The sequence below is a fragment of the Callorhinchus milii genome, unplaced genomic scaffold (genome assembly GCF_018977255.1).
Source record: "Callorhinchus milii isolate IMCB2004 unplaced genomic scaffold, IMCB_Cmil_1.0 Scaffold41, whole genome shotgun sequence".
NCBI lineage: Eukaryota > Metazoa > Chordata > Chondrichthyes > Chimaeriformes > Callorhinchidae > Callorhinchus > Callorhinchus milii.
Genome location: NW_024704782.1, coordinates 609,221 through 679,298, shown reverse-complemented (window position 1 = coordinate 679,298; position 70,078 = coordinate 609,221). Strand labels below are relative to the sequence as shown.

The window sequence follows — 70,078 nt, the reverse complement described above, 5'->3', positions numbered from 1 at the left end:
CATCCTGGTTTTACTCCTCCCTACCTCTGTGATCCAGTAACACCAAACAGTCCTGTCCGCACCCTCTGCTCAGTAGGCTCCGGCCTGCTCTACATCACCAGTTCTGCCCATCCCATCTTCTTTCTGTCTGCACCCTTTGCGACTCAATCTCACAGTTGCTTATCCTCAACCCCTCCCTTGTCTCCTTCAAGGGTTATCTCATGACCCTCCTCTTTGACTGCTCCTTCACCCTCCTACCTCAACAACCATGCCCTCCACTCCTCCTGATCCGAACCTCAGCTCGGGTCCAAATCGTTGACTGTCCAGCGCAATCGGAAGTCGTCCCGACATGAAAGACGCTATACAAAAGTAATCTGTTGTTGTAATTCACTCACTGAGCTTCTGACTGATTATAAAACATTCATATTAGACCGGCACACAGAAAAACAAGAGGAACTTTTACTTAGATCTGTAGTCTACCCTAGTCCAGGATCACTGCTGGTCTAACTGATTACCTGTCAAAAATCAAGTCCTGGGTAAGCTCTAACTTTCTCCAGTTGATAGTCGACAATGCAGAGGCTCTCCTGCTTGGCTCCCAATCAACACCTTCTCACCCCACACACAGACATCATCAGTATTTATTGATGCATAATCCACCTCATGGAGGCAATGTGGAACCTCTGTGACTTGTTTGCCGGCCAACTGTCCTTAAACGCCACCTATGTTTTGACCTGTTCATTCCTCCCCTCTGTTACATTGTCTACTTCTGCTACTTCCTCTCCCCTCAGACCGCGAATACCCTTATCAGTGCTTTTACCACATACAGGTTTGATTACACCCACACTCTGCTCGCTGGACTTCCCAACTCTTCCCTCCACAAGCGACAGCCTGTTCAGAACTCTGCAGGCCATGTCCTCTCCCAGACCAAACCATGCCTCGCCTGACTCCACCGGCTCTCCATCGCCCGGCAGGCGAGTTCTCACCTTTAAAGCCCTCCACAATCTTGTCCCACCATTTCTCTGTGACCTCTATCTGTCAAACCCTACCAACCCGTCTGCTCCCACCGCTTGACGGGCACTGTCCTGTTCGCCACACTTCGGCAGTTGGGCCTTCAGCCTTTCTGCCCCCAACTTCTAGAATTCCATCCCAGAGTCACGTCACCTCGCCTCCTCCTTTGCCTCCTTGAAAGCACTCCTCTTTTACTGTGTCTTCTGTTATTTTCCCACCCGCATCCCTTGGCCTCCACTCTTCCCAAATCCAACCACCACCTCAGGTGCAAACCCTTGGCTGTCCAATTCTTTGGCACATACATGAAAACATGTAAAACCGCAACAGAAATGGAATTTGTGACATTAAATGGTTCAAATTTAGGAAAAAATGGCCTCTGACTGTTTGTACTCAATGTTTCATAAAAGATATTGTCAGGAAATTATAGAGGTAAAATGTATAAAATGCAGATGATTGCACACAGTTACAGTTCACGTAAATATCTTTCATTCTTAGGGAAGAAATACGATCCTTCTGGATACCTCCCTGAAGGTAATGCTCAAAAGTCAAACTGTTTCCTTTGCTTCAACTAATTAAAGACAAAATATTGTTGTCGACAGGCTGTCTAGTCAATGTTGCGCAACAATAATCATCAACATTAAATTATAGAATAAAAAGTGTTGTTTAGCCCATTGTGTCTGTGCTGGAGGGATTTGGGTGTCCTTGTACACCCGTCTCAAAAAGTTAGTTTGCAGGTGCAGCAGCAACTAAGAAGGCGAACGGCAGTTAGCGTTCATTGCAAAAGGTTTAGAGTACAAGAGTAGGGAAGTCTTACTGCAACTGTATAGGGCCCCGGTGAGACCGTACCGAGAGTATTGTGTGCAGTTGTGATCCTTATTTAAAAAAGGACATACTTGCCCTCGAGGGGGTGCAGCGTAGATTCACTCGGTTAGTTCCTGGGATGAGGGGACTGACCTATGAGGATAGGCTGAATAAACGAGGACTGTATTCTCCAGAGTACAGAAGAATTAGGGAAGATCTTATTGAGACATATAAGATTCTTAAAGGACTGATAAAGTAGTCACTGTGGTTCTGTTTCCCCCGGTCGGAGAATCTATAACCGGGGTCACAGCCTGAAAATTGAGGGTTAGCCTTTGAGAACAGAGTTGAGGAGACATTTCTTCACTCAGAGGGTAGTGAATTTATGGAAGTCACTCACCCAGAAGGCTGTAGATGCTCAGTCCTTGAACGTGGAGTCCTGTAGCTCAGTGGTTAGAGCACTCGCTTTGCAAGTCAGAGACCTGAGTTCAATCCCAGGCAGAGGACGAAACCTTGGGCAAGTTTCCTTACTCCACACAGAGCCTAATAATAATCCCTCCAAAACTCAAAACAATGATAAATTGGTCATTTTCAATCTACGACTGTTTGTGGGACATTGCTGTGCGCAATTGGCTGCCGCGTTCGCCCACAAATATACAGTCAATTCACTTTACAGTGTGTTGTGTGAAGCGCTTTGGGACGTCCTCCCAACGTGAAAAGCGCTCTATCAAATGCTAGGATTATTATTATTATTATTATTATTATCTTCAAGGCTGAGACTGATAGATTTTTTTAAAAATAGAGGGATTAGGGGATATGAGGATAGGGCAGGTAATTCAAGTTCGGTCAGAAGATCAGCCATGATCTTATCGAATGGCGGGGCAGCTCGAGGGGCCGAATGGCCGACTCCTGCTCCTAATTCTTATGTATGTTCTACTTTCAATCTCTGTCTTCTGGTTACTGCAAACAATTCCTCCCTATCTACTGCTCTCAACCTTTTCTGCTCCAAAGAGAATCCTCAGAACGATTTAGATCATGTCCTCTCCCGCATCAATTTCTGTGAACCTATAGTCTCACTCTCGCCCGGCTCCACTAGCTCCTCACCCCCTAGAGGAATGAGTTGAAAATATTCATCCTTGCCTTCAAACTCTTCCATGGCCTTGCTCCCCCCTACCTCTGTGATCCAATAACTTCAACGGACTTGTCCGCGCCCTCTGCTCTGTGCGCTCCGGCCTGCTCTATGTCCCCCAGTTCTGCCCATCCCATCATCGGCAGTCAGGCCTTCAGCCGTTCTGTCACACCCTTTGGAACTCAATCCCACAGTTGCTTTGCCTCAACCCCTGCCTTACCTCCTTCAAGCGTTGTCTCATGACCCTTCTCTTTGACCGCTCCTTCACCCTCCAACCTCTACAACCCTGTCCTCCGCTCCTGATCCCAACCCCAGCTCGGATCGAAAGCGTTGACTGTCCAGCGCCTGTTGGGGCGTTCTACCGACGTGAAAGACGCTGTCCAAATGTAATTTGTTGTAATTCACCCACTGAGCTCCTGACTCATGATAAAACATTCTTATTAGATCGGCACTCAGAAAAACAAGAGGAACTTTTACTTAGATCTGTAGTCTACCCTAATCCAGGATCACTGCTGGTCTAACTGATTACCTGACAAAAATCAAGTTCTGGGTAAGCTCTAACTTTCTCCAGTTGATAGTCGACAATGCAGAGGCTCTCCTGCTTGGCTCCCAATCAATACCTTCTCACCCCACGCACAAATATTATCAGTATTTGTTGATGCACAATCCACCTCATGATGTCAATGGGGAACCTCTGACTTATTTGACTGCCAACTGTATATTCTGTGGAGTGCTTTGACATGTCTAGAAGACATGAAAAGCTCTATAACAAATGCAAGGTGTGTTATTACATTCACTGTCCTTAAATGGCATCTATTTTTGACCTGTTCATTTTTCCCCTCTGTTCAATTGCTCACCTCTGCTACCTCTTTTCCCCTCAGATCGCCGATAGCCTAAACAGTTCTTTTACCACATACGGGCTTGATTACACCAACACTCTGCTCCCTGGACTTCCCAACACTTCCCTACACAAGCTACAGCCCCTTCAGAACTCTGCAGCTCATGTCCTCTGCCTGACCAGACCCATCCTCCGCTGGCTCCACCGGCTCCCCATCCCGAGGTGGATCGATTTCTCACTTTCAAAGCCTTCCACGATAATGGTCCACCATACTTCTGTGACCTCTATCTCTGAAACACTACCAACCCGCCTGCTCCCTCCACTTAGCGGGCACTGTCCATCGGAGGTCGGGCATACAGCCTTTCTGCCCCCAACATCTAGAACTCTATCCCAGAGTCCCTTTACCGCCCCCCTGCCTTGCCTCCTTCGAGGCATTCCTCCTTTACTGTGCCTTCGCTTATCTTCCCATCCACATCCCTTGGTCTCCACTCCTCCCAAATCCAACCCCCAGTTCAGGTGCAAACCTTTGACTGTCCAACGCCTTGGGACATACGTTGAAAACATGCAAAAACTCTACGTAAATGGAATTTGTTGTTGTTGAACAGTGACACGAAATTCCTCAATTAGGTAGAAATGGCTTGTGGCTATTTGTACTCAAATGTTTCATAAAAGATACTGTCGGGAAAGGGCAGAGGTAAAATGTTTCTGATTCCATACAGTTACAGTTAACGTAAATATCTTTCATTCTTAGGGAAGAAATACGATTATTCCGGATACCTCCCTTATGGTAATGCTCAAAAGTCAAACTGCTTTCTTCGCTTCAACTAATTCAAAAAAAAGTATTGTCATCGACAGGCTGTCTAGTCAATGTTGCACAGCAATAATCATCAACATTAAATTATAGAATAAAAAGTGATGTTTAGCCCATTGTGTCTGTGAGAGCGTTCACTCCCCCATTGGAGTTTGCTATTACTAAATCTCCTTTGCTCTTTCCCATTGTGTTTGCACTGCTGCTTCCTCACCAGTAGAGCTCTGTGCTCAACAACATGTTGCATTTGTGTTGTGTGAGGAATAGCACGAGGAGGAAATAAGGAGGGGAAGCTGAGTGACCAGGAGAAGGGTGGGGATTGGGCGAAGGGAAGGAGGACCCTGGGGTTGCCCTTGGTCTCCATAATGATCCTGGAGTAGCAGAACAATTTGGCTGAGGTTAGGCTGAGCGATAGGGTTTAGTAGTAAGGCCTGTTACCATGAGGCCAGATTTAAGCCACATGCATTTGGAGGCATGGGCCTGGGATGTGATGGAGCTGAGGTGGCTGTGGTACCAGGAGGATTGAGGGGGAGCAGACTGTGTGGGGTGTGATGGTGAGAGGGTGTTCAGAATGGTGGTGAGGGAGCTGTGCATGCGATGGAAAGTTATGACTATTGATGTCAGCAGTGTTAATGTTGTAAGCAGTGATGTTGATTTAGTCAATCTTTATAATCTTTATAATCTCTTCTCTTGACAGTTCCTGACCATGGTAAGAAACAGAATTGGCAATATATTTTGCTTTAAATATTTTGCTACTTTTAAAGTGTATGTAAATATCTAAATTGATAATATTTATATTGAATTCAGAATTTAAAGCTGATTGTTTAATTGGAAAAGGAGACCGTGTGTTTACTGATGGATTTCCATTCTCACGTTGTGGAATTGTCCAGATTCAGTACACAAAGAATCATAGAATCTTAAGGCACAGGAGGCCATTCTGCTCATCGTGCCTGTGCCGGCTGTTTGAAAGGGCTACCAATTAATCCCACTCCCCCGCCCTTAGCCCTACCAATATTACCTTTTAAAGTACCTATCTAATTCCCTGTTGAAAGCTATTTTCGAATCTGCTTCCACCACCGCTTCAGGCACTGCATTCCAGACTGTAAGAACTCGCTGGGTAAAAAAAAATTCTCCTAGTCTTCTCTCTAATTCTATTGCTAATTATTTTCAATTATTAAATTATGTTAAATATGTATCTTCTGGTTACTGTGGAGGCCTGTAGCTCAGTGGTTCGAGCACTCGCTTTGCAAGTGAGACACCTGGGTTCAATTCCAGGCAGAGGGCGAAAGCTTGGGCAAATTTCCTTACTCCTCACAGAGCCTAATAATAATCCTTCCAAAAAACAAAACAATAATAAATTTGTCATTTTCAATCCATGACTGTTTGTGGGACATTGCTGAGCGCAATTGGCTGCTGCGTTCGCCCACAAATATACAGTCAATTCACTTTACAGTATATTCTGTGAAGCGCTTTGGGACGCTTGAAAGCCGTGAAAAGCGCTATATCAAATGCAAGGATTATTATTATTATTACTGCCAGAGGAAGCAGTTCCTCCCTGTCCAACCTGAAACAGTGCCAATCCTTCTACTCCCTTATTAAATGATATTTTCAGGAAAGGACAGAGGTAAAATGTGTCTGATTCTACACAGTTACAGTAAACATAAATATCTTTCAATCTTAGGGAAGAAATACGATTATTCCGAATACTTCCCTACAGGTAATGCTCAAAAGTCAAACTGTTTCCTTTGCTTCAACTAATTAAAGTCAAAATGTTGTCATTGACAGGCTGTCGAGTTAATGTTGCACAGCAATAATCATCAACATTAAATTATAGAATAAAAAGTGTTGTTTAGCCCATTAGTGTCTGTGCTGGAGGGATTTGGGTGTCCTTGTACACCAGTCCCAAAAAGTTAGTTTGCAGGTGCAGCAGCAACTAAGAAGGCGAACGGCAGTTAGCGTTCATTGCAAAAGGTTTAGAGTACAAGAGTAGAGAAGTCTTACTGCAACTGTATAGGGCCCCGGTGAGACCGTACCGAGAGTATTGTGTGCAGTTGTGGTCCTTATTTAAAAAAGGACATACTTGCCCTCGAGGGGGTGCAGCGTAGATTCACTCGGTTAGTTCCTGGGATGAGGGGACTGACCTATGAGGATAGGCTGAATAAACGAGGACTGTATTCTCCAGAGTACAGAAGAATTAGGGAAGATCTTATTGAGACATATAAGATCCTTAAAGGGCTGATAAAGTAGTCACTGTGGTTCTGTTTCCCCCGGTCGGAGAATCCATAACCGGGGTCACAGCCTGAAAATTGAGGGTTAGCCTTTGAGAACAGAGTTGAGGAGACATTTCTTCACTCAGAGGGTAGTGAATTTATGGAAGTCACTCACCCAGAAGGCTGTAGATGCTCAGTCCTTGAACGTGGAGTCCTGTAGCTCAGTGGTTAGAGCACTCGCTTTGCAAGTCAGAGACCTGAGTTCAATCCCAGGCAGAGGGCGAAACCTTGGGCAAGTTTCCTTACTCCACACAGAGCCTAATAATAATCCCTCCAAAACCAAAACAATAATAAATTGGTCATTTTCAATCTACGACTGTTTGTGGGACATTGCTGTGCGCAATTGGCTGCCGCGTTCGCCCACAAATATACAGTCAATTCACTTTACAGTGTGTTGTGTGAAGCGCTTTGGGACGTCCTCCCAACGTGAAAAGCGCTCTATCAAATGCAAGGATTATTATTATTATTATTATTATCTTCAAGGCTGAGACTGATAGATTTTTTAAAAAATAGAGGGATTAGGGGATATGGGGATAGGGCAGGTAATTCGAGTTAGGTCAGAAGATCAGCCATGATCTTATCGAATGGTGGGGCAGCTCGAGGGGCCGAATGGCCGACTCCTGCTCCTAATTCTTATGTATGTTCTACTTTCAATCTCTGTCTTCTGGTTACTGCAAACAATTCCTCCCTATCTACTGCTCTCAACCTTTTCTGCTCCAAAGTGAATCCTCAGAACGATTTAGATCATGTCCTCTCCCGCATCAATTTCTGTGAACCTATAGTCTCACTCTCGCCCAGCTCCACTAGCTCCTCACCCCCTAGAGGAATGAGTTGAAAATATTCATCCTTGCCTTCAAACTCTTCCATGGCCTTGCTCCCCCCTACCTCTGTGATCCAATAACTCCAACGGACTTGTCCACGCCCTCTGCTCTGTGCGCTCCGGCCTGCTCTATGTTCCCCAGTTCTGCCCATCCCATCATCGGCAGTCAGGCCTTCAGCCGTTCTGTCACACCCTTTGGAACTCAATCCCACAGTTGCTTTGCCTCAACCCCTGCCTTACCTCCTTCAAGCGTTGTCTCATGACCCTTCTCTTTGACCGCTCCTTCACCCTCCGACCTCTACAACCCTGTCCTCCGCTCCTGATCCCAACCCCAGCTCGGATCGAAAGCGTTGACTGTCCAGCGCCTGTCGGGGCGTTCTTCCGACGTGAAAGACGCTGTACAAATGTAATTTGTTGTAATTCACCCACTGAGCTCCTGACTCATGATAAAACATTCTTATTAGATCGGCACTCAGAAAAACAAGAGGAACTTTTACTTAGATCTGTAGTCTACCCTAATCCAGGATCACTGCTGGTCTAACTGATTACCTGACAAAAATCAAGTTCTGGGTAAGCTCTAACTTTCTCCAGTTGATAGTCGACAATGCAGAGGCTCTCCTGCTTGGCTCCCAATCAATACCTTCTCACCCCACGCACAAACATTATCAGTATTTGTTGATGCACAATCCACCTCATGATGTCAATGGGGAACCTCTGACTTATTTGACTGCCAACTGTATATTCTGTGGAGTGCTTTGACATGTCTAGAAGACATGAAAAGCTCTATAACAAATGCAAGGTGTGTTATTACATTCACTGTCCTTAAATGGCATCTATTTTTGACCTGTTCATTTTTCCCCTCTGTTCAATTGCTCACCTCTGCTACCTCTTTTCCCCTCAGATCGCCGATAGCCTAAACAGTTCTTTTACCACATACGGGCTTGATTACACCAACACTCTGCTCCCTGGACTTCCCAACACTTCCCTACACAAGCTACAGCCCCTTCAGAACTCTGCAGCTCATGTCCTCTGCCTGACCAGACCCATCCTCCGCTGGCTCCACCGGCTCCCCATCCCGAGGTGGATCGATTTCTCACTTTCAAAGCCTTCCACGATAATGGTCCACCATACTTCTGTGACCTCTATCTCTGAAACACTACCAACCCGCCTGCTCCCTCCACTTAGCGGGCACTGTCCATCGGAGGTCGGGCCTACAGCCTTTCTGCCCCCAACTTCTAGAAATCTATCCCAGAATCCCTTTACCGCGCCCCCTGCCTTGCCTCCTTCGAGGCATTCCTCCTTTACTGTGCCTTCGCTTATCTTCCCATCCACATCCCTTGGTCTCCACTCCTCCCAAATCCAACCCCCAGTTCAGGTGCAAACCTTTGACTGTCCAACGCCTTGGGACATACGTTGAAAACATGCAAAAACTCTACGTAAATGGAATTTGTTGTTGTTGAACAGTGACACGAAATTCCTCAATTAGGTAGAAATGGCTTGTGGCTATTTGTACTCAAATGTTTCATAAAAGATACTGTCGGGAAAGGGCAGAGGTAAAATGTTTCTGATTCCATACAGTTACAGTTAACGTAAATATCTTTCATTCTTAGGGAAGAAATACGATTATTCCGGATACCTCCCTGATGGTAATGCTCAAAAGTCAAACTGTTTCCTTCGCCTCAACTAATTAAAGACGAAATATTGTCATCGACAGGCTGTCTAGTCAATGTTGCACAGCAATAATTATCAACATTAAATTATAGAATAAAAAGTGTTGTTTACCCCATTGTGTCTGTGAGAGCGTTCACTCCCCCATTGGAGTTTGCTGTTAATAAACCTCCTTTGCTCTTTCCCATTGCGTCTGCACTGCTGCTTCCTCACCAGTAGAGCTCTGTGCTCAACAACATGTTGCATTTGTGTTGTGTGAGGAATAGCACGAGGAGGAAATAAGGAGGGGAAGCTGAGTGACCAGGAGAAGGGTGGGGATTGGGCGAAGGGAAGGAGGACCCTGGGGTTGCCCTTGGTCTCCATAATGATCCTGGAGTAGCAAAACAATTTGGCTGAGGTTAGGCTGAGCGATAGGGTTTAGTATAATCCAGCCATGTTACCATCAGCCTGTTACCATGAGGCCAGATTTAAGCCACATGCATTTGGAGGCATGGGCCTGGGATGTGATGGAGCTGAGGTGGCTGTGGTACCAGGAGGATTGCAGGGGGAGCAGACTGTGTGGGGTGTGATGGTGAGAGGGTGTTCAGAATGGTGGTGAGGGAGCTGTGTATGCGATGCAAAGTTATTACTATTGATGTGAAATAAGCAGTGATGTAGATTTAGTCAATCTTTATAATCTTTATAATCTCTTCTCTTGACAGTTCCTGACCATGGTAAGAAACAGAATTGGCAATATTTGTTTCTTTAAATGTGTGTTTTTATTCTTAATCGAGTCAATTGCACCTCTATGACAGGATCTTAAGGAATATTAATTTACAATATTGAAGAAAAGTTATCAAGGCGGTGGTTATGTCTGTTTCTGTTATTCCTTGCCAAAAGCACCAAAACAGAATTGTCAGTAAACCTTTCCATGTTATGCTATTTTTATAATTGATTTAGTTGCTACTTTTAAAGTGTATGTAAATATCTAAATTGATAATATTTATATTGAATTCAAAATTTAAAGCTTATTGTTCAATTGGAAAAGGAGACAGTGTGTTTCCTGATGGATTTCCATTCTTACGTTGTGGAATTGTCCAGATTCGCAGAGAATCATAGAATCTGACGGTATATTTTGTGGGCGAAACACACTAGCCAATTGGGCACATCAGTATCCCACAAACAGTCGAGTGAGCAGCCTGGGATTCAATGAACCCTGCACCCGAGCAGAATGCTCATGCTCAGACTTTTCTGACGCAAATTGTATGGAAAAATATGAAGTTTAAACATATTCAGTTTTTTAATATTTATACTATTGTGATTCAGACGACTGCTGGTCTTAAATCTCGTTTTCATTTTAATTTTCCAATTATGTTGACCACTCCATGCTCCTCCATCACTTCTCGTCTTACCTCAACCTTCGTGGTTCTGCCCTTGAATGGTTCAGATCCTACCTCTCACACCGTCTCCATTTTGTCTTCGCTAACGGCTTCTCCACCAGCCCACACATCGTCTTCTGCGGAATTTCTCAGGGCTCTGTCCTTGGTCCTCTCCTCTTCAACATACACATGCTCTTTCTTGGTGGTATCATCCGCAGTCATGGGGTCAACTTCCACACATATGCGGATGACACCCAACTCTATCTCTCTCCACCCTCGACTCCATGACCACTGCTGTCATGACAGAATGTCTGTCAGATATCAAGTCCTGAATAGGAGCTAGCTTTCTGCAGCTGAACGTCAACAAGACCGAGACTCTTCTGATTGGCTCTCGTCAGCACCTCTACACCTCAGGCACTGACAGCATCACTGACCATGGATGCACAGCCTCACTGAGCGGGTCCAGAACCTAGGCTTCTTGGTTAACCCTCAGGAACAGGACAGTTCCTGTCTACCCGAAATCCATGCCATGATTCGCTGGGTCTCCCCCACCTCCACAACAACGGCAGGCTCCACCACTCCACCACTCCTCAGGCCGCTAAAACCCTCATTCATGCGTTCCATCACACCTAAGCTTAACTACACCAAGTCCCTGCTTGTCGGCCTTCCTAACTCTTCCATTCACAAGCTGAAGATCAGCCAGAACTCTGCGATTCGTGTCAACTCCTGCACCAGGCTCCGTATCCCCATCAACACCACCCTCGCCCAGCTCCGCTGGCTTCCCAACCCTCAGTGGATTAGTTCAAAATTCTTGTCCTGACCTTCATGGTCTTGCTCCTCCCAACCTCTGTGACCTGTTAACCCTATATCAACCTGTCAGCTGCCAGATTTCCATCCAGCAGCCGGGGATTGAATGAATCCTGGAGCTGAGTAGAATGCTCATACTAAGAACTTTTTAACGCCAATTGTTACTGTGGTTCTGAAATATGGAGTTGAAATATATTCAATTTTGTTAATATTTATACTATTGTGTTCCTGTCACAGGTAATGACAATGGAGTAGGTAAATTTCAAACTGCCTGCCTTAAATCTGATTTTCGTTTTCCAAACACATTATGGCTCTTGGATAGAAAGAAATCTCAAATTCACTCACTCAGCTTCTGACTGATCACAATCTGTCAAACATTCAGATTAGATCGGCACACAGGAAAAACAAGAACTTGCACATAGGTCTGCAGTCTACCCTAGTCCAGGATCACTCCTGTTCTAATTGTCTGTCAAAAATCAAATCCTGGATGAGCTCTAACTTTCTCCGGGTGAATAATAATAGCCTTTGCATTTGATTTAGTGCCTTCACATCTTCAAGACGTCTCAAAGTGCTCCACAGAATATATTGTCAAGTGAATTCATTGTATATTTTGTGGGCAAGCACCTTCTCCATCCAGGCACTGACAATATCAATGTACATGAATCTCGACAAGACAGAGAATCTCCTGCTTGGCTGCCATCAGCACTATCCCACCCCAGGCACTGACATCATCACTGTCCATTGATGCACAATCCACCTCACGGAGCCAATGTGGGACCTCAGTGGCTCTTTGTCTTTTAAGACAAATGTCAACTGCCCTTTAAACCCCACACCTGCGGTTTGACCTGTTCAACTTTTATCTCCGTGACATTGATAACATCAATATTTTTCAATCTTAGGGATCAACTACGGTGTTGGCTTCTTTCCAGGTAACATTCAAATGTCAAACGGTTTCTTTCTCTTCAACTCTTCTAAAACAAACTATTGTAATCTACAGGCTCAGTCTCATCAATGTTGCTCCATGTGGCCCATAAAAAGGAGAAGCAAGAGAGATAGAGGCAAAGGAGGGGCAAGTGGAAGCCAGGATCTCAGGGGGAAGACAGGGTAGGGAGAATGGGCAGATGGTAGCAGAGGCTTGACTTTTGACTGAGAAAGTCCATCAACTCCTCACTTTTGGAATCGGAGGTGAGAAGCAGGGAAAGTAGTTTGTGATAGAGATGAGGAACCTGTAGTTGTCCTTGATCTCATGATGATCCTGGAGTAGCAGGACAATTTGACTGAGGTTTAGCTGGAGCGATAGGGTATATATAATATAGCCTGATCTGGCTGTTACAATGAGGCCAGAATTAAGCCATGTGCATTTGGTAGCATGGGCCAGGGACGTGACAAAGATAAGGTTGATGTGGTACCAGGGGAATTGCAGTGATAGAAGACAGTATGCGATGTGATGGTGAGAGGGTGTTGAGAATGGTGGTGAGGGAGCTGTGCATATGATATCAGAGAAGGTGAGTTCCCCGCGATGCCACTCTGTGTGAAGGACACTATATAATGTTGTGTAAAGTTGTTGTTGATTGAAGATGAAGGAAGGCAGAGGCTAGAGTGCAATCCCAATCCCTTGTTCTTTTCCCCAGTCTTCTCTGACAGCGACTGAATTCACATAATGAATATGTGATAGAAATAGTAGTTCCACAGAATGATACAGAAACAGAGCATTCAACCCAGCTATTCCATGCAGGTGTTTAAACTCCACCCGAGCCCCCACCTGTCCCATTCTCCTCTATTCCCTTCTCTCTCATGTATGTATCAATAGAACAACCAGATACTGAAAGGGAGCTTACAGCAAATGTCCAGCTCACGGAAGCTCATGAATTTTTGATTTCCCAATGTCTGAATGAGCAGTTTCTATATGTTCACAAACCACTTTCTGCTACAAGTTATTACTATTGTTGTGAAATAAGCAGTGATATTGGGATGACCTCCCAACGTGAAAGGCGCTATACACATGTAATCTTGTTGTTGTTGTCGATATTGATTTAGGAAATGTTTATATAAATCTTTTAATCTGTTCTCTTGTCAGGTGGTGGCAATGGCTATGGATATAGGGGTAAGAATCAGATTAGTAATATTTTTTGCTTTAAATGTCTGTTTTCATTCTTCGTCAAGTCAATTGCAGCTCTATGACAGGATCTTAAGGAATGTGACAATATTGAAGAAAAGTTATCAAGCCGGTGGGTAAGTCAGTAAGTTCCCCCGGAGCAGCACAGTCTCCTCGGCTCCCTCAAATCCCAGCCTTGCTGCCAGCACACGTGATCAGGTCTCACAGTCCATTGCTAGATCTGGCCGGCCATAATAAACACCAAACAATCTCATGTGAAGTCAACAGCGATTCCCTTACATTCGGGAGAAGTTTGCAAATCGCTGCTTTCCTGCCCAACCGACGCCTGATTGATTGATTGTTTCTGTTATTCCTTGCCAAAAGCACCAAAACAGAATTGTCAGTAAACCTTTCCATGTTATGCTATTTTTATAATTGATTTAGTTGCTACTTTTAAAGTGTATGTAAATATCTAAATTGATAATATTTATATTGAATTCAGAATTTAAAGCTTATTGTTCAATTGGAAAATGAGCCAGTGTGTTTCCTGATGGATTTCCATTCTTACGTTGTGGAATTGTCCAGATTCGCAGAGAATCATAGAATCTGACGGTATATTTTGTGGGCGAAACACACTAGCCAATTGGGCACATCAGTATCCCACAAACAGTCGAGTGAGCAGCCTGGGATTCAATGAACCCTGCACCCGAGCAGAATGCTCATGCTCAGACTTTTCTGACGCAAATTGTATGGAAAAATATGAAGTTTAAACATATTCAGTTTTGTTAATATTTATACTATTGTGATTCAGACGACTGCTGGTCTTAAATCTCGTTTTCATTTTAATTTTCCATTTATGTTGACCACTCCATGCTCCTCCATCACTTCTCGTCTTACCTCAACCTTCGTGGTTCTGCCCTTGAATGGTTCAGATCCTACCTCTCACACAGTCTCCATTTTGTCTTCGCTAACGGCTTCTCCACCAGCCCACACATCGTCTTCTGTGGAATTTCTCAGGGCTGTGTCCTTGGTCCTCTCCTCTTCAACATACACATGCTCTTTCTTGGTGGTATCATCCGCAGTCATGGGGTCAACTTCCACACATATGCGGATGACACCCAACTCTATCTCTCTCCACCCTCGACTCCATGACCACTGCTGTCATGACAGAATGTCTGTCAGATATCAAGTCCTGAATAGGAGCTAGCTTTCTGCAGCTGAACGTCAACAAGACCGAGACTCTCCTGATTGGCTCTCGTCAGCACCTCTACACCTCAGGCACTGACAGCATCACTGACCATGGATGCACAGCCTCACTGAGCGGGTCCAGAACCTAGGCTTCTTGGTTAACCCTCAGGAACAGGACAGTTCCTGTCTACCCGAAATCCATGCCATGATTCGCTGGGTCTCCCCCACCTCCACAACAACGGCAGGCTCCACCACTCCACCACTCCTCAGGCCGCTAAAACCCTCATTCATGCGTTCCATCACACCTAAGCTTAACTACACCAAGTCCCTGCTTGTCGGCCTTCCTAACTCTTCCATTCACAAGCTGAAGATCAGCCAGAACTCTGCGATTCGTGTCAACTCCTGCACCAGGCTCCGTATCCCCATCAACACCACCCTCGCCCAGCTCCGCTGGCTTCCCAACCCTCAGTGGATTAGTTCAAAATTCTTGTCCTGACCTTCATGGTCTTGCTCCTCCCAACCTCTGTGACCTGTTAACCCTATATCAACCTGTCAGCTGCCAGATTTCCATCCAGCAGCCGGGGATTGAATGAATCCTGGAGCTGAGTAGAATGCTCATACTAAGAACTTTTTAACGCCAATTGTTACTGTGGTTCTGAAATATGGAGTTGAAATATATTCAATTTTGTTAATATTTATACTATTGTGTTCCTGTCACAGGTAATGACAATGGAGTAGGTAAATTTCAAACTGCCTGCCTTAAATCTGATTTTCGTTTTCCAAACACATTATGGCTCTTGGATAGAAAGAAATCTCAAATTCACTCACTCAGCTTCTGACTGATCACAATCTATCAAACATTCAGATTAGATCGGCACACAGGAAAAACAAGAACTTGCACATAGGTCTGCAGTCTACCCTAGTCCAGGATCACTCCTGTTCTAATTGTCTGTCAAAAATCAAATCCTGGATGAGCTCTAACTTTCTCCAGGTGAATAATAATAGCCTTTGCATTTGATTTAGTGCCTTCACATCTTCAAGACGTCTCAAAGTGCTCCACAGAATATATTGTCAAGTGAATTCATTGTATATTTTGTGGGCAAGCACCTTCTCCATCCAGGCACTGACAATATCAATGTACATGAATCTCGACAAGACAGAGAATCTCCTGCTTGGCTGCCATCAGCACTATCCCACCCCAGGCACTGACATCATCACTGTCCATTGATGCACAATCCACCTCACGGAGCCAATGTGGGACCTCAGTGGCTCTTTGTCTTTTAAGACAAATGTCAACTGCCCTTTAAACCCCACACCTGCGGTTTGACCTGTTCAACTTTTATCTCCGTGACATTGATAACATCAATATTTTTCAATTTTAGGGATCAACTACGGTGTTGGCTTCTTTCCAGGTAACATTCAAATGTCAAACGGTTTCTTTCCCTTCAACTCTTCTAAAACAAACTATTGTAATCTACAGGCTCAGTCTCATCAATGTTGCTCCATGTGGCCCATAAAAAGGAGAAGCAAGAGAGATAGAGGCAAAGGAGGGGCAAGTGGAAGCCAGGATCTCAGGGGGAAGACAGGGTAGAGAGAATGGGCAGATGGTAGCAGAGGCTTGACTTTTGACTGAGAAAGTCCATCAACTCCTCACTTTTGGAATCGGAGGTGAGAAGCAGGGAAAGTAGTTTGTGATAGAGATGAGGAACCTGTAGTTGTCCTTGATCTCATGATGATCCTGGAGTAGCAGGACAATTTGACTGAGGTTTAGCTGGAGCGATAGGGTATATATAATATAGCCTGATCTGGCTGTTACAATGAGGCCAGAATTAAGCCATGTGCATTTGGTAGCATGGGCCAGGGACGTGACAAAGATAAGGTTGATGTGGTACCAGGGGAATTGCAGTGATAGAAGACAGTATGCGATGTGATGGTGAGAGGGTGTTGAGAATGGTGGTGAGGGAGCTGTGCATATGATATCAGAGAAGGTGAGTTCCCCGCGATGCCACTCTGTGTGAAGGACACTATATAATGTTGTGTAAAGTTGTTGTTGATTGAAGATGAAGGAAGGCAGAGGCTAGAGTGCAATCCCAATCCCTTGTTCTTTTCCCCAGTCTTCTCTGACAGCGACTGAATTCACATAATGAATATGTGATAGAAATAGTAGTTCCACAGAATGATACAGAAACAGAGCATTCAACCCAGCTATTCCATGCAGGTGTTTAAACTCCACCCGAGCCCCCACCTGTCCCATTCTCCTCTATTCCCTTCTCTCTCATGTATGTATCAATAGAACAACCAGATACTGAAAGGGAGCTTACAGCAAATGTCCAGCTCACGGAAGCTCATGAATTTTTGATTTCCCAATGTCTGAATGAGCAGTTTCTATATGTTCACAAACCACTTTCTGCTACAAGTTATTACTATTGTTGTGAAATAAGCAGTGATATTGGGATGACCTCCCATCGTGAAAGGCGCTATACAGATGTAATTCTGTTGTTGTTGTCGATATTGATTTAGGAAATGTTTATTTAAATCTTTTAATCTGTTCTCTTGTCAGGTGGTGGCTTTGGCTATGGATATAGTGGTAAGAATCAGATTAGTAATATTTTTTGCTTTAAATGTCTGTTTTCATTCTTCGTCAAGTCAATTGCAGCTCTATGACAGGATCTTAAGGAATGTGACAATATTGAAGAAAAGTTATCAAGCCGGTGGGTAAGTCAGTAAGTTCCCCCGGAGCAGCACAGTCACCTCGGCTCCCTCAAATCCCAGCCTGTGCTGCCAGCACACGTGATCAGGTCTCACAGTCTATTGCTAGATCTGGCCGGCCATAATAAACACCAAACATTCTCATGTGAAGTCAACAGCGATTCCCTTACATTCGGGAGAAGTTTGCAAATCGCTGCTTTCCTGTCCAACCGACGCCTGATTGATTGATTGTTTCTGTTATTCCTTGCCACAATCTAAACATCAATATTTTTCAATCTTAGGGATCAGCTATAGTGCTGGCATCTTTCAAATGTCAAATGGTTTCTTTCCCCTCAACTCCTTTAAGACAAACTATTGTAACTATTGTAATCTGCATGCTCAGTCTCATCAATGTTGATCCATGTGACCAATGAAGAAGAGATGTAGGAGAGATAGAGGCAAAGGAGGGGCAAGTGGAGGCCAAGATCTAAAGAGGAAGATGGGGTAAAGAGAATGGGCAGATGGTAGCAGAGGCTTGACTTTCAACTGAGAAAGTCCTTCAACTCCAAGGTCAGGAAGTTATGATAAACCTTTATAAACACTAGTTAGGCCTCAGCTAGAGACTATGTTCAGTTCAGGGCACCACATTTAGAAAGGATGTCAAGGCAAAGGAGATTTACCAGAGAAGCTAAGATTATTCTCCTGGGAGCAGAGAAGGTTAACAGTAAACTTAATAGAATTTTTAAAAATTATGAGGTGATTTGATAGGATGATCAAGGGTGTGTTGGTAACCGAAGACACTGATTTAAAGTAATTGTCAGAAGTAACAGAGGGGAGTTGAGGAGAGATGTTTTCACACAGCGAGTTGTTTCAATTTGGAATGCATGGCCTGAAAGAGTGGTGGAAGCCGATTAGATAACATCTTTTAAGAGAGTAGATAATTATTTGGGGAGGACAAGTTTGCAGGGATATGCGTAGAGAACAGGGGAGTGGGATTGAATTGGATAACTCTTTTCAAAGTGCTAGCACAGATATGATGGACCGAATCGTCTCCTTCTATGCTGTATAATTCTATGATTGTTTGATATCTAAGTTTATAATATTTACATTGAATTCAGAATTTAAAGCTTATTCTTTAACTGGGTAAGGACTCATGTCGTTACTGATATATTTCCAGAGTTGTGGAATTGTCCAGACTCATTGCACACATGACAGCTAACATACAGACCAGCCATCAGCCTTGGACTGTATGATTATTGTTGTGAAATGTGGAGCTTCTTTTAATATTTATACTAAAGTGTTCCCTTTACAGGTGGTGACCATGGGGCAGGTAAGATTCAGACTACTGCCTGACATGAAAACGTTTTTCACTTTTGATCAAGGACAGAAATACCTGAAATCACATACCAATATTGTTTCTAATACGTGGCTGTCAGCAATAGAACAGGACTTTCTGTGGTTGATATTTCTACTGATGCTAGCGGGAATTTAAAACAAAATGTAAAGCTCAGCATCTTGGGATGTCCTCCCGACATGAAAGGCGCTATACAAATGTAATTTTATTGTTGCTGTTGTAAAGCTGCAACTTGTAATGACAGTAAGAGAAAGAAACCTTTCTTAAAGTATATTCTGTGAAGTACTTTGAAATGTCTCAAAGACGTGATAAGGTGTTAGATCAAAATGCAAGGATTACTATTATTAATCTATCTACCCCAGTCCAGGTTCACTGCCTGTCAAAAATCAAGTCCTTAATGATCTCACCGAAACCTGGGTCACCCCAGGTGACACCTTCCCACTAGTTGAGGCCACACCTCAACTAGTGGTAACCTCCAGGTTACACCTTTCACCAAACCCCACGGCCTAATCGCCATGGCGGTGGTGTGGCTGTCATCTCCTGGTCCCCCCTCGGCCTTTCCCCTTACTTCTCAGGAACCTTCCCCTCCTTCGAACTCCTTACCCTCTACCACCCTCCCAGGCTTTCCCTCAAAATCCTCCTTGTTTACCATCCCCCCAAGCCTTCCCCCACCTTCCTCTCCAACATCTCCACCCTCCTATCTTCCTTCTCCCTCTGCTCTGAATATTTCCTAATCTTAGGCGACTTCAACCTCCACTTCACCCTCTTCTGCTCTACCTCTGCCGACTTCTCCTCCCTCCTCTCTTCCCTTAACCTCTCCCTCCTCATCCACTCCCCCACCCTTGACTGTGGCCACCCCCTTGACCTGGTGATCATCCGGAGCCTCACCATCATCGATGAAGCCATCTCGGACCACCACTTCATCTCCCTCAACACCTTCATACCCCTTCCCCTTTCTCAACCCTCCACCATTACATACCGTCTATGGAAAAAAATGCTTCCCTCTCCACTGCTTTGGAGTCATCGGAACTCCTACACCTCTGACCCTCACTGACCGATCTCCCCTCCTCACTCTCTTTTCTCCACAACTCTCTCTCCTCCATTCTGGACTCCCTTGCCCCCCCCTCACCTCCTGAACTGCCTCATACTCCCATAAATCCCCCTGGTATACCAGCCATCTCCGTTCCCTCAAGGCACAAGTGCGAGCTGCCAAATGCGCCAGGACCAATTCCAAACTAACAGTCCATCGGCAGATTTGGCTTCACCACACCAAGACCTACAGCTGCGCACTTGCCTCTGCAAATCCTCCTTCTACTCCAAGATTATCTTGGAGGCAAAGGACAACCCCGGGCTTCTCTTTGCCCTCACAAACCGACTCCTCTGTCCACCTTCCTATGCCTCTCTTTCTCCTCCCTCACCATGACTCTCCGCAAACTCAAACCCACTACCTGCTACCTTGATCCCATCCCCATCTCTCTCCTCATCTCCCAGCTCCACCTTCTGGCCCCTCTCCTGTCCGACATCATCAACCTCTCCTTGTCCACGGGTTCAGCTCCCACCCCCTAAAAACAGCTGTCATCACCCCCATCTTGAACAAACCTTCCCCAGACCCATCCCTTCTCTCCAGCTACCGCCCCATCTTTAACCTTCCATTCCTCTCCATGGTCCTGGAACGAGTTGTTGCGTCTCAGCTCCGCTCCTTTCTTTCTCGCCATTTTCTCTTTGAACCCCTCCAATCCGGCTTCCGCGCTGCCCATAGCACGGAAACAGCCCTGGTCAAAGCCCCTAATGACATTCTGAACATCTGTTATCAGGGCTCCCTCTGACTCCTTGTCCTCCTCGACCTTTCTGCCGCCTTCGCCACTGTCGACCACTCCATCCTCATACACCGCCTCGCTTTAGTTAATCTTTGCGGACCTGCCCTTGCCTGGTTCGATTCCTATCTCTCTCACCGTCTCCACTTTGTTGCCTTTCTCCTCCAGCCCCTGCACTGTCACGTCTGGCGTCCCCCAGGGCTCTGTCCTTGGCCCTCTCCTCTTTCATATCTACATGCTCCCCATTGGTGACATCATCCACAGACATAGGTCAACTCCCTTCTCTATCTTTCTGCCTCCACCCTCAACTCCAGAACCACTGTTGTTCTGACAGACTGCTTGTCGGACATCAAGTCCTGGATGAGGGCAAATTTCCTAGAGTTGAATGTGAACAAGACTGAGGCCCTTCTGATTGACTCGCGCCAGCGCCTTGCACCTCAGGCTCTGGCAGCATCAACCTCCATGGTTGCACACTTCAACTCACCAAGTCAGTCAGGAACTTAGGTGTCTTGTTCAACCCTCAACAGTCTTCTTCCCCACATTCAAGCCATGACCCACTCTGCCTTCCCTCACCTCCGTAACATCGCCCGACTCCGCCACTACCTCACTCCTCAGGCCACTGAAACTCTAGTTCATGCCTTCATCACCTCCAGGCTCGACTATGCAAATGTCCTGCTTGTCGGCCTTCCCAACTCCTCCCTCCACAGGCTGCAGATAATCCAGAACTAACTCTGCAGCCCGTGTCCTCTCCCGCACCAAACTCCATGACCCCATCCCCCCCATTCTTGCCCAGTTCAATGGGCTCCCTATCCTTCAGAGGATCCAGTTCAAGATCCGAGTCCTCACCTACAAAGCCTCCCATGGCCTCGTCCCACCCTACCTCTGCGACCTCCCAAACCCCAAACCAACCCACCCGCTCCCTCCCTCTTGCTCCACGTTCCCCGACCCACCCTTCCCACCATTGGCAGAAGAGCCTTCAGCCACTCTATCCCCAACCTCTGGAATTCCATCCCCCTGTTACTCTGCCTCGCCCCCTTCTTAGCCTCCTTCAAGTCCCATCTCAAGACCCTCCTCTTCGATCATGCCATTGGCCAGCCCCCTTCCCCTCCCTTCCTTTCTACCTCCCCTGACCCCAGCTCGGGTCTGAAATGCTATGACTGTCCGGCACCTTGGGACGTCCTCCCGATGTGAAAGGCGCTATAAACATGTAATCCTGTTATTTTGTTCTAACTTTCTCAAGTTATATCGACCAGAGAGAAACTTCCCACTCTACTTCCATTTCCTTGTACTTTGCATTTTAAAGAGTTAAACAAAATGGACTTTAATATGGACAATAAGTGAACCGATATCAATATAATTTTTTTGTCAAAGTGAATTACTTTGCATGTTAAATCGCATGTTAAATTTAATTGCATGTTAAATTTAATATGCCATCTGTCTGCCATTTCTGCTAGCCTATGAGTTTCTGCATTCCTCTTCACAATTTACCACACACCTTTTTGCTGTAATCTGCAAACATCTCGCCTCCTATACCTGAATCCAAATAATTTATGTATATGGTGAACAGTACCAGTCCCAGCACCTAGGGACGTCTTTCTGACCTGAAAGGCGCTCTACAAATGTAATTTTGAAACCTGGATTCCTGCCGAATGTTGGATACTAATTAATAAATAAGGACCAATTGACTAAGACCAATGGAAGGAGATCAGGAGGGAGAGGAAGCAGAAAGAAGTTAGTAGAGGGTGTTTGTGTGACTGTTGGATTTTATAACTGGAGACCTAAAATAAAAAAGTATTCTACACATTGTTTGTTGAGAACAGAAAACACCGAACACCACTTCCTAACTCTCGCCATAATTTTAGTTATTATCCTTTCATGTGACACTTTATCAAAGACCTTGGGAAAATCGAAATATCCTACATCCACTGCATTTCCCTTGTCGACTTTATTGGTGACATCTTCAAATAATTTGATGAGGTTGGTTAAACATAACCTTACTTTTGTGAATCCATGCAGGCTGCTCTTAATTATATTCTCCTTGTAATGTTTGTAAATCCAAAACACAATTTTAATTCACTAGTTCATTTATTTAAACCTTACAATTCCATCATATCCACAATCTGTCCAGTCACTTTCCAAGAATCCTTTTATACTTGCTTGCTTCAACATCAATGTCCAATTGCCAATTAAGTCAGTAAAGCAATATACACTCCTTCTCCAGATGATTAGTTACTTCATCTTTTATTATAGATTTCAAAACCTTGTACACAACTGTATTTTCCTAGATTAGGTCTACTGACCTTTTTAAAAGTAGAATTTAAGTCAGGCCAGTGTGGACCTGTCCAGTTGTATCACCTCAACACACCACCTTACATCCAAAACACAGGAGATTTTCACCCACCAGCCTGGGACTGAATGAATCCTGGACTGGAACAGAATGCTTACAGTTTATGCTAACACCTTTCTGACGCCGGCTGTTACTATTCTTATGAAATTTAAAATATATTAATTCAGTTATGTTAATAATTGCCCTATTGTGTTCATTTTACAGGTAAAGGCTACGGTGTAGGTAAGATTCAAACTACTGGCTGCCTTAAATATGGTTTTAATTTTCCAATATACTCATCTAATTCCATACAGTTAAAAGTGTTATTACAAACATCTTTCAGTCACGGTGAATAATACTATTCTTCTAAAATTCCAGGGTACACTTAGATGTTTCATTCCCTTCATTAGATTGACAAAACAGGGCAAAACAGTTTTCCCTGTATTCTTTTTGTAGTGGAATTAAATTGGCAAAATTGCCATTGGACACATGCAATAAACCTTTGAGGGAACAAAACAACCACCAGAAAACTGAATGTGACTTTGCAATAAATGTTCAACTCACAGCAGCTATTCTGATGAAGATTTGCATTTCCAAGTAACTAAATTATCACACTTCATACTAAAGAAAGTCTTTTGGTCCATTAAATATTATCCTTCCAGAACACCTATTCTCCCTACATCACAGCATCAAATTGCTTTTTAAATGAGCCCAGTGCCCTGACCTCAACCATCCTTCCTGGCGATCTGTTCCAGTTGTTAATTACCGTCTAAGTCATTTCCTGGTTGCTGTCTGAAATTTCCCTTTGTAACTCTAAAGCTATGTTCTCTGATTCTACTGTCTTGGTGCATCATAAAATCTTTGTTCACTTTTTTAATCCCACTTAAAATTGTGTACAAATTGTATACAATCTATGAGGTCCCCTGAGTCATCTTCTCTCAAGACTAAAGAGCTCAAGCATATCTAGCTCATTTCTCTAACATTAAAGCTCATTCCTCTAACACTGGAGAGCATCCTCTTTGCTCTCCTCTGCACTGCTTCTAGAGCATGGGCTGGCTTACGTCTCAGTGATCAGAAATGTGTGCAATATTCAAGGTGTGTTTTAACCTGTTTTAACTGTGCAGCCTGAGAATGATATCTAGGGATCTAAACTCAACTGATTTAGAATTGGCCAAGATACTGTGGGAGAGAAATTCCCTTATCTTTTCGAATAGTGCCAGGGCATCTTTAGCACCCAACAGGGGCCTCGGTTTAATGTTTATCTGAAAGGTGGCATCTCCAGAAATGCAGGATACCCCCAGCACTGCACTGAAATGTCAGCTTAGATGATGTGAGTTTCAAGTCTCGACATAGGACATATGGTAAAAAGGGCATATGGGATTCTAGGGTTTATAAATAGGGGCATAGAGTACAAGAGTCAGGAGGTTATGATTGAGACTGAGATAGATATGTTTCTTATTGCAAAGGGGATTAAGGGATATGAAGATAAGGCAGGGTTATGGTATTAGCTGGAGTTAGATTAGAANTTTTTTAGTTATTTTTTAGAAGGGGAGAGATTGGAATGTGTTAACATCCAGAGGGACTTGGGTGTCCTTGTACACCAATCACAGAAGTTAGTCTGCAGGTGCAGCGAGCGATTAGGAAGGCGAACGGTATGTTTGCATTCATTATGAAAGGATTAGAGTATAAGAGTAGGGAAGTCTTGCTGAAACTGTATAGGGCCCTGGTGAGACCACACCTGGAATACTGTGTGCAGTTTTGGTCTTCTTATTTAAGGAAGGATGTACTTGCCTTGGAGGGGGTGCAGCGTAGATTTACTGGGTTAGTGCCAGTGATGAAGGGGATGAGTTACGAGGATAGGTTGACCAATTGGGCCTATATTCTCTAGAATATAGAAGAATTAGAGGGGATCTTATAGAAACCTATAAGATCATCAAAGGGCAGATAGAGTAGATAGTGGGAGATTGTTTCCCCCGGTTGGAGAAACTAAAACCAGGGGTCACAACCTTAAAATCAGAGGCCAACCCTTTCGCACTGAGTTGAGGAAGTACTTCTTCACTCAAAGGGCAGTGAATGTATGGAACTCATTACCCCAAAGGACTGTTGACGCTCAGTCCTTGAACATACGTGGAGTCCTGTAGCTCAGTGGTTAGAGCACTCGCTTTGCAAGTGAGAGACCTGAGTTCAATTCCAGGCAGAGGGCGAAACCTTGGGCAAGTTTCCTTACTCCACACACCTGATAATAATCCCTCCAAAACCAAAAAAAAAAAAAAATTGGTCATTTTCAATCTACGACTGTTTGTGGGACATTGCTGTGCGCAATTGGCTGCCACGTTCGCCCACAAATTCAGTTCACTTTACAGTGTGTTCTGTGAAGCGCTTTGGGACGTCCTCCCGACGTGAAAAGCGCTATATCAAATGCGAGGATTATTATTATTATTATATTCAAGACTGAGATAGATAGATTTCTTATTGCAAAAGGGAGTAAGGGATATGGGGATAAGGCAGCGTCAGGTTATTAGCTGGAGTTAGATTAGAAAATCAGCCATGATTGAATGGCGGGGCAGGCTCGAAGGGCCGAATGGCCTCCTCCTGCTCCTACATGTTATGTTATGTTAACCTATATAAAACACTGCTCCCAATTCTGGGCACCACACTTCAGGAAGGATGTTAAGGCATTGGAAATGCAGAGGAGATTTACGAGGATGGTACCAGGAATGAGGGACCTTGATTATGAGGAAAGGCTAGTGAGGCTGGGATTATTCTCATTAGAGCAGAGAAGGTTACGAGGAGACCTAATAGAGGTCACCAAAATCATGAGGGGATTTGACAGGTTAGAAAGGGAACAACTGTTTCCATTGGTGGGTGTGTCGGTGACTCAAGGTCACAGATTCAAAATAGTTTCTAAAAGAAGCAGAGGGAGAAGAATTTTTTTCATGCAGCGAGTTGTTCGAATCTGGAACATTGCCTGAAAGGGTGGTCGAGGCCAATTCGATAACTACTTTTAAAAATGCGGTGTATTTGAGGAGGACGGGTTTGCAGGTTATGGGGAAAGGACTGGGGAGTGGGATTGACATTACATTGCTTTTTTCAAAGATCCGGCACAGACTCGATGGGCCGATGGCCTCTTTTTGTGCTGTATGATTCTATGATGGGGTTTGAACCCACAACCTTCTGATTCGGAGGCAAGAGTACTCTTTGGGTCATGGCTGTATGCAAATTGGTTGCTACATTTACCTATGCAGTCACTACACTTTCCCATAAATCCCATTTAAGCGCTTTGAGACATCAAGAAGACGTGAAAAGCGCTATATCAAATGCAAGGATTATTATTACTATTAATATTATTATGAAGCGTTTTGAAACGATTTCACTAAACAAAAAGGTCCTATGTCAAATGGAAGCATATTTATCTAAGAAAGACAAGTACAACCAGAGTACTCTTTGCCCATTCTCATTGTGGTCCTGCAGGACAACAACAACAACAACAACAACTTGGATTTATATAACGCCCTCCATGCCAGACGGTGTCTCAGAGCGCTTCACAGTAACGGATCCCGGTGGCAAGCCAGGGGGAGGGGGGGGAAGGTGACCAAAGACGCGGTGGAAAAGAAAGGTCTTCAGCAGAGACCTGAAAGTAGGAAGAGAGGGGGCGAGGCGAAGGGAGGGAGGAAGGGAGTTCCAGAGCCTTGCAGCATAGTGGCTGAAGGCATGGCCACCGACTGTGGAGCAGAGGACTCGGGGGACAAGGAGGAGGCCAGACCAGGTTGAGTGAAGGCAATGGGCACTGTTTTGAGGAGAGAGGGGGTCAGAGAGGTCGGGGGGTGCAGAGGAGTGGAGGGATTTGAAGACAAGGGTGAGGATTTGAAGTTGATGCTCTCTGGGACAGGCTGTCAGTGCAGTCTGGCAAGGACTGGGTAATCGGGGAGCAGAGTTTGGTGCAGGTAAGAATGTTTTGGATGACCTGGATTTTATGGATAGTAGTGGAGGGGAGACTGGTGAGGAGGCCATTTGAAAAGTGCAGCCGAGAGGTGACAAAGGCATGGACCAGGGTTTCAGCGGCTTTTGGAGTGAGGTATTGGCGGTGCTGGTGAGGGACCCAATGTGGGAGAGGAAGGATAATTGGGGGTTGAACCTGACGCCTAGGTTGCGTACGTGTTCGGAGAGCTTTAGGGGAAGATCGGGTAGGTGGAGGAGTTGAGAACTGTGTGATTTTAGAAGTTGACGAGAGACAAAGAGTACGGCTTCTGTCTTGTCAACATTCAGCTGAAGGAAATTTGCGCTTATCCAGCTCCTGAGGTCTGACAGGTAGGCTGACAGAACTTCAGTCGACTGGGGGTCGCAGTGTAAGTGGAACAATAGAGTTGGGTGTCGTCCGCATACATGTGTACCCCATGACTGCAGATGACCTCCGGAGCATATAGATCGGAAAGAGGAGGGGGCCAAGGATGGATCAGGTAACCGGGTGAGAGCGGGAGGGGAAGCCGTTTGTGCAGATGTACTGTTGGCGGCTCGTGAGGTAGGACTCGAACCAGGCGAGTGCGTTCCCACTGAGGTGCATGACGGAGGAAAGGCGGTGGGGGAGCATGGTGTGATTGACTGTGTCGACATTGTCCAAGCAAAAGATGGTGTCCACCCCAAGCTACAAATAATGATACAAATCACCAATTGAGATGAATGCCCCTTCTATCTTGCAGTCAATACCACACTGGGGAACCCACCATTATGTCCCAATGTGTGGCCCAGTGTTCAACATGGTGAATGCATTGTCCAAGTTTCCAAGTGAGTCTTCTATCAGTATAGGTGTAGCCGGAATGCTTCAATTCTATCATAAATACCAGATATACCAAGTTTGCCCCCTTAATGCCATCCAATACAGCATTAATAAATACATGAAAAAAAGGTTGGTGACAGAAAACAGCCTTTCTTATCCTCTTTATCCCAACATCCTCTTTATCCCAACATCCTCCCAACGTGAAATATGCTCTATAAATATAATTTTGTTGTTGCTGTCGTTTATGAGAGGGGGTAGGGTTGTTAAGTCTCTAATCAACTCTTATATGAATCTATTGAGTTCATGTTGTCAGCTCGTTTCCAGGTTCTAATTTTGTTCAATGCTTAGGGATTGGAACTTACAGAATCTAAGATGATGCTCCAGTCAGTGCTGGGGGGTGCTGCTTTGGTTGAAGTGTCTTCCTTCATTAAACCGAGGCCCGTCTGTCTGTTCGGGTGGAAGGATGCTAAAGATCCCATGACACTATTTGCTTATTTGTGGGACATTGCTGTGCAGGATTTTATTACTATCAGTGCATCTTAACCTCAGGTGCTAAAAGCATCAACATGTATGGATTCGCACTCCACGTTGACTCCCTTCGAACCCCACATCCATCCTCTTACATCTCAGCTTTCCCTCACTGTTCATTCTTCCCACCCAGACTGCTGAGAACCCTTATCCTCACTTTTATCACATCCAAGCTTGAATCCGCTAACATCAAGCCTGGGTATGATGACTCGTCTCTCAAACCATGAAGAACCATAGTTCTGTACTTGGAGACATCCAGCATCATTTCCCATTGAGGGTTCCAGTATTCAAGAGGCTGAATGTAGTGCACAAGTTAGCCAAGTGACTCCTCCAATGGCACAATATCAACTGTATACAGAAGCACTGTAATACTGTCAAGATTGCTTGGGAAAGATACATCAATTATGTCCCTCTTGATACCATCTAACCCATTGATGTATACATAGAATAAGGTGGGTGACAGTAGACAGCTTTGCCTCACCCCCTATCAAGGCTCCGTGAGTCTACTCTTATAAGGATCTTGGAGCTGGAATATACATTGGGTTAAATCCAAAATTTGGCCATGTATTTTCTTGGCTTCCACTTTCATCATGAGGGCTTTGTGAGGCATTAGGGTGAAGGACTTTTGTAAATCAATGTAGGTGGGTTTTTCCTAAGCCATCTGTCACATTCATTGATCTCATAAAAAGCCACAACTCTCTCCACATACCCCTAAGGAAGAACAGATCCAGCCTCTTCTTTCCTAATCAAACCAATATGTTATACACGCAGTTATGACTTGAAGCAACATCTTCAAAGCCACGGGATTTGTCAACAAGTCAACAAATCAACAAAGTTTCTTGGTTGTTCTTGGTATCATTAGGATCACCCTCACATGGAAAGATACCACAATCGCATTCTGGAACACTTGATGTAATTGTGTGTCCAAGAGAATCCCATTGAGCAGTCTTTGAACGGCTGCTCCAAAGCAAGTTGACAATTCCTGGCACTGATCTGTAAAAGCCTTGCAATTCTCCGCTCCATCCCTCCATCCCTCACAGCTGCTTTTAGGAATTCACCATTAATTCCAGTCCATATTTGCATCTTATCAGCAAGGCTTCACAGAATGTAATCCACATTCCTCTCAGCAAACTGGATCAATAAGGCCTTCAATCTGCACCTCCCTCATTATTGCTATGCCCCAACGGATCAGATAACAACAATGCTTCCTTCAGACCTCAAGGTCACCATCATGGCTATATTGCACCGGATCTGTCAAACAATTCTATCCAGCCCTTCTGACCCTGCCCAATGATGGACATCATTCAGTGGTTTAAGATCCTTCTTGTGTCGCTGCAATCCCTTATGGAGTGATGCAACTCTCTGATCCCGCTTCATTTCCCTTATAACCTTCCTGGCTTTATGCTATGAACTATCTTGGAGTCTGTGGAGTCCTGTAGCTCAGTGGTTAGAGCACTCGCTTTGCAAGTGAGAGACCTGAGTTCAATTTCAGGCAGAGGGCGAAACCTTGGGCAAGTTTCCTTACTCCACACAGAGCCTAATAATAATCCCTCCAAAACCAAACACAATAATAAATTGGTCATTTTCAATCTACGACTGTTTGTGGGACACTGCTGTGCGTAATTGGCTGCCGCGATCGCCCACAAAAATATACAGTCGATTCACTTTACAGTGTGTTCTGTGCAGCGCTTTGGGACGTCCTCCTGAAGTGAAAAGCGCTATATCAAATGCAAGGATTATTATTATCTTTGCAAGGGTTCTAGCTTGCTGTGAGAAAGTGTCTAGTGGCGCTTTAAAGGTCTTCTGCTTTTACCTAATAATTCTCTTGTTTCCAGTTACCTTGACAGTGTACAGCTTCGTAGATGAATGGCTTACAGGCTGTAACTTCAGTTTGTTTACAACCTCAGCTAAAGAAGTGAGAAAGTCCTTGGCTGTATCATCGGTCATCGGGACTGCACTGTCAACTGTCACAAAGAATCAGTTCCAGGCTTCATGGTCAGCAATATCTTTCATGTGGCAGATTACTTCATCATGATCACTCTTAGTCATCAGCCACTCTGACTTGACAATAACCTTGTGGCATATCTGCCCAAGGGGCTCAAGCACTGCCCTCTTCCTCTAAATAATAACAATAATAATCCTTGCATTTGATATAGCGCTTTTCACATCTTCTCGACGTTTCAAAGCGCTTCACAGAAGATGCTGTAAAGTAAATTGACTGTATATTTATGGGCGAAACGCGGTAGCCAATTGCGCACAGCAATATCCCCAAAACAGTTGTGGATTGAGTGACCAAATTATTATTGTTTTCTTTGAGGGATTATTATCCCTGGAAAAGCATTCCGCCAATCGACTAATAACCGGGTTCCTACTTATTGCTTGGTAAACAGAGGCCATGTGGAGTAAGGAAACTCACTCTACACAACTCTTACTCCAACATTTTGAACCCCTGGGAATCGAACCAAAGTTCTCTCGCTTGTGAGTCGAGTGCTCTATCTCCCATAAGTTCAGTCAGAAAATCATTGTGCAATGCCATTCAGCAAATTCCCCACAGTCTTTCAGGGTCCTTGCACTCAGTACCATGCAGTTTGCTGACACATGCCAGGGAATCTTTACTCAGACAAGATAAGGCAAGCCCATTCAGATTTTCACTGTCTGTAGATCCTAGTCAATTGTATTTGGGTCGAAATGCTCCTTCAATCACCTGCCAATAATCACTGACCTTTCTGCAGCTTTCATGGACAACCGGAACACAGAAAGGGAAAGGTCATTTTCAGATCTCACGATACTAAGGAATTGATATTCCAGGTGGAAAAGGATAGATCAAGCTTTTGAGAGAAGTCTTTGTTTCTTTGCTGAGGCAGGTTGAGTATATTGGATAGCTCAGTGTCCAGCTGAGTGCATGTGCCATCGACACTTGTGATGAGCAGGTGCATCGAGCACACACATCCTGGAATTTCAAGCCAAGCCTTTCAAATAATGTGATAAATGAAGGTATTTACGACAAGGTCTATAATTCAGGTGCCTCTCAAGGGCGTTATGGTTAGATGGTAGGGGAAAAGGAGCCCAGGGACAGCACCTGGCGAATACCCCAATGACTATAGTGAGAACCAACAGCACTAGATATTATTAGCATGAAACAATTAAAGACTCTGGTCAAGGTAAGAATTAAACTATTGCCTGCTTTTAATCTGTTTTTCATTTTCCACATTCCAGTTCTTTGACAGAATCTCAAAGAAATCTGATCATAATTCTTATAATGAATGTTTCTTATGATAAATTTTATTGGGAAAATGTAGTTAAAACGTAGCTGATTCCATACAATCAATGTTAACACAAACATCTTTCATTCACAGTGAAGAAATACCGTTATCGTGGCCGCGGCATAACAGGTAATGCTTAAAATTTAAATGTTTCATTCACAGCCTCACGTAGGCTCCGAAACAGGCCATTACAGCTCATCCAATGTGGCTGGTGTTTATACTCCACATGAGTGGCTATCTTAGATCCTATCCTGAGCCCTAAATCCTCTCTTCCATATCCCCCAATTTTAATCTCTTTCAAACACGTGTCCAATCTTTTATTGAATGTGCACAACATTGCCACAGCAACAACTAACTGTGGCAGAGAATTCCACATTCCAACCACTCTCTGTGTGAAACAATTCCATCTAATCTCCGTTCTGGATCTACCAGTTATGATTTCAAAACTACGCCCTCCAGTTCTAAACCCCCATACAGTAGAACAGGATAATTGGCCCATTGTGTTTGTGCTGGTGTTCGCTCCCCCACTGAAAGTCTTTACTTTAATCTCATTTCCTCTTCCTGCCTTATGGCTGAGCGAGTGCTGGAGTTCTCTAATCTTGTTGCCCTGCACTTTCCTTATTGTGTTCTTGCGGGTGATAACTCCTATACTGGGTACTCCAATCTCATCCCGTTTCCTTGTACTTTCTCTGTGCCCTTTGCATGCAATAAATGATAATAAATAAATGATATATGATGAATCTTTGATAGAGCGATAGACCAACCAGAATGCTGAGTGTGAGTTTATAATAAAAGTCTAACTCATACCACCTGTTCCCATGAATGCTTCAATTTCCAAAGGACACAATATGAGTTAGTAGTATTGTTGTGAAATAACTAACTCTAGATAGTAGGCAGATAACTCTACTATACTAATACTAAGTATAGTACCAATACTAATACTTGTCCTCCCCAAATTTGGTGGGGAGAACAAGTAAGGCTCTGGGGAGAGCGCAGGGGAGTGAAATTGAATTTGATAGCTCTTTTCAAATACCCGGCACAGACACGCTGGGCCGAATGGCTGTATAATTCTGTGCTGTATAATTCTATGATTCTATGAAATGTGAAACAATTTATTCAGTGCTGTTAATATAATAATCTACTCTTCACAGGTGTCTTTGGTTTTGGTAAGAATCAAAATTCACAACATTCTTGTTTGCTTTTCTACAAAGAACACATTTCCGTAACAGAACCTCAGAGAAATGTGACTGGCCGATATAACTATGACACAGGCACCTTGTACAACTGTCCAGATTCATTGCACACATCTCTATTTCAGCTAGCACAAAGAAATTCATCCACTAGGCTGGGACTGAATCGAACTCTGCCCTCAGCAGACTGCTCACACCTCATGTTAACAGCTTTCTGACACCAACTGCTATTGTAATGTGGAGTTGAAATAATGAAGTTACCATTTATACTAACATGTTCCCTTTATACCACATTGGAGATAAGATTCAAATTTCACACAAATCTTAAAGAAATGTTTTCTTTGCATCTCTCTGGTTCTCTCAATAAGTTTCTAATTACCAAGAATCTGAAGGGAAAATCACACAACAACAAGTTGCATTTATAACATCCTTCACATGTCTCTGAGCATTAACCAATCCAGCGCCAGTTCCTCTATACCAGTGATCTTACACCTTTTTCCTTCAGAAAGTTAAAATATTTACAGAAAAGAGGCCTTTTGTTGTTGCTCACTGGAGCTCTCAACTCCAAACTCATTGTTCTTTCATATATCTTTTAACAATTGAACAAATTACTTGGCATGAATAACAACCGAACACATAGAATGAATGTCTGATATAACAATAGAACAACCAGAATACTGAATGGGGGTTTGCAATAAATGTCCACGTCACAATAGAATAAAATACAATTTACACCTTTCATATATAAATGACCTGGACTTGGGTATACAGAGTACAATTTCCAAGTTTGCAGATGATCCTAAGCTAGAAAAAGTAGTAAACAGTGAGAAGGATAGTAGCAGGCTGCAAGAGGACATAGACAGACTGGTAAAATGGGCAGACACGTGGCAGGTGAAGATTAATGCAAAATGATGCATTTTGGGAGGAAGAATGAGGAGAGGAAATATAAGCTTAAAGGAGGTGAAGGAACAGAGAGACCTGGGGGTTCATATAAGTAAACCTTTGAAGGTGGCAGGATAGGTAGACAAAGCTGTTAAGAAAGCATCTGGGATATTAGGCTTTATAAACAGGGGCATAGAATACAAAAGTCAGGAGGTTATGACAAAACACTTTATAAAACACTGATTAGGCCTCAGCTAGAGATTGTGTTCAGTTCTGGGCCCCACACTTTAGGAAGGATGTCAAGGCATTGGAGAGGGCGCAAGGAGATTTACCCTGATGGTACCAGGAATGAGGGGCTTCAGTTATCAAGAGAGGCGAGAGAAGCCAGGATTATTCTCCTTGGAAGAGAGTTTTAGAAGGAGACTAATAGAAGCTTTCAAAATTATGAGAGGATTTGATAAGGTGATCAAGGAGAAACTATTCCCACTGGCGGGTGGGTCGGTAACTGGAGGACACCGATTTAAACTAGTTGTTAAAAGAAATAGAGGGGAGGGTAGGAGAAATGTTTTCACACAGTGAGTTGTTCAGATTTGGAATGCATTTCCTGAAAGGCTGGTGGATGCCAACAACAATAACTTGTACTTATAGAGCGCCCTCCAAGCCGGGCGGCACTTAGCAATGGTGGAGCCCAAAGCTGAGCCAGGGGGAGGGGGTGACCCTAGGTGCAGTCGAAAAGGAAGGTTTTCAGGCGCAACCTGAAGATGGGGAAAGAGGGGGGTGAGGCAGAGGGAGGGAGTTCAAAAGTTTTGGGACATACGGCTGAAGGCACGGCCGCCGATGATGGTGCAGAAGATTTGGGGGATGCAGAGGAGGCCGGACCCAGTAGAGCGGAGGCAGCAGGTACTGCTGTGGCAAGAGAGGTGAGAGAGATAGAGGGTGTCAAGGAATGGAGGGACACTAGAGTGAGGATCTTGAAGTGGATCCGCTTTGTGACAGGGAGCCAGTGGAGTTTGGCAAGGACTGGAGTATTAGGGGTATGAAGTTTGGTGTGAGTGAGAATGTGGGTGGCGGAGTTTTGAATGAGCTGGATAATAACAACTTTCAAGATTCGATAACAACTTTTAAGAGAGAAGTAGATAATTATTTGGGAAGAACAAGTTTGCAGGGCTAAGGGGAGAGAACGGGGGAATAGAATTGATTTGGATAGCTATTTTCAAAGAGCTATCACAGACACAATGGGCCGAATGGCCTACTTCTCTGTTTTATAATTCTATGATTCATTGATTTATGTCGGGGGAATATCTCAAAACAGTTATTCTCATGAATTTCCAAACAAATCAATTGTTATAGTTCACAGAAACCACTTTCTGACATGAGGTATTACTAATCGTGTGAAATATGGAATTGTATTTATCCGGTACAGTTAATATTTATAATAATTATTTCTCTTCACAGGTAAATTCCGAGTCTTCAGAGGTAAGATCATAATTAACAGTATTTTTCTGTTAAAAATCTATTTTTCATTCTGTAAAGAGCACATGCTGACTGTGACAATACCTTAAAGAAATTTGATTTTTTCGGTATGCCACATGTCTGACACACGTGGAAATCCATCACCGTGCCTAAGAGGCTCCAAACCAAACTGAGAATTCTATGCATCCCACCTCTGGAAATCCAGATAGATTGTGATCTTTAATTCCTTGTATAATAATCCTTGCATTTGGTATAGTGCTTTCTCATATCTTCAGGATATCTCAAAGCTCTTCACATAATATACTGTGAATTGACTGTATATTTTGTGGATGAAACACAGCAGCCAATTGCACACATCAGTGTCCCACAAACAGTTGAGGATTGAAAGATCAAATTCTATTATTATTTTTTGGGAAGGGATTATTACTCTAGAAAAGCGATCTGCTAATCCACTGTAATTTAGCCACAGAGTTTAGCAGCTTTCACATTGGGAGGATGTCTCAAACTCTAGTGATTGTATATTATTTGCATACAATAATCTCACACATATGAAGTGGAAAGCCAATTTTATCTGAGGGATTATTGGCCAGGACATTGTGACCAACTCCCTTCTTTTTTCAGTTAATACAATGGGATCTTTAGTCTCTACTTGAACAGAGACAGATGAGATCTCAATTTAACATCTCATCTGAAGGACAGCATCCCTGACAATGCAGCCCACCTGCCCACAGTACTCATTAGTTTATCGATTCCAAATTGTTGATTCTTATCAGTACCTTGGATCAAGGAGGATTGTGTCCACCACAACCCAGAGGTACGGATTCTGTTTGGACACTGTCCTGAAAGATTGTGCTAAGAAGGGGTGAAGGGCACTCTGGCCATGCTCATTCTTTTTCAAGACAACAAGGTCCCAATGCAGATCAAGCTCGAGTTATATAAGACCTCCTTCATGGATTTGAGTTTCTGGGGATCCAGAAGAGAGGCTTCCCATCTGCGAAGTCCAGGATCAAGCAGTGAGATGGATATTTGTGGCAAATATGGAAACAGCTGCAGGAAAGGAAAGCTGCAGCCTACACTGACCTGTACAGTGGAGTTGGCTTCACAGCAGACATGGTTATTTGCCAAAGTCCCTCACATGAGGACCTGGATTGGACCCAAAGTGGCTGGCACGTTACAAGCTGTCCTGTAAAGATCCTTACACCATGCTGAAGGCAGATGTCCAAGAGATAGCTGATGAGGAAACTCTGAGGCTTAGGCCAACAGCTGCTGGAGTCTGAATTCATGCATTGAGGTGAATAGCATAGATGCATTTAAGGGGAGAAAGGAATAGAAGGTTATGCTGGTAGGCTTAGTTGAGGAAGGGCAGGAGGAGGAGCATGTGAAGCATACATCGGCATAGACTGGTTTGGGCCGAATGGCCTGCTTCTGTGATGTTTATTGTATGTAATTCTATGTTAAATTCCATCCTTTTAAGGGTTTTGGGAAAGGTGCTAATATGAATCAATCATAGACTCATACAGCACAGGAGGAAGTAATTTGGCACATCATGTCTGTGCCGGCTCTTTGAAAAGAGCTTCCAAATCAATCCTATGCCCCTGCTCTCTCCCCAGAGTCCTCCACAAATAATTATCTACTTCTCTCTTAAAAGTTGTTATCGAATCGGCTTCCACCAGCCTTTCAGGCACTGCATTCCAGATCCCAACAACTCACTGTGTAAAAACATTTCTCCTCACCTCCCCTGTTTGTTTCAACAACTATTTTAAATTGGTGTCCTCAGGTTACCGACCCACCCACCAGTGGAAATAGTTTCTCCTTGTTCACCCTATTGAAACCCCTTAGAATTTTGAAAACTTGTATTAGTCTCCTCTTAACCTTCTCTGCTCCAAGGAGAATAATCCAAGCCTCTCCTGATAACTGAAGTCCCTCATTCCTGGTAAATCTGGTAAATCTCCTTTGCACCCTCTCGAGTGCCTTGACATCCTTCCTAAAGGATGTCGTCCTGACGTAAAAGGCGTTACATAAATGTAATTTTGTTGTTGTGTATCTATTTTGAAATTCATTTGCCAATTAAATTCAGCCACTTTATTAATGTCTTGTAATTTGTTGTGATACTCCTCAGTATTAACTACACCCTCAATTTGGTGTTGTCCATAAATTAGATGCTGCATCTGTCTATAAATCCTGTGAAATGCTTTAAGATGTCTTGATGATGTGATAAAAAATTATATTGAATGTAAGCATTATTATAAATATCACTGTAATAACCTAAAAGAATATGTAAAACAACAACAACAAAATTACATTTATAGAGTGTCTTTCATGTCGGGAGGATGTCCCAAAGCGCTGAACAGTCAGATGTTGGGGCCCGAGCATGGGGGAGGGGTGGTGTAGGGGTGAGGGAAGGCAGAGAGGTGGGAGGGAGACTAAAGGCATGGTTGAAGAGAAAATTAAAAATAATTTGAGACGTCCAGAAGATGTGATCAGGCGCTGTATCAAATGCAAGGGTTATTATTCTTATGATAAAAATCACTGCTTCCCCACGTATTGAAGAATAGATAATTACACTATGTCTTTATGCATTTACCAAATCTGCTAAAGGGATAGACTTGTGAAATTTGGTGCTGAAATGTATAAAGAGAATTTAATTTTTGTATTAATGTGCTTTCTTCACAGGTAGACATGTTCCTAAGCCAGGTAAGAGTCTCCTTGGAGCTGAACTAGCTTGGAAGGGCAGACCAGTCACTGGGGGCAGGAACTCTTTTCACTCAGCTTCTGTAAACTCTGCAAGCCAAAGCCCTAACAGGTGGGGTGATCCTACCTGGAGAAGCAGTAGGAAAGCTTACCAGACAGCGCTCCCAATGGTAAATTATGCATTTTTAGCTGATTAGGCTCGAGGAGTTATTCCAACGCACACTCAAACCTTGACTCTTGCAAACCTGTGCCTAATACTATCAGAAATTAGGTAAGCTGGATGTATCCCTCCAATGAAGAATATGGTTTCCATTCCAATAAATGTCTGTGGAATTTCCATGGAATCTTCAGTTTGGTTTGGATACTCTTCAACTCTTTGAAAAAAAGTTTTAAGTCCCAACGTGGGACTTTAACCCAATCTTCTGAATCAAGAGGTGAGAGTGCCATCACCTGAACCCACTGACTCAATACTAGCTTTGTTACTCCGTTTTACGAACAGTATTGTTTGCAAGAGTCTTGAATGTACTAAGATGAGAGAAAGAGAAAGCCACTCCCCTGTGGTTGACTTCTTTTAGGTGTTTGTCTCACTCCTTTTGAAGTCCAATATGGATTTTGCATCAAACAGTGCTCATGGCAGAGCCCTTTCTTTTTTTTTTTAGCAGTGCTGGGAGAGTACTGCATTGTCAGAGGTGCTGTCCTTCGGAGGAGACATTAAACCAAAGTTCCTGTCTGCTAGTTCAGGTAGACATTAAAGAGGCAACTATCAAAAAAAAAAGGGAGTTTATCCTTTGGTCCAGGACAACAACCACCGGGATAATATGGTATTCTCCTCATGGCAGTTTCTAGGACAATGAAAATTGAATGCTGCATTTGCCTATTAGTAGTTACTACACTTTACAGTAATGGGTTGAGCGGTAGTTGAGTATAAGGGACAGGGGTGGGAGCATTTTTGAGAGAAGCAGTTCGGGTCAGTGGCGGCAGCCAAAACGTGCACATTGAGACTAAGAGTGGACCAGTTAGTATGGTCAGCCCGCTGGTGTTGGTCATGGCGAAGGAGGGTGCGATATTCATTGTAAGTCCAGGCTCAGAGTTTTGAATGTAGTGGCGGAAGTTAGGTCGTGCGGCAACCGACCGGTGATTCTTTGGTTCTGAAATGGCCGTGTTGGCGCCTGGGCCAGCCAGGCCACAAATCCCACATTAGTTGCCTTTGCGGGGAGGGGGGGAGCGGGTGTGGGCAATTGGGCCCCACAGTGATGTTGTTCCTCAATCTGCACTCCAGACGTGCCTGTAGGCCTCAGTCTCCATCTGTCCTCCAGATAGCACCCCCATTTTTGCAGTCCTGTTTGAGAACGTCCTCACAATGCCAGCCTCTTGTCCAACACCATTTTGAACTTTTAGCCATTAACTTTCTTCACAGCTTTATGTACGTTAAGTACATTTCAGCTCCTTTTAAAATGTTTCTATTTAGCACTCCAAATATAACTATTGCCGTGAAATGCGGAGTGATACTTATTCAGTAGGTAATACTGATACCAATATGTTCTCCTGCTAGGTGGATTGTACAAATATGGAGGTAAGAATCACAATATCCCGAATTCGTACCTTAAATATTTGTGTGTATTGTGCATAGAGTAAGTAAATTCCAACTCTGTGTCAGGACTTTAAAAAATGAGATTTAGAATTCCTTCGAATTTATGACTGCAAGGCGCTATACAAATATAATATTATTGTTGTTTATTCACCCACAATCCACAAAACGTTGCTACACAAATCACAAGATTAAGATGAACTAATGCCCATTTACCCATCCAATCTCCCAATCTCCTTGCACCACAGAACCAAGCTATTTTTTAAAATGAGTCGAGTATTGCGACCTCAATGATCCTTCCCAGCACCCTGATCCACTCATTAATAACCCTCTGGGTAATGAAAATCTTCAGAATATGTGACCTGAAACTGACCTTTGCAACTCTAAACTTAGGTCTTCTTGTTCTATGTACTCGTGAAAACAATCGTTTGTGCTCCAGATTTTAACATAAGTGAGGCTAAGATTCTGGACAGGCTCAAGGGCTTAAACTAACAAATCCACTGGAACTGATGAACTGTATCTCAGAATACTTAGGGAGCCCAAGACAAGAAATTTGTGCAGCACTGACAGATATTTATGTCAACCTGGACTGGGGGGTTCCAAAGGCTGGAAGCAGCAGATGTTGTTCCCATTTTCAAGAAGGGCGGCAAAACTCAATCTGGCAAATATAGACCCAGTCGCCTGACCTCAATAATAGAAAAAATGTCAATCATCGGAAAGGAAGTGGAAGATTACCTGTATATAAACTATCTAATAATTGACAATCAACATGGATTCAAAATGGTAGGTTTTATCTCACCAATCTCATGATCTCATGGACTTTTTTGAGATGACAATCCCAAATGACTCTGGGAAACTATATGATGTGGTATATCTGTTACTCCAAAAGGCGTTTGACAAAGGTACCCTATTGAAAGACTCTTTTACAAATGTGGTCCCAGAATTGCCTGAAGTGAAGGAAGCAGAGTTTTTGTTAGGGGAGCTAGGTCACAATAGAGAGGGTATTAGCAGGGTGCCTCAGGATCAACAACAATATAGCAGGGTAGTGTCTCAGAGTGCTTAACAGTGGATGGGACTTAAAAAAGGGGAGAGAGGGGCAAGGCGGAGGGATTGAGGGAAAGTGTTCCAGAGCTTTGGGACATAGTGGCTGAAAGCGCAACCGCTGATGGTGGGGCGGGTGGCGCGAGGGACGAGCAGGAGATCGGTGCTATTCAAGCAGAGGCACCGGATGGTGGATTTGGTAGTCAGGAGGTAAGAGAGGTAGGGAAGTGCCAGAGAGTGAAGGGATTTGACACAAGTGTGAGGGAGCCAGTGGAGCCTTGCCAGAACTGGTGAGTTATGGGTACGGATTTGATTCGGTAAGTATGTGGGCGCAGAGTTTTGGATGAGCTGGATCTTCTGAATAGTGCAGCTGGGGAGACTGGCAAGGAGTGCGTTTCAGAAATCCAAGTGGGAGGTGACAAATGCATGCATGAGGGTTTCGTCTGCATTTGGACTAAGGTATGTTCGGAGGCGGATAATGTAGCTGTGATGGAAGAAGGTGGTCCTGGTCAAGGACCAGATGTGGTGGAGGAACAACTGGGGGTGTACAAACCAGACGTCTTGAATGCACACTGGTTCGATGAGTCTGAGGGAGCGCCCAGGGACATTGAGAAGTTTAGATCCGCGAGAGTGAAAACGTTGACGGGAGACAAGGAGTATGGCTTCGGTCTTGTCCACATTCAACTGCAGGAAGTTTGCGTTCATCCAGGCCCTGATGTCTGCTAGACAAGCTGACCTGGAGTCGGTACTGGAGGAGGCAATGATTTGTGTGTCATCTACAAACATGTGGAAGTTTACCCCGTGTCTGCGGATGACATCGCCTAGAGGGAGAATATAGATAAGGAAAAGAAGAGGGCCAAGAATGGATCTCTGGGGTACCCTGCAGAGCAAGGGCGGGAGGAGAAACCATTTGCTGAGATGAAATGGAGGCGATTGGTTATCTTGTATTCGATATAGCGCCTTATCACATCGCCGAGACGTCTCAAAGTGCTACAGAATATACTGTAAAGTGAATTATCTGTTTACTTTGTGGGCAAAACGCAGCAAACAGTCGTGAATTTTTTTTTAAAAAAGGGATTATTATCCCCAGAAAAGTGATCCGACAATCGACTTTCAACCAGATTCCTATTTACTGCCAGGTAAACAGACACGGAGTAAGGAACTTGCTTAAAGTAGGTCTTGAACCATGCAAGTGCAATCCCATCAAGGAGGATGAGAGAGAGGCGGTGGAGGAGGATGACATGGTCGACTGTGTTAAACGCCGCAGAGAGATCCAGGAGGATGAGGAGGCAGAGAGAGCCCTGATCACAGATAGAGAGGATGCTGTTTGTGAATTTGACAAGTGCTGTGGGCAGGGTGAAAACCAGACTGCAGGGGCTTGAGGAGGGAGTAGAGGGAGAGGTGTGGAGTCCTGTAGCTCAGTGGCTAGAGCACTCGCTTTGCAAGTGAGAGACCGGAGTTCAATTCCAGTCAGGGTGAAACCTTGGGCAAGTTTCCTTACTCCACACAGAGCCTAATAATAATCCCTTCAAAACCCAAAACAATAATAAATTGGTCATTTTCAATCTACGACTGTTTGTGGGACATTGCTGTGCACAATTGGCTGCCGCGTTCGCCCACAAGTATATAGTCAATTCACTTTACATTGTCTTCTGTGAAGCGCTTTGGGATGTCCTCCCGACGTGAAAAGTGCAATATCAAATGCAAGGATTATTATTATTATTATAGATGTGACCTGCAACAATGCTTTCCAGCAAGGAAGGGTAGGTTACAGATGGGACGGTAGTGTAAGAGATCAGAGGGATCAAGTGAGGATTTTTTTGAGGGGGGGGGATAAAATCTCTTTGATTTGCATTCTAAATGCAGCATCCAATTAACCTTCTCCACAGCTAAATCACCCGACTTCCCAACTTTAAGTATGTTAATATCCCTAGGTCTGGAAATTTTAGCTCCTTTAAAAATGTTTCTATTTTCTGTACTGGGACCCTTCTGTTCCTCGTATATATTAATGGCCTGGATTCACAACCCAGTGTAATAATAATAATAATCCTTTCATTTGATATAGCGCTTTTCACATTGGGAGGACGTCCCAAAGCGCTTCACAGAACACACTGTAAAGTGAATTGACTGTATATATTTGTGGGCGAACGCGGCAGCCAATTGCGCACAGCAATGTCCCACAAACAGTCGTAGATTGAAAATGATCAATTTATTATTGTTTTTGGTTTTGGAGGGATTATTATTAGGCGTAAGATAGTTACATTTGCAGATAATATCAAGTTGAGGGAAACTGGAATCAGAGGATGCAGGAAAGGTTTTGCAAAGAGTTTGATAGGGGATATACATGGGCTGATGACTGGCAATGAAGTTTAGTATTGATAAATGCAAAGTACTAACTATAGAATCCAAGAGATAGGAATCATAGAATCATACATCACAGAAGAAGGCCTTTCGGCCCATTATGCCTGCACCGGCTTCGTGAAAAGAGCTACCCAAATCAATCCCATTCCCCGATCTCTCCCCATAACCCTGCAAACTTGTCCTCTCTCCAAAATTATCTCCTTCTCTCTTAAAAGTTGTAATCTGCATTCCAGATCCGAACAACTCGCTGCATGAAAAAATTTCTCCTCACCTTCCCTCTGTTTCTTTTAACAACTATTTTAAATTGGTGTCCTCGGGTTACCGACCCACCCACCATTAGAAATAGCTTCTCCTTGTTCACCCTATCGAATCCCCTCATAATTTTGTAAACTTCTATTAAATCTCTTCTTAGGATTAAAAAAAAACTTGAATTTGATACAGCACTTTTCACGTCTTCTAGACATCTCGAAGAACTTCACAGAATATCATGTAAAATTAATTGACTGTATATTTGTGGGCGAAACACGGCAACCAATTGCGCACAGCAGTATCCCACAAACAGTCGTGAATTGAAATGACCAATTTATTATTGTTTTTTTTCTTGAGGGATTATTATCAGGCGTGTGGACTAAGGAAATTTGCCCAAGGTTCCCCCTGCTGAGAATCAAATCCAGGTCTCTCGCTTGCGAGGCGAGTGCTCTAACCACTGAGCTACAGGATTCCTCTTAACCTTCTCTGTTCCAAGGAGAATAATCCTAGCTTCTCCTGATAATTGAAGTCCCTCATTCCTAGTATGATCCTGGTAAATCTCCTTTGCACTCTCTACAATGCCCTGACATCCATCCTAAAGTGTGGTGCCCAGAACACAGGCTCTAGCTGAGGCCTAGTCAGTATTTTATATAAGGGTTTATCATAACTTCCTGACTTTCGCATTCTATGTCCCTGTTTATAAAGCCTAGTATCCTGTATGCTTTTTTTAAAAAACAGTTTTATCTACCTGTCCGGCCACTTTCAAAGATTTACTTGTATGAACCCCAGGTCTCTCTGTTCCTTCACCCCCTTTAAGATTGTACCAACAGCTTATATTGCCTCTCCTCATTCTTTCTCCCAAAATGCATCACTTCACATTTCTCTACATTAAACTTAATTTGCTACGTTTCTGCCCTTTTTACCAGTCTGTCTATGCCCTCTTGAAGTTTCCTACTATCTTTCTCACTGTTTACTACTTTACCTACCTTAGTATCATCTGAAACTTGGAAATTGTACTCCATATACCCAAGTCCAGGTCATTTATATAGATCAAAAACAGCAGTAGTCCCAATACTGATCGCTGGGGGACACTAACTAATGCACACTTCCCTCCAGTCAGAAAACCAACCGTTCACCACCACTCTATGCTTTCTGTCTCCCAACCAGTTCTGTATCTATACTGCCACTGTCCCTTTAATACCGTGGGCTTCTATTTTGCTTACAAGTCTCTTATGTAGCACTTTATCAAACGTCTTTTGAAAATCCATATAAACTACATCAACTGCACTACTTTCATTCACTCTCTCCGTTAATTCATCAAAAAACTGTCAGGTTTTATTAGTCACGAGTTGTCTTTAACAAACCCATATTGGTTATCTCTCATTACAACAACAACACAATCTCATCTATAGAGTGCCTTTCATGTCGGGAGGACGTCCCAAGGCGCTGGACAGTTGGGTCAGGACCCGAGCAGGGGGGAAATGGTCAGGGTGAGGGGAGGGAAGGGAGGGAGCGAGGACAGGGTAGAGAGTCGAGAGGGGAGCTGAAGGCACGGTCAAAGAGAAAGGTCTTGAGACCGACCTTGAAGGAGGAAAGGGAGAAGGCAAGGCGAAGGCACTGGGGATGGAGTTCCAGAGCCTCGGGGCTGAGAGGCTGAAGGCCCGGCCACCGATGGTAGGGCGGTTGGGGCGGGGGATGTGGAGCTGACCGGAGCTAGAGGAACGGAGGGTACAGGCAGGTAGGTAGGGGGATAGTAGGTCGGAGAGGTAGGAGGGAGCGAGGCCGTGAATGGCCTTGTAGGTGAGGATGAGGATCTTGAATTCGATCCTCTGGGGGATGGGGAGCCAGTGGAGGCGAGCGAGGGTGGGAGTGATGTGGTCGCGAAGCCTGGTGCGGGATAGTACACAAGCTGCAGAGTTCTGAATGACCTGCAGCTTGTGGAGGGAGGGCCGGGAAGGCCGGCGAGGAGAGAGTTCCCATAGTCCAGCCTTTAGGTGATAAAGGTGTGGAACAGAGTTTCAGCACCGTGAGGGGTGACATAATGTCGTAGTCTGGCCATGTTTCGGAGATGATGGAAGGCGATGCCAGTTGTGGTGCGGATATGAGGAAGAAAGGACAGCTCGGGGTCGAACAGAACGCCGAGGTTCCTGACCGGCTTTGAGAGGTGGAGAGTGCAGCCTTGGATGCTGATGCTGTCAGCGCCTGAGGTTGTCTCTTATTAAGCCATATTGTTCTAAGTGAAAATTTATTTTGTCCTGGATTGAAGTCCCTAGAAGTTTCCCAACTCCTGACGTTAGGCTGACTGGCCTGTAGTTCCCTGGTTTATCTTTCTGTCCTTTTTTGTGCAACCCTCCAGTCCTCTGGCACCATGCCGGTGTCCAAGGAGGATTGAAAGATTGTGGTTAGAGCCTCCGTTATTTCCATGATTACTTCCTCAGTAACCAAGGATGCATCCTGTCCAGACCGGGTTTCTTTTCTACCTTGAGCACCGTCAACCTTTTTAGTACCTCCTCTCGGTTTATTCTTATCCAATTTATTTACCCTCTCCTCCGATACTGTGGCATTGGCTGCATCCTCTTCTTTTGTGAAGACAGATGCAAAGTACTGATTCAGTACATTAGCCATGCCTTCTGCCTCCACAAGATTTCCTCTTTGGTCCCTAATTGGACCCACCCTACTTTTTGACTACCTTTCCATATTTGGGTTCCCTTTTATGTTTTTATCATTTTTCATACAATCTCTTTGCAACTCTTACTTCCTTTTTCAATTCTCCTATATACTTTCTATATTCGATTTGATTATCTTCTGTATTTTGGACATGACATTCATCATAAGCCTCCCTTTTCTGATTTATTTTAATCCCAATTTCCTTTGTCATCCAGGGAGGATTGAATGCCCTACCTTTCCCCTTTGTAGGAATGTATTGTTCTGTCCCCGAACTATCTCCTCCTTGAAGGCTTTCCATTTCTTGTTAGCTGTTTTACCTGCCAATCCTTCTTTCCAGACCACTTTAGCTAGGTCCCTTTTTAATTCACCGAAATTAGCCTCTTCCAGTTAAGTATCTTCACCTTTGATTATTCCTTATCCCTTTCTATAAGTACTCTAAATTTAATGATGTTGCAATTGATCGCTGTTGTCCAGATGCTCTTATTGAAACCTGCTCCACTTGCCCCACTTCATTCTCCAGAACTAGATTTCCTTTCTGAATCTATGTTGGCTTTCATTTATTTGACTGTTTTAAATAGGTAATCTTCCATTTCCTTTCTGATTATTCACTCCATCATTTCCGATTATTGAGGTCGGACTAATGGATTGATAGTTACCAGGTTTGGTTCTGACACCTTTCTTGAATGTGGGAGCAACATATTGCTTGTTTCCAATCTATTGGAACCTCCCCAGTCCCGAATGACTCCTTCATAATGTCTGTCGGTGCTGCTCAAATCCATTTATCCAGCATTATTATTATTTGGTCTGAAATGCAGAGGGATATTTGTTCAGTGCCGTTTATATTTATACTAATTTGTTCTCTTCACAGAGAAATATGATATTTAAGGTAAGAATCAAAAATCACAGTATTTCTTCTGGGAAGTGTATTGTCTCGGTGTGCAAAAGGAAATTTGTTTAAAGAGTAGCTATAATGACTACAGGAAAAGAGTAGCAGAATTGAATTAAATGGAGTTCTAGTGCAGGAACAAGCACCAGCAGATATGATGGCAGAAGAGCAGGCAAATGGGATTCGCTCTAATAGTGACCAATTCTAATTTCTTTAACTCTTGTGCATATCTTTCAGGACGTTTCCCCCAGCAAATGCTGCTTCTCCACTGAAGAATGTTTCAGATTGCCGTGGTCTGGCTCTGATGACCATAATCGTAGTTAATGCTTCATGGGTCTTTGGGAATTCACTTCAACAAACAGAATGAAGAATCAAAGCTTCTTTATTTGCAATTGATTCCAGCCATTTATTCAGAGTAATTGATCTGTTCTTGGCATCAATGATTATTGTAATGATGATAAAGAGACGATTCTATAACATCTAAAATCCACCACACGCCTGTCCACCCTGGCAGCCATGGACTTTCTCGTCACATGTGAAACTCACCAATCTTGGGGCAAGGTTTTGTTGATGATATAAATAATAATAATAAACTGGTCACTCAATCCATGACTGTTTGTGGGACACTGCTGTGTTCAATTGGCTGCCACGTTTCACCCACAAAATATACAGTCAAATCACTTTACAGTATATTCTGTGTAGCGCTTTGAGATGTCTCGAAGATGTGATAAGGCGCTATATCAAATGCAAGAATTATTATTATTATCCTGTATTTGACATTGCATCGTTCACATCAGGAAGATGTTTCAAAACTCCTCGCAGGAGTAAAGTGTAATGACTGTATTTTATAGGCGATCAATCTTTTAAGATTAATCAGACTGGATGCGATAAGATTCTCGTTAAGTCTGATCTGGTCTATGAATTCATACATTTATAAAATGAATTCCTTCGAAGCCAACAAGCCCTGTACCAGCTCCACAACCCCCTCCCCCTCACCCAGTACAATGTCCATCAATTCTTGCAGGCAACTGGCTCTACTGATTTGGGAAGGGGAAGGCGAGAAGAGCAGGGGATAATCTTGTGATTGTGAGTAACTTGAAAAAAGCTGCACCATTTCATGAGAGAAAACCAACAAAGTCCACAGTGCCCTCATCTAATGAATTTAAAGATCTCAAATCCATAGTAATGAGGATAGTCAATCTTTCCTCACTACTGTAATTTGGAGCCTCACTGCTCCTGTCTTCATCGACACAGCAGGTTGTGTTGCCTTTAATGGACGGTTTAGGTAGTGTCTCTTTCCAAGTTGCCATAAACACTGAATCGATTGGCACAATCTGTATGTATCTAATGACCGTAAAAGGAGAACTCTCTCTTTCTATCTGCATTGTAGCTGGACTATTAATAAAGATTCGATGCATCACAAAAAGCCTTGTCTTGTCTGTTGTTTATTTACTGAACTGCTCATAAGAACTTAAGAAGATAGGATCAGGATTAGATCATTCAAGTCTACTGCACTACTTTATTAATTCATTGATCTGACCGTTCATCATTTCCCTTGATACTCCTGCCCACTAAATATTCATCCAAATTTTTCTATTAACAGAGCATCAGTACACCCTTTTGGGGTAGTTATTGTCACATTTCTACATTTCCAAACTTTGTAGAATCATAGAATTATACAGCACAGAAGGAGGCCATTCGGCCCATTGTGTCTGTGCTGGCTCTTTCAAAGAGCTGTTCAAATTAAACCCACTCCCCTGCTCTCTCTCCAAAGCCTTGCAAATTTGTCCTCCCCAAAATATCCATCTACTTCTTTCTTGAAAGTTGTCATCGTATCGGATTCCACCACTCTTTCAGGCAATGCATTCCAGATCCAGATTGTTTGAAAGATTTTCTTCTTTCATCCTTGCTCTCTCACCTGCAGAACCTACTTTCTCCTTCCTCACATTTGGTTCCTGACCAAGATTACATTCTTCACCTCTGCTACACTGCACGATTCTGCCCTATCTCACTACAAATGCTAGACAAACTCTTATCCATGATTCTGTTAGCCGTCACATTGACTTCTCTTAATTCACTTGACCCTAGTTCCACCATAATCAAAATCCAGTTAATCTAAATTCCCTCTCTATCAGTCTTTAAATCCCATGTTAAAACCATGTCTATGGTCTCTTGCTCGCATGCGATACAGGCACTGTGAAGTGCTCTGAAATATTATCCAATGTGAAGGGCACGTATATAAACGTACTTGTTGAAAAAATATTCTGATTTTGCTCTTAATTTAGCTCTAAATTTAGCTATTGTCCTCTTCTTTCTCTCGATTCTCCTAATAGAAGAAACAGTTTCTCTCTACCCATCTTGTCAAAAACAATAATAAGTTGGTCATTTTCAATCCACGACTGTTTGTGGGACACTGCTGTGCGCAATTGGCTGCTGCGTTGGCCCACAAATATACGGTCAATTCACTTTACAGCATATTCTCATTGTGTGAAAAAAATTCTCCTCATCTCCCCTCTGGTTTTTCCAACAACTATCTTAAATCTGTATTCTCCGGTTACCGATCCATCCGACAGTAGAAATATTCTGTGAAGCGCTTTGAGATGTCGAGAAGACATGAAAAGCACTATATCAAATGCAAGGATTAGTATTATTTATTATAAATTTTCAGGATTTTAAATCCCTTTAATCAGGCCGTTTTTGAACCTTCGAAACCCAAGTTTGCCAACCTATCATAATTAGGCCCTGGAGTTTGAGTTCAATTCAGATGAATTTGTGCTGTATGTCATTCAAGGCGAGTACCTCTTTAGAATCAGAGAGTTATACAGCACAGCAGGAGGCCATTTGACCTAGCAAATTTGTCCTCCCCAAATATCTATCTGCTTCGCTCTTGAAAGTTGTTATCGATTCTGCTTCAGCCACCCTTTGAGGCAGTACATTCCAGATCCAAACAACTCATTGTGTGAAAAAAATTCTCCTCATCTCCCCTCTGGTTCTTCCGACAACTATCTTAAATCTGTGTTCTCTGGTTACCGATCCATCCGACAGTAGAAATAGTTTCTCCCTGCTTACTCTTATCAAAACCACTCATAATTTTGAACACCTCTATTAAATCTTTACGGTGCTCAATATTCCGGTTGAGTTGAGGTCTGACTAGAACCATCATCTCCTTGTTTTGTATTCAAACTCTTTTGACATAAAGTTAGCCTTTTTGATTCCTTTTGGCCTGTTAATTTATTTTTAATAATCTCTGGAACTGACCATCCAAATTCATTTGGTCGTACACCTTTCTCCATCAAGATTATATTCTGATTTATCCTTCTAAGATCTAAAATACAATATGCAAATGCTTCTTAGATACACAATTAAATGGAGTGCACTGATCTTAAATTGATATGCTCTAGTCACTGACTCACCGATCATCCAAGCTTCTTCATCCAAACCAATCTTGTGATTAACTGACTGCTAAGTGTCTCCATAGAGAAAGGTTAGAGAGGAAGGATGGGACGAGGGCAAACAGGGAGAGATAAAGAGTGTGAGAAAAGAAAAGATTAAATTATTTTTTCTAGGTAATCTTCCACTTCCGTTGTGATGATTGACTCCATAATTTTTCCAATTATTAAGGTCAGACTGAATTGCCAGCTTTAATGCGTCTATCATTGCAAGGTATGGTTCTTCTCCCTTTCTTGAAAATGGGAATAACATGTGTGCTTCCTGCCTGTTGGAACCTCCCTAGTACTGACTGACTCCATCTTCATGTCTGTCAGAGACATTAATGTCCTGCCTTGTTTCCCTAAGACGAGGGGTACATTTTATCTGTCGCAGAGGATTTGTAGGTTTTTAAAACACCTTGAGCCTATTGAGAATATCAGCCTCACTTATTTTAAAGCCATGTTTGCTGGATTGGAGGCAAGTTTATAGTTTAAAACCCCCCAGGAAGATTCTGCCATTATCTGGGGATACAGTATATAGTTTGGGACACGACATGTCAAGTAACTGGCAGGATGGTGGAAGACAGTCTAGATGGACCTTGGTCTTCTTATGTTTTCCTTACCTGTTTGATCACTGATGCTGTCTCTAAGCCATGATTTTGTGCGTTTTTCCTTGATTTCTCCCACGATTTGCCTGAGCTGCACCTGGCACGCTAGTGATGGGCAGGTTGTTGGCTCATAGTGCTGGAAAAGCAACAAATGAAAACATCAGCAAAAGAATGCATTGCTTTCCCAGTAAGACTCAGCAGGGCATAATGCCCTCTTCCGCTAATTGTATCAAACACTGATTGCTTTCCTTCTGAATATACATCATTGTCCTGTTCTCCAAGAAGTGGGCTGGTCAGTCCTTTAAATCAGTGGCTACAGCACTCGCCTCGCAAGTGAGAGACCTGGGTTCGATTCAGGGAGAAATAATGGGCAGGTTTCCTTGCTCCATACACCTAGGGTTACTTAGCAGTAAGTAGGAACCCAGTTGTTAGTCAATTGGATATAAGACAGACTGGTGAAATGGGCAGACATAGCTGCAACGGGTACAGCTAGTATACAATAAGAACATAAGAACATAAGAATTCGGAGCAGGAGTAGGCCATTCGGCCCCTCGAGCTGCCCCGTCATTCAATAAGATCATGGCTGATATATACTAACTCCACTTACCCGCCTTATCCCCATATCCCTTAATCCCTTTATCCACAAGAAATCTATCTCAGTCTTGAATATGTTCAAGGACTGAGCATCTACAGCCCTTTGGGGTAGAGAATTCCATAAATTCCATAAATTCACTACCCTCTGAGTGAAGAAGTTTTTCAATTCAGTGCGAAAGGACTTAGCCCGAATTTTAGTCCTGGATATAGTTTCCTTTTCTATTCTGTCGTGCCCCTTAATAATGTTATAGGTTTTCATAAAATTACCTCTCATCCTTCTATATTCTAGAGAATATAGGTCTAAATTGCTCAACCTATCCTCATAACTCCCCCGTTATCCCAGGTACCAACCTAGTGAATCTATGTTGTACCCCCTCCAAGGCGAGTACATCCTTTCTTAAAGAACTTCCTTTCTTAAACTTAAACTTTCTTAAAAAACTGCACACAATACTCTAGGCGCGGTCCTATATAGTTGCAGCAAGACTTCCCTACTCTTATATTCTAATCCTTTTATAACAAATGCTTTCCTAATTGCTTGCTGTACCTGCAAACTAACTTTTTGTGACTGGTGTACAAGGACACCCAAGTTCCTATGAATCCTAACACTATCTAGTCTCTCCCCTTCTAAAAAATAATCTGCTCTCCTGTTTTTGCCACAGGTGGATGACTTCACACTTCCCTACATTATACTTCATCTGCAACCTATTTGCCCACTCACCTAGCCTATCTATATCTCGTTGCATTTTTTTAATGTCATCCTTGGGGTTTACTCTCCCTCCTAGTTTCGTGTCATCTGTGAATTTGGATATATTAAGTATATTATATCTAGATGTCCTCACCTAGATCGTTGATGTAGACTGTAAATAGTTGAGGCCCAAGCACTGATCCTTGTGGCACTCCACTAGTCACATCCCGCCAATCTGAGGAGGACCCGTTTATCCCTACACTCTGTTTTCTACCCGTTAGCTACTCTTCAATCCATGCTAATATGTTCCCCTGAATTTCATGGGCCCTAATCTTGTGGATCAACCTTATCGAATACCTTTTGGAAATCTAAATACACTACAACCACTGATTCCCCCCTATCTAATCTACTTGATATGTCGTCAAAAAAATCTAAAAGATTTGTTAAGCATAACTTCCCTTTTGTAAAGCCATGTTAACTCTGTCTGATCATATTGTGATCCTCTAAGTATCCCACTACGACATCCTTAATTAAAGATTCTAGAATTTTCCCTACCACCGATGTCAGACTAACTGGTCTATAGGTCCCCATCTTTTCTCTCCCACCCTTCTTAAATAGTGGTGTGATGTTTGTGATCTTCCAATCAATGGGAATTTTTAAAATGGTAGTTTTAAAGCAGAAACAGGAACACTGTGAGACCTAAGAAAGGTCTGTGAGAAATAAGAAAGGAGTGGTTACACTGATAGGGGTTTACTATAGACCACCAGACAGCGGGAAGGAGATAGAGGAGCAGATCTGCAACCAGATAGATGTAAGGCGAACAGAGGTGTGATAATGGGGGATTTCAATTATCCCAATATAGACTGGCAAAATTGCAGCGCTAAGGGCAAGGCAGGAGAAAAGTTCATAGACTGTGTACCAGGAAAATTTTCTTGAGCAGTATGTTCTGGTGAATGAAATACGTCAGGTTGAAAAGATTTCGGTAGAGGAGCATCCAGGTAACAGTGACATATTATTTAAATTACTCATGAACAGGAACAAAGCACAGTCAAGGCTGAAAATGCTTGACTGGAAAAGGGCTAATTTTGATGGGCTAAAAAGGGACCGAGAGTGAGTGGACTGGCAAGTGAGACTAGCAGGTAAAACGACTCATGAGCAATGGGAGATAAATAAAATAATCCTTGCATTTGATATAGCGCTTTTCATGTCGGGAGGATGTCCCAAAGCGCTTCACAGAATATACTGAAAAGTGAATTGACTGCATATTTGTGGGCGAACGGGGCAACCAATTGCGCACAGCAATGTCCCACAAACAGTCGTAGATTGAAAATGACCAATTTATTATTGTTTTGTTTTGGAGGGATTATTATTAGGCTCTGTGTGGAGTAAGGAAACTTGCCCAAGGTTTCTTCCTGCCTGGAATTGAAATCAGGTCTCTCGCTTGCAAAGCGAGTGCTCTAACCACTAAGCTACAGGACTCCAGAAAGATCTTCAAAGATATGATAGTTCAAGGTCTAAATAGATATATTCCCACAAAAAGGAAATGTGCGACAACCAAGCCAGCCTGGATGACCAGGGATATTCTGTCTAGGATGAAAAAAAAGAAGTATGACAATTGGAAGACGCAAGACACTGAGGATAGCAAAGCGCATTATAGAGAATGCAGGAGTGATCTTAAAAGAGTGATAAGACAGGCAAAAAGATCCCATGAGAAGAGGTTAGCGCGTAACATAAAGAGGAATCCTAAATATTTTACAAGCACATAAAGGAAAAAGGTTAGTTAAAGGTAGGGTGGGGCCAATCAAAGACAATGATGGCCATCTTGTTGTGGAGGCAGAGGGCATCGCTGGTGTACTAAACGAGTACTTTGCACAACGGAAATGGATGCCCCAAATGCCACAGTATTGGATGAGAGCGTAGAGGACATAGATCAGATTACTATAGACAGAGAGGAAGTTCTGAAAAGATTGACTGGGCTCAAAATTGATAAGTCACCAGGACCAGATGGATTTTACCCAAGGTTGCTGTGGGAGATACGGGTTCAAATAGCGGAGGTTTTGGCCATTATATTTCAATCTTCATTGGACACAGAAGACTGGAGAGGAGCTAATGTAACCCCCTCTACAAAAAGGGCAGAAAGACAAACCCGGAAATTACAGGCCAGTCAGCCTAACTTCAGTAATAGGAAAACTACTGGAGACCATAATCCGGGACAGAATAAATCTCTACTGAGAGGAACATGAGGTAATTAGAGATCCAACATGGATTTGGTAAAGGCAAATTTTGCCCAACAAATCTAATTGAATTTTTGAAGAGGCGACTGCGAGGGTTGATGAGGGAAATGCGGTGGACGTTATTGACATGGATTTCAAAAAGGCTTTTGACACAGTACCGCATAAGAGATTAATACAAAATTAGAGGTCCACGGTATTAAGGGGACAGTGGCAGTTTGGATTAAGAACTGACTGAGTGACAGAAAGCAGAGGGTGGTGGTTAATGGGCATTTCTCGAAATGAAAGGAGGTGTGCAGCGGTGTCCCCCAGGGATCGGTATTGGGACCACTGCTCTTTCTAATATATATTAATGATCTGGACTTGGGCACAGGGAGCACTATTTCCAAGTTTGCAGATGATACAAAGTTAGGCAGGGTAGTAAATAGTGAGGAGGACTGTGACCATGATAGGAGGCAATATAGACTTGGAGCTCAATCTTAAGAGGGGTGAACGTACAGAGAGATCTGGGTGTTCAAATAAGCAAATTATTAAATGTAGTGGGGCAGGTACAAAAGGCATTTGATGTACTGAGCTTTATTAGTGGAGTCCTGTAGCTCAATGGTTAGAGCACTCGCTTTGCAAGTGAGAGACCTGAGTTCAATTCCAGGCAGAGGGCGAAACCTTGGGCAAGTTTCCTTACTCCACACAGAGCCTAATAATAATCCCTCCAAAACCAAAAACAATAATAAATTGGTCATTTTCAATCTACGACTGTTTGTGGGACATTGCTGTGCGCAATTGGCTGCCGCGTTCGCCCACAAATATACAGTCAATTCACTTTACAGTGTGTTCTGTGAAGCGCTTTGGGACGTCCTCCCGACGTGAAAAGCGCTATATCAAATGCAAGGATTATTATTATTAGTAGTAGTAGTAGTAGTAGGGCAGAGTACAAGAGCAGGGAAATTATGGTTAATCTATACAAAACACTGGTTAGGCCTCAGCTGGAGTACTGCATCCAGTTCTGGGCACCTTAGAGATTCACGAAAATAAAACCAGGAATGGGGAACCTTAGCTATGAGGACAGGCTGGAAGAGTTATGACTTTTCCCATTAGAGCATTGAAGGTTACGTGGGGACCTGATAGAGGTCTTCAAGATCATGAAAAGTTTTGACAGGCGAGATAAGGAACCTGTTTCCGCTGGTAGGTCTGTGACCCGCGGTCACAGTCTTAAGATATCTACCAAACGAAGCAGAGGGGAAAGAGCGGAGGAGTGGGACTGATTGGGTAGCTCTTCCAAAGAAATGGCACAGGCATGATGGGCCGAATGGCCTCCTTCTGTGCTATAATATTCTATGATTGTATGATTCTATCACTGTGAACCATTTTGAGACATTGACCAATGTGAATTACTCTTCGCAATCAGGAGCACGAAAATCTTCAAAAATGACACCGTGCTCAAGTTCTGGAGGAGGAATAAAAAAATGGGAAGAATTTCAACCAGTAAAGGTGAGGGTAGTATAGAAAGAGGAAAATAACTTGCATTTTTATACTGTTTTAGAACATCAAAAAGTTTGAAAGTGGTTCATAGCAATTACTGTCAAGTGCAGTGATTATACTTGTAGGCAAATGTGGCAACTGTGGCACGCAGGAAAGACCCACACAGAGAAGCGAAGGGTTATGAGCCAGGACACAAGCAGAAAACAGTGGCGTAGGATTATTAAGATACATCCTGTACAGGCAAAGAGCTCCAAGTCCTAAAATGTGACTATAGTTGGCCATGGTGTATTCCACGTTGTCTTTGGCACGACATGGAACCATGTAATGAAAGAATCAGAAAGAATCTGGTGTGATATCTTTATTTGATATGAGAATCCTGTTAGGGAACACAGCGTTCTGTGTTCCCTAACAAAATTCTTCAACCCTCCTCCTGTTACAGATTGTCAATCATAATGGTGGAGCCAGCGAACACAAAAAAAGGAGAGGGACACGTATCGAAGTGAAAGGAGACAAAGAAAATGTTTTTAGCAAAATAACAAATTACACCATATTAAAGAATGGATGGAGGAGCCATTAAAATGGAGTCCTGTAGCTAAATAGTTAGAGCACTCGCCTCACAAGCAAGAAGACCTGGGTTTAATTCCCGGACATGGTAAAACGTTGGGCAAGTTCCTTACTCCACGTGCCTCTGTAATAAGTAGAAACACAATTGTTAGTTGATTGGCGGATCATTTTTCTCGGGGTAATAATTCCTTCAAAATAAATTTTAAAAATAATTTGGAAACTCAATCCACGACTGTTTGTGGGACACTGCTGTGCGCAATTCACTGCTGTGTTTCGCCCACAAAATATAGTCAATTCACTTTACAGCATATTCTGTAAAGCGTTTTGAGACATCACAAAGACAAAGACGTGATAAGGTGCTATATCAAATGCAAGTATTATTAATAATATCAAGAAATTCTAACAGAACAACGTGGCCAGTTTGCCAATGACACAAAAATCATTTCCCAGCGCCACCATTGCTCTCAGTCATTCTGTTCCTATTCTATTCAACTCCATCCAACTTCGACTTCACTCCCATCTACCCCCGCCTTCTTCCGCTAGTGATTCGACTGTATATTTTGTGGGCGAAACATGGCAGCCAATTGTGCACAGTAGTGTCCCGCAAACAGTCGTGGATTGAGGAATTATTAGTCCCGGAAAAGTGATCCTCCATTCGACTAACACCAAGTTCCTACTTACTGCTGGGCAACCAGTGGCGTGTGTGCGGAATAAGGAAACTCGCCTGACGTTTCACCCTGCCGGGAATCGAACCCAGTCAGTTCACTTTACACTACGTTCCGGGCTTTGAGGCGTCTCGAAGACGTGATAAGGCGCTCTGTCAAATGCAAGGATTGTTATTATTTTATCATTAGGTTACGCACAGCTGATTGATTACCAGGAGGCCAGGAGGAGTACAAGGTCATAGGATGTCCTGCTTTTCTAATCTACCCGGCGGATCGGGGTCCGCTGGTGCTATAGGGAAGGTGAAGTGTGATCCGAACCAAGTTCTGTGAAGGTTAACGATGGTATTTTTAACCAAAAATCAGAAATAAATTAGTCATTTTCAATCCACGACTGTTTGTGGGACATTGCTGTGCGCAATTGGCTGCCGCGTTCGCCCACAAATATACAGTCAATTCACTTTACAGTGTGTTCCGTGAAGCGCTTTGGGACGTCCTCCCGACGTGAAAAGTGCTATATCAAATGCAAGGATTATTATTATTATTATTGCTCACGGGCGGTGGTTTCTGTCTGCTCGGGAGCGTCGAGCTGTAAAGGAGGCGGTAGGTGGTGGTTGGGTGGGGGGGGGTTGCGGTGGGGGGTTTGTGGAGAGGCTATGTCCACTCAAGCGCCAGGCCGGGCACAGAGCGAGTGGTGAGGCGATGACGGTTCGCAGTTATGAAGTACCGGCTCGGACCCCCGTGCAGTTCTTTTTTTCAGCGCTAATAATACCCGATCGCTCGGCCAAGAACCAAACAGTGAACGTGAATTTCCTTTCACCTCGTGGGTCCGCACATCTCCTCCCTCACACACTCCCACTCCGCGACCCCACCGGCTCTTCCCTCTTCCTCCCCCTTTCCCTCTCAAGCCGTTGCCCGTCTCTCACACTCACTCGTTCGCCTCTCTCTCTCTCTCGACGTTTTGCCACCAGCGGGGCCGCGAAAACCACACGCTCGCGGGTGGCAGTTGGTCGGTGCGCGCGGCTGGCAGTTGGTCGGGACGCGAGGCTGGCAGTTGGTCGGGGCGAGGCTGGCAGTTGGTCGGGGCGAGGCTGGCAGTTGGTCGGGGCGCGAGGCTGGCTGTTGGTCGGGGCGCGAGGCTGGCAGTTGGTCGGGGCGCGAGGCTGGCAGTTGGTCGGGGCGCGAGGCTGGCAGTTGGTCGGGGCGAGGCTGGCTGTTGGTCGGGGCGAGGCTGGCTGTTGGTCGGGGCGAGGCTGGCAGTTGGTCGGGGCGAGGCTGGCTGTTGGTCGGAGCGCGAGGCTGGCTGTTGGTCGGGGCGAGGCTGGCAGTTGGTCGGGGCGAGGCTGGCTGTTGGTCGGGGCGAGGCTGGCTGTTGGTCGGGGCGAGGCTGGCTGTTGGTCGGGCGAGGCTGGCTGTTGGTCGGAGCGCGAGGCTGGCTGTTGGTCGGGGCGAGGCTGGCAGTTGGTCGGGGCGCGAGGCTGGCAGTTGGTCGGGGCGAGGCTGGCAGTTGTCGGAGCGCGAGGCTGGCTGTTGGTCGGGGCGAGGCTGGCTGTTGGTCGGGGCGAGGCTGGCTGTTGGTCGGGGCGCGAGGCTGGCAGTTGGTCGGGGCGAGGCTGGCTGTTGGTCGGGGCGAGGCTGGCAGTTGGTCGGGGCGCGAGGCTGGCAGTTGGTCGGGGCGCGAGGCTGGCAGTTGGTCAGGGCGAGGCTGGCAGTTGGTCGGGGCGAGGCTGGCAGTTGGTCGGGGCGCGTGGCTGGCAGTTGGTCGGGGCGCGTGGCTGGCAGTTGGTCGGGGCGCGTGGCTGGCAGTTGGTCGGGCGAGGCTGGAAGTGGTCGGGGCGCGAGGCTGGCAGTTGGTCGGGGCGAGGCTGACAGTTGGTCGGGGCGCGAGGCTGGCAGTTGGTCAGGGCGAGGCTGGCAGTTGGTCGGGGCGCGAGGCTGGCAGTTGGTCGGGGCGCGTGGCTGGCAGTTGGTCGGGGCGAGGCTGGCAGTTGGTCGGGGCGCGAGGCTGGCAGTTGGTCGGGGCGAGGCTGGCAGTTGGTCGGGGCGCGAGGCTGGCAGTTGGTCGGGGCACGTGGCTGGCAGTTGGTCGGGGCGAGGCTGGCAGTTGGTCGGGACGAGGCTGGCAGTTGGTCAGGGCGAGGCTGGCAGTTGGTCGGGGCGCGAGGCTGGCAGTTGGTCGGGGCGAGGCTGGCAGTTGGTCGGGGCACGTGGCTGGCAGTTGGTCGGGGCGCGAGGCTGGCAGTTGGTCGGGGCGCGAGGCTGGCAGTTGGTCAGGGCGAGGCTGGCAGTTGGTCGGGGCGCGAGGCTGGCAGTTGGTCGGGGCGCGTGGCTGGCAGTTGGTCGGGGCGAGGCTGGCAGTTGGTCGGGGCGCGAGGCTGGCAGTTGGTCAGGGCGAGGCTGGCAGTTGGTCGGGGCGCGAGGCTGGCAGTTGGTCAGGGCGAGGCTGGCAGTTGGTCGGGGCGCGAGGCTGGCAGTTGGTCAGGGCGAGGCTGGCAGTTGGTCGGGGCGCGAGGCTGGCAGTTGGTCGGGGCGCGAGGCTGGCAGTTGGTCAGGGCGAGGCTGGCAGTTGGTCGGGGCGCGAGGCTGGCAGTTGGTCGGGGCGCGAGGGGAGAGGGCGGGGCGGGAGGCTGGTGATTGGTCGGCTCAAGGGTGGTGGCAGTTGGGCCTCACGTGTAGGGGAGGGGCGTGAGGCTGGTGATTGGTCGGCTCAAGGGCGGTGCCGGTTGGGCTGCACGTGTAGGGGAGGGGCGCGAGGCCGGCAGTTGGTCGGCTCGCGAGCTGGGGCGGGGCGGGAGCCTGGCGGCGGTTGGTCTGCGCGGCAAAGGCGACCTGCGAGGGAGCGAAGGCGTCGTCCGCTCGAGCGCCGGACCGAGTGAGACGACGACCACTTTTTTTTGTTGTTGCAGTTACGAAGTGACCGCCGCCCCCGCGGGTGAGAGCTGTCGAGCGCTCGTTAAGCCGTGAGCCGAAAGTCAGAGGCGAGCGAGAGAATGAATGAATTTTCCACCCCGCCCGCCCGTGTCTTTGCCTCTTCGCCTCAGGCCCGCTCCTCTTTCCCTCGCTTGCTTCCCTCGCCACACGTTCCCACCAACCGCCCCGCCCCCCCCCCGCCCCGTGACCGACACTGAAAGCCGGCACCGGAGGGCTGGCCGAGCGATGAGTTGACGGTTGGTCACTGCTCACTGCTCCTCAGTGTGGGGGAGTGGGTTAAAGTCCTGAAAAGAGTGATGTTAAAAAGACCGGCTGATGAGAACAGGTTGGGGAGGGCGGGGGGGGAGGTCAGTGCAGCCCAGCGGAGCGCGGAGCCCTTGGTGATGTCACAGCACCTGCCGCTGTGCACCAGGCACTGCGCGCAGCTCAGGCAAAGTCCAGGAGAGTTCAGAGGAAATTTCATCCACTACATAATCCGGACAGGGAATCAACATCAGTGCTCAGGTGAGGGAAGCACAATATTAAAAGAAGGGAGAGAAGATGCCATTGTAAGCCCCCCCCCCCCCCCCTGCAGGGGTGCAGAAAAGAAATTCAATCTACCTGTGAATAATAATCTCTTGCATTTGATATAGCGCTTCATCACTTTTTTGAAACGCCTCAAAGCAGTGAATTCACTGTATATTTTGTGGGCGAAACGCGGCAGCCAATTGGATACAGCAGCGTCCTACACACAGTCGTGGATTGAAGTGACCAATGTATGATTTTTTAAAAAAAAGAATTATCTCCGAAAAGCGATCCGCCAATGCACTAACAGCCGGGTTCCTATTTACCGCTAAGTAAACAAGACTTGTGGAGGAAGGAAACTTGCCCAACATTTCGCCCTGCCAGGAATTGAATCCAGCGCTCTCGCTTGCGAGGCGAGTGCTCTAAGATCGGAGCTACAAGACTCCACAAATCAACATCATCAACCGCTCCTATTCCCTTTCAAAACTGTCATCATCCACCCCACCCACCACCCCAACACCAAGCCCCGAGTTGTCCTTTCCATGCTCTCCAGCTACCAACCTATTTTGAATTTTCCCTTCTCTTAGCTGTTGAAATGAGATCATAGAATTATGCAGCACAGAAGGAGGCCATTCGGCCCATTGTGTCCGTGCTGGCTCTTTGAACGAGATGTATCACTTCACTCTTTCCATTCTCACCACTTTGTCTTTGAGCTTCTCTATATAGAAGAATGCCTTTCAGCGCATTATGTCTATGCTGTCTTGTTTATATTAATAATATATAATAATCTTTGCATTTATTTAGGAGCAATCTTTCCGTCCCAATTACCCCTTTTGCTATGCCCATGTATCTTCTTAGGTATTTCAGGGCATTCATATCCTAACTATTCTAAAGGTAAGAAGATTTTTCCTAACCTCCCCATTTGTTTATTTGCAAATTATCAAAACCACTCATAATTTTAATGACCTCTATGAGATTATGCCTCAATCTTTATTCCAACAGAAAAAGTCCCAGTTCCTACAGTCTCTAATCATAGGCAAACCACTCATCCCAGGTATTATCTTAGGAAATCTTATCTGTACCCTCTCTATTGCCTTGGCATCTTTCCTAAAGCATATTTGACTGTACATTTTGTGAGCGAAACGCTGCAGTCGATAGGGCTATCCAACAGAATTCTCCATCAGTGTGCAATAGTGGTATCTATCTAGTGTCTAGTGTATCTAGTGGTATCTATCCACAAAAAGGGTAGTGATTCTAGTGACACCAAGAATGACCAAGGAATCTCACTTATTTCAGTCACCCTCAAGTGATGCTTTGGGTAGCCCCTGTCAGACACATTGGAGGCTTGCATTTGATCAGGCAGGAACAATCTGGATTACATATTTGTGAGGAGTGTTGGGGTAGGTTTTAGCTTTGTATTGTTAGGCTCAGGGAAACCCACCTACATTACAGTAATCGATTTAGCGAGAAAATTAAAAAGAGACGTCAGAGCAACACTATCTACTGACTAACACTAACAACTATCAACACATCACACACCATGGACTTAACTTGATTAATTTAACTTGGTCAATTTAATTGGATTAACTTGATTAAATTAAAATTTTATTAAATTAACTTGGCTAACTCAGGTTGGAAGAGGAGACAATGGCATAGCAGGTGTTATATGAGGAGTGTGACATGTGGGAGCTGATGAAGGGCAGTCTGACCCCGGGCGACCACATCTGCAGAAGATGTCTGCAAATGAGGCAGCTCCAGCTCAGAGTGGCTGAGCTGGAATCTGAGGTGCAGACACTACGGAGTATCACAGACATTGAGATAGCTACATCCTGGAACCAGTCACTCCCCTGAGGGAATATACGGTCAACACCATTGATTATGGTCAGGATAGATCAACAACAACAAGATTGGAGGGGGTAGAGAGTCGAGAGGGGAGGTGAAGGCACGGTTGAAGAGAACAGTCAGTGGACAGTCAGGAGGTCAGGGGAACAACAGAAAGAGTAGTAGTAAATCCGCCATTAACCTTGAGCAATAGATATGAGATCCTTGGGGCTTGTATTGACAAGGAAGCCGGTGAAGTGGAAGGAAAAACTACCTCTAACACTGGGGTAAACGAGCGGATGGTTGCTGTCATTGGGGATGAGACTATTAGGCAGAGGTACACAATCATCTGAAACCCCAACCAGAAGACCCGAAGGCTTTATTGCCTCCCTGGGGCCGGGGTGAAGGATGTCTCGGCAGGGCTGAAGGATAATTTAAGATACGAGGGCAAGAATCCGTTGGTGGTACTTCACATAGGTACCAATGACAACAACAACAACAAGATTCCATTTATAAAGCGCCTTTCACGTCAGGAGGACGTCCCAAGGCGCTGCACAGTTGGGTCAGGACCCGAGCAGGGGGGAAATGGTCAGGGTGAGGGGAGGGAAGGGAGGGAGCGAGGAGGGGGTAGAGAGTCGAGAGAGGAGCTGAAGGCACGGTCAAAGAGAAAGGTTTTGAGACCGGCCTTGAAGGAGGAGAGGGAGGAAGCGGCGAAGGCACTGGGGGATGGAGTTCCAGAGCCTGGGGGCTGAGAGGCTGAAGGCCCGACCACCGATGGTAGGGCGGTTGGGGCGGGGGACGTGGAGCAGACCGGAGCCGGAGGAACGGAGGGTACGGGCAGGTAGGTAGGGGGACAGTAGGTCAGAGAGGTAGGAGGGAGCAAGGCCGTGAATGGCCTTATAGGTGAGGATGAGGATCTTGAAATCAATCCTCTGGGGGATGGGGAGCCAGTGGAGGCGAGCGAGGGTGGGTGTGATGAGGTCCCGAAGCCTGGTGCGGACAGTACACGAGCTGCAGAGTTCTGAATGACCTGCAGTGTGGAGGGAGGTGGCGGGAAGGCCGGCGAGGAGAGAGTTCCCATAGTCCAGCCTTGAGGTGACAAAGGCGTGGACCAGGGTGACATCGGTAGAGTTGGACAAGTTGACTTGAGAAGGGAATTCAAAGAGCTGGGGTCCAAATTGAAGTCAATATCATCGAAGGATTACTCCTTGTACCATACGACAATTGGTACAGGAACAATCAAATTAAGGACTTGAACGCGCGGCTAAAAGACTGGTGCAGAACTCAGGGGTTTCTTTTTATGGGCCATTGGCATGAGTATTGGGGGAAAAGAGAGCTCTTTCAGAGAAATGGGCTGCATTCAAATCGGGCTGGGATAAATGTCCTAGCTGTACAAATTAATAGGCAGATAAATAGGAATTTAAACTAGTAAAGTGGGGGGAGGTGGATATAAAGGTAAGAGAAATCATAAGTTAGCATTAGAAAAAGTAAAGATGACAGCGCAGAATAGCATGCCAGATAATAGGAATATGTTAACTAGGGGTAGGAAGATTGGCAAAGCAAATAAGGAATCAGAGAGTAGAGGAAATAGTAGGAAATTAAAAATTTATATCTGAATGCGCGAAGCATTCGGAATAAAACTGATGAATTAAAAGCACAGATAGATACATATGGATACGATCTAGTAGCCATCACTGAAACATGGTTACAAGGAGATCTAGGGTGGGAGTCAAATATTCCAGGGTTCTCAGTTTACAGGAAAGATAGGCACTGTGGGAAACAAGGTGGGGGTGTAGCCCTGTTAATTAGGGATGAAATTAAAGCAGTGGAGATGAAGGATCTGAAATCCGATGACCAGGAGGTCGAGACAATATGAGTGGAAATACAAAATAAAGGGGCAGAAAATATTAATGAGAGTGGTTTTTGACCCCCAAACAGTGATCCCAAAATAGCACAAGGTATTAATCAAGAAATCAGTGAAGCATGTGGGAAAGGTAAAGCGATAATAGTGGGTGATTTCAATCTCCACGTAGATTGGGAAAACCAAATCGGCAAAAGTAGGTTTAGAAGAGTTCACTGAGTGTATGAGAGATAACTTTCTAGAGCAGCATGCTGAGGAACCAACTGGGGGACAGACCATCCTCGATCTTGTTCTGTGTAACAAAACAGGGTTAGTCGGCAGTGTAGGTATTAAGACTCCTCTAGGGCAGAGTGATCACAATATGATTGATTTCTGCATTAACTTAAAGAGGGATATAGTTAAATCCAAGGCAAGTATTCTGAATTTAAATAAGGCTAATTTTGTAGGTATGAGGAAAGATTTTGGTAAAATAGACTGGAGAATAAGATTAAGATGTAAAAATGTAGACCAACAGTGGCAAATATTTAAGAATGTAGTGCATAATTTTCAGAGGTCGCATATTCCCTTGTGGAATAAGAGTACCACAGGGAAAGCAAGTCATCCGTGGCTAACTAGCGCAGTTAGGGAAAGCATCAAATTAAAAGAAAAAGCTTGTAGAATTGCCAAGAAAAGTAGCAAATCTGAAGATTGGGAGAGTTTTAGAAACCAGCAAAAAAAACCTTAAAAACTCATTAAGAGCGAGAAAAAGGAGCATGAGGTTAAGCTAGCTAGGAACATTAAGTCTGATTGTAAAAATTTTTGCAAATACATTAAGAGGAATAGGCTAGTGAGGGTAACTAGGTCCACTTCAGTCAGAGACGGGAGAAGTTGTAATGGGGTATAAGGACATGGCAGAGTCCCTAAGTGGGTTCTTTGCACCTGTCTTCACCCAAGCAGACACAACAAGTCTGCCAACAATAGAGATGCACCAAGGGTTAAGGACAGGGAGCAACTTAGGGAAATTTTCATTAGTAAGGAATTGGTGCTGGGAAACTGTTAGCACTAAAAAAGTGACAAATCCCCTGGTCCGGATGGCTTGCATCCCAGGGTTTTAAAAGAGGAGCTTATGAGATAGTGGAGGCCTTGTGTCTGATCTTCCAAAATTCCTTGGATTCTGGAATAGTCCCCATGGATTGGAAGATCGCAAATGTCACACCACTATTTAAAAAAGTTGGAAAGGAAAAGATGGGGAACTATAGGCCAGTTAGTCTCACATCAGCAATAGGAAAATATTTTTGAATCATTGATTAAGGATGTGGTAATGCGGCATTTAGGGCACAATATAATTAGGCCAAGTCAACATGGCTTTACAAAAGGGAAGTCATGTTTGACAAATCTCATAGAATTTTTTGAGGATATTTCAAGTAAACTAGATAAGGGTGAATCAGTGGATGTAGTCTATTTGAACTTCAAGAAGGCATTCGATAAGGTGCCACATAAAAGATTAGTCGAAAAGATAGGGGCCCATAGAATTGGGAGGAGCATATTAACGTGGATTGGGGAATGGTTAACGGGTAGGAAACAAAGAGTAGGGATAAACGGGTCCTTTTCAGATTGGCGGGATGTGACTAGTGGGGTGCCACAAGGATCAGTCCTTAGGCCTCAGCTATTTACCATCTACATCAACGATCTATATATATCTAAATTCGTGGATGACACAAAACTAGGAGGAAGTGTCAACACAGAGGATGACATTAAAAAAATGCAGCGCGACATAGATTGGGTGATTGGGCAGGTAGGTGGCAGATGAAGTATAATGCAGGGAAGTGCAAAGTCATCCACCTCGGGAGCAAAAACAGTAGAGCGGGTTATTTTTTAGAAGGGGAGAGATTGGAATGTGTTAGCATCCAGAAGGACTTGGATGTCCTTGTACACTAATCACAGAAAGTTAGTCTGCAGGTGCAGCTGCGATTAGGAAGGCGAATGGTATTCATTATGAAAGGATTAGAGTATAAGAGTAGGGAAGTCTTGCTGCCACTGTATAGGGCCCTGGTGAGACCGCATCTGGAATACTGTGTGCAGTTTTGGTCTCCTTATTTAAGGAAGGATGTACTTGCCTTGGAGGGGGTACAGCGTAGATTTACTGGGTTAGTGCCAGTGATGAAGGGGATGAGTTACGAGGATAGGTTGACCAATTTGGGCCTATATTCTCTAGATTATAGAAGAATTAGAGGGGATCTTATAGAAACGTATAAGATCATCAAAGGGCAGATAGAGTAGATAGTGGGAGATTGTTTCCCCCGGTTGGAGAAACTAAAACCAGGGGTCACAACCTTAAAATCAGAGGCCAACCCTTTCGCACTGAGTTGAGGAAGAACTTCTTCACTCAAAACGTGGTGAATGTATGGAACCCGCTACCCCAAATGGCTATTGACGCTCAGTCCTTGAAAATATTCAAGACTGAGACAGATAGATTTCTTATTGCAAAAGGGATTAAGGAATATGGGGATAAGGCAGCGTCAGGTTATTAGCTGAAGTTAGATTAGAAGATCAGCCATGATTGAATGATGGGGCAGAGGCTCGAAGGGCCGAATGGCCTACTCCTGCTCCTACATGTTATGTTATGATTTCCACAAAGTGCCTCACAAAACACTTGTGATAAACTGGAAGTCGTGGCAATACATAGACAAATTTTGGATTTAATTCAGTTTATTCTATTTCCAAGATCTATCTTAGGGTTGACGGTGGACTCACTGAGTATATCTCCCTCGGAAGGGATAAGTCAAGGCTACCCATTCTATTTAGTGTGTATCGCAGCTTGTACACGAAACAAATTCACTCACCAAGGTGTTCACATTGTGTGAACAGCTGTTTTTGACTACAAAGGCTAACCATTATTTAGTGTACTTCATCAATATCGTATTGGATGGCAACAAGAGGGATTTACTTGGTTGTATCTGTGCCAGGTATTTCTGACACAATTGCAGCACTTCTGTTTACAGAAGATATTGTGCTGTTGGTGAATTCACCTGGGGATCTTGTGCACTGCACTCACTATCTGAACATGAGAAAAACTGAAGGAACTGGGCCTATTCTCATTGGAACAGAAGACGTTTGAGTGGAGACTTGATTGAGATCTTTAAAACCATGAGGGTTTTTTATAGGAAAAAGCTTTTTCATGGATCAGTGAGTTAGTTAAAGATGATAAGAAAGGGAAAAGGGGTAGAGGAGGAGAATTGTTTGTTCATAGAAATTTGTTCATTTGTGGAATGTGGTGCCAGATGTTGTGGTCAGGATTCATATTAGCTCTCAAGAGGGAACTTGATAGATTTCTAAATTTTGCAAAGGTTGGGGGAAAGACAAGGTTGGGACTAAATGGATAACTCTTTCAAAGAAACAGCTCAGACATAATAGGTGGAATGGCCAGCTGTGCTGTAATTTTTTGTTGTGTATTCTCTTGTGATAAGAAGATATGGGAAGAAGATGATATCATTCCCTTAAAATAATAAAAGGTAAATAGAGAGAAATTTCTCCCTCTGGTAGAGGTATCCTGAAAAAAATATGCTTTTAAAATTAGAGTAAAACATATTGAGAGCAAATACAGAGAACAATTTTCACAAGTGTTGTGGAAATGTGAAATTCATAACTCCAGGATGAGTCAATGCCCTTTATCCCTTATGCATTGACCTAACAAAAATATCTACCTCCATCTTGAAGATGTGTGAATGGATCCAGAATGCACAGCCGTTTGGGGGAGAGAAAATTCCAGATTTCCACTACCCTTTGGGTGAAAAACTGCCTGCTAATTTCACTCTTAAATAACCTAGTTCTAATTTTAAGATGGTGACCTTTTGTTCTGGATTCCCCAACCAGAGGAAATAGTTTATCTGTATCAATCCTGTCAATTCCTTTATTATTTTGAAAATAGTTATTTGACAGGCTGAGTGATCTAATTCTGATCTTATCTTCTTATGAGTAGTTCTGTAAATAAACAGCAGATAAGACGAGACTTTTGTGATGCGTTGAATCTTTATTAATAGTTCAGCTACGTTGCAGTTAGAAATAGAGTGTTCCTTGCACAGATTGTGCCAATCGATTTAGTGTTTATGGCAACATTGCAGACAACACTCCCCTAAAACTGGAGCAATTAGGCTCCAAATTGCAATAAAGATATCTTCCAATTCCAATGGGTTTGGGATGCTTAAATCCATCAGATAAGATCACGGTGGATATTGTTGTTTTTCTCTCATCATGAAATTATGTTGCTCTTTTCAAGTTCATCTTAACGACAAGTAATGTTGTTATCCTGTGCTCCTCCCACCTTCCACTTCCAGAATCAGTGGAGCCAGTTTCCTGGCTAGTATCGAAGTGGCCTGCAAGAGTGTTACTGATTTTGAAGGGAGGGAATTTAATTTTATAATTGTGTGAATTCGTAGACCACGTCACTCTTAAAGACAGTCTTATCTCAATCGGTCTAATTGATCCCCCAAAAAATTAATCAACCAGTCTAGAGTGCTGAGTTTCACAGCTCCCAGCATTGCCTGTCTTCCAGTTTTAATTGGACAAGAAAGTCTATGGTTGAGATGGTGGATGGATTTGGGATGTTAATTGACTCTTTGCATCAATAATCAGCAGTGCCAATATGGATCAATTACTTTGGATTGGAAGGCTGGAATCGGTTGTAAATACAGAAGCTTTGATTCTTTCTGAAGTTGAAGTGAATTCCCAAAGACCCCGGAAGCATTAACTATGATTATGGTCATCAAAGTCAGACCACGGCAATCTGCAAGAGTCTTCGCTGGAAAGGCAGCGTGTGCTGGGGCTCGTTCCCTGAAAGACAAAATTTATAGGCATTAGAGAAACTCCAGGATGTTTGGTCCTGAGCTAATCCCATTTCACTACTCTTTTGACATGATGTCTGTGCTTGTGTTACCTCTATCCCATTTCCTGTTCTTTCCGTGTAACTTTTATTGTTCTTAATTTTATAACAGAAAACCACACAAGCACTTAATCTACCCTGCCCCAGCTCCTCTGACCTCAGACAGACTAGATTTCCAATTGGATATTTTTTGTAGGAATGTTTTGTAGTATGCCAGTTGGAAACTCAATGAATGCCTTTAAGAGAATTAAAGATCATATTTATTTAAGGCTGTGTCACATAGCTGGCATGTACTCTTCAGAATGAAAAAAGTTGTTTTAGTCGATATCGTAAATGTTTCTTACCTCAATAAAATCTGAAACCTGTGAAGAGAACACATTAATATAAATATTAAATACACTGAATAAAAATCACTCTGAATTTCAGAGCAGTAGTAAAACTTGTGTCAGGCCTTAACCATTGGTGGTTGAGCTTCCGATCACTATTCCCTATAACTTCTTAAATTCCATTGCTTGGTATCTGACCCAGCAACTGTGAAATGTTCTAAGATGTAATCCTATGTGAAGGGTGCTATATAAATGCAAGTTGCCTGATAGTGGTTTGTTTGAACTGTGATAGTTGACTGGAAACTGGAACATTCATCAACAACCATAACTTGCATTGGTATTGTGCCCCTCACACACCATAACATGATTAATTGGAATAGCTGAACACTTAGAAGCTCAGTGAGTAATTTGGTGGGAATCAATAATTACATTTGTTCAAAGGTGTGCCAAAGACCTGGAAGGTACTATTTACAGAATGAAAACAGATTTAAGACAAGAAATAATGTATATTTTGATTCTTAACTGATACCTGCAATATGAATACATTTGTTGTGTGTCTTTAGCTGATTAAACATCAACAGTTATCCTCATTGCATACTCTTAATTTCTCCAGGTCTTGTCTCTTACCAACATGTGGAGCTACTACATGATTACCTAAACATTGTGTATTCGTCTGGATAGATGTTCGATACCAGGTAATGCATACCATAATAATATTTTACTCTCCGTTTTGTTTTAGATTCTTGTTTATAAGGTTCTGTCTGTGTCAGATACCACGCAGACCACCAAAAAAATTCTAACATATCAGAAAATGGTTTGGTACAATTTAATTGTTTGGAAATGGAAACATGCATGAGAATACTGCTGTGAGCTAGATGCTTATTGTAGTATGATCTGCAATCTGTAGCTGACACCTGCAAATGATTACCAAATCCACAATGTGTGGATTGTTGTACAATTGTTGCGGAAGACTGGTGTGTTGGAG

The 70,078-nt window shown here is 44.2% G+C and overlaps 1 protein-coding gene and 1 long non-coding RNA gene across 2 annotated transcripts in view; one reads left to right on the top strand and one right to left on the bottom strand.

Moving 5' to 3' along the window:
* The first annotated feature begins 9,808 nt into the window (after positions 1-9,808).
* Positions 9,809-47,164, top strand: LOC103190898 (keratin-associated protein 19-2-like). Its single transcript, XM_042345324.1, has 15 exons — positions 9,809-9,881; positions 10,020-10,031; positions 12,383-12,412; positions 13,561-13,587; positions 16,149-16,178; positions 17,327-17,353; positions 18,767-18,784; positions 23,174-23,191; positions 31,607-31,642; positions 32,665-32,679; positions 35,041-35,061; positions 37,732-37,752; positions 39,302-39,322; positions 46,524-46,541; positions 46,779-47,164. Exons 1-14 carry the CDS (start codon positions 9,809-9,811, stop codon positions 46,538-46,540), a joined length of 366 nt encoding a protein of 121 aa, XP_042201258.1. The 3' UTR covers position 46,541; positions 46,779-47,164.
* Positions 47,165-67,898: 20,734 nt separating this feature from the next.
* The window catches only part of LOC103172064, an 11,857-nt gene continuing 9,677 nt past the window's right edge, over positions 67,899-70,078 (bottom strand). The window contains exons 8-9 of the long non-coding RNA XR_006085903.1: positions 69,112-69,129; positions 67,899-68,718 (exon numbers count right to left, since the gene is read on the bottom strand). This is a non-coding gene — a long non-coding RNA (uncharacterized LOC103172064). The remainder of the gene's footprint in view (positions 68,719-69,111; positions 69,130-70,078) is intronic.

What these genes read in the sequence shown, in the direction of transcription:
- LOC103190898 (XM_042345324.1), top strand. Translation starts at nt 9,809, where the DNA reads ATGGGCCTGGGATGTGATGGAGCTGAGGTGGCTGTGGTACCAGGAGGA. An exon ending in TAAATTCCGAGTCTTCAGAG is followed by an intron (nt 35,062 to 37,731) that starts GTAAGATCATAA and finishes CTTTCTTCACAG; the next exon opens with GTAGACATGTTCCTAAGCCA. An exon ending in TAGACATGTTCCTAAGCCAG is followed by an intron (nt 37,753 to 39,301) that starts GTAAGAGTCTCC and finishes TTCTCCTGCTAG; the next exon opens with GTGGATTGTACAAATATGGA.